The sequence below is a fragment of the Nicotiana sylvestris genome, chromosome 7 (assembly GCF_000393655.2).
Source record: "Nicotiana sylvestris chromosome 7, ASM39365v2, whole genome shotgun sequence".
Lineage (NCBI taxonomy): Eukaryota > Viridiplantae > Streptophyta > Magnoliopsida > Solanales > Solanaceae > Nicotiana > Nicotiana sylvestris.
In genome coordinates, this window is record NC_091063.1 from 36464543 (window position 1) to 36536631 (window position 72089).

Sequence of the window (72089 nt, forward strand, 5' to 3'; positions counted from 1 at the left end):
CTCTTCAAGCATGAGTAGCTAGACCCATTAGCTAGGGTTGTGGCTCAATCCTAGTGTGGGTAATTGATGGGTATTGTGATTTAGGGCTAGATTGACTATGGGTGTTTGTTATTTGGGTCAATTTTATGGTTAATTTATGAATTGGTGGTTGCAAACACTGGTTTGTGCTAAGTTAACTTGGCTCTTCTTGAGAAAGAGAGCCTAAGTCTCCAAAATTGACCCAACAAGAAATTGAGATAGACTCAAGAGAATTGATAGTCCCAATTAAAGGGCTAAACCTCAAGAGAGTAATTACCCGACTTGAACCCTTGTTGCTTGAGCAAAATTGCCTACCCATTTGGTCTTGAGAAAGTCAATTGGGCAAAATCACTCTCTCTACCGAGAGGTGTGAGAGTGGGTAAAATCATGCAACGCTTATAGCATATTTCCCCAATCATGTCAATCATGTCTTAGAAGAAATTACCCGTCAATTGGCCACCTAGGATGATGCCACTACCCTAGTGCCTTTTTATCCATTAGATACAACTTTTAGCAACTCTCGTTTAGCGTAATCTAGTTGCATTTATAATTAGTAGTTGATAATAGTAGTTTGTTAAAGAAAAAATCAAAAATGATTGGAAGTGATATTTGGAACAATTACACAATCCCAATTCGACTCCATTTCTAGCTCCCTGTGGAAATCGATCCCGACCCACAAATCGGGCAAAAGCTATTGCGACCCTCTCTTCCTACTTTTTAGTAGTGCGGAGTAGGTAGCGATCAAAAGCCGATTTCCTTATTTTACTTAGTTTTCACATAAAAGCTTTCCGGAAGTGCGCCCGGACTGTGCATAAAATACGAGGTGAGACAAAAAGAGGTTTTCAAGGCCTCGGTACACGAAATTACTTTCAAAATGAGTGATGATCTCCGGGTCATCACATTCTCCACCTCTAAAACAACAGTTCATCCTCGAACGGACATAAGAAAATTACCTGAGTTGGAGAAAAGATAGGGATATCGTCTTCGCATATCGGACTCCGACTCCCAAGTCACTGCCTCAACAGGCTGACCTCTCCACTGAACACGAACAAAAGGGAAACTCTTTGATCTCAACTGACGAACTTGCCAATCTAGAATAGCTATAGGCTCCTCCTCATAGGACAAGTCCTTGTCTAACTGGACAGTGCTGAAGTCTAACACGTGGGATGGATCACCGTGATACTTCCGAAGCATGGACACATGAAACACTGGATGCACGACTAATAAACTGGGCGGCAATGCAAGTCTATAAGCCACCTCTCCCACTCGATCAAGAATATCAAACGGGCCAATGAATCTAGGGATAAGCTTGCCCCTCTTCCTAAATCTCATCACGCCCTTCATAGGTGACACCCGAAGCAACACCCACTCGTCGACCATGAATGCCACATCACGAACCTTACGGTCGGCATAACTCTTTTGCCTGGACTGAGCTGTACGAAGCCTATCCTGAATGATCCTAACCTTGTCCAAGGCATCCTGTACTAGATCCGTACCCAACAATCGAGCCTCTCCTAGCTCGAACCACCCAACCGGCGACCGACACCGCCTACCATATAAAACCTCATAAGGAGCCATCTAGATGCTCGACTGGTAGCTGTTGTTATAGGCAAACTCCACTAAAGGCAAGAACTGATCCCACAATCCTCCAAAGTCAATGACACAAGCTCTAAGCATATAGTCCAAAATCTAAATAGTATGCTCGGACTGTCCGTCCGTCTGAGGATGAAATAATGTGCTCAACTCGACCCGTGTGCCCAACTCACGCTGAACTGCCCTCCAGAAATGTGAGGTAAACTGAGTACCTCGGTCCGAAATGATAGACGCGGGCACACCATAAAGACGAACAATCTCCCAGATATAGATCTCAGCTAGTCTCTCAGAAGAATAGGAAACTGCTACAAGAATGAAATGTGCTGACTTGGTCAGCCTATCAACAATAACCCACGCTGCATCGAACTTCCTCTGAGTCTGTGGGAGCCCAACAACGAAGTCCATAATAATATGCTCCCACTTCTACTCAGGAATATAAATCTTCTGGAACAAACCACCAGGTCTGTAATGCTCGTACTTTACCTGCTGAAAATTCAAACACCGAGCCATATATGCAACAATATCCTTCTTTATCCTCCTCCACCAAAAATGCTGTCGCAAGTCCTGATACATTTTAGCGGCGTCCGGATGAATAGAATATCGGGAACTATGGGCCTCCTCTAGAATCAACTCTCGGAGTTTATCCACATTAGGCACACAAATTCGACCCTGAATCTTCAAAACTCCATCATCTCCCAATGTAACCTGCTTGGCATCATCGTGCCGCACTGTATCCCTATGGACACACAAATGAGGATCATCATACTGCCGATCTTGGATACGCTCAAATAATGAAGAACGAACGACTGTGCAAGCTAACACACGGCTGGGCTCAGAAATATCCAACCTCCCGAACTAATTGGCTAAATCCTGAACATCTAAAGCAAGCGGTCTCTCACTGACCGGAATATATGCAAGACTGCCCATACTGGCTGACTTTCTACTCAAAGCATCGGCCACCACATTGGCCTTCCCCAGATGATATAAGATGGTGATATCATAGTCTTTCAATAGCTCCAATCACCTTCTTTGCCTCAAATTTAGCTCCTTCTACTTGAACAAGTACTGTAGACTCTTGTGATCCGTGAACACCTCACATGACATGCCATACAAATAGTGCCTCCAAATCTTCAGCGCTTGAATAATGGCTGCTAACTCCAAATCATGAACTGGATAATTCTTCTCATGAATCTTCAATTGTCGCGAAGCCTAACCAATTACCTTGCCATCATGCATCAACACTGTACCAAGTCCAATACAAGATACGTCATAAAAAACTGTATATGTCCTTGAACCTGTAGGCAATACCAACACCGACGCCGTAGTCAAAGCTGTCTTGAGCTTCTGAAAGCTCGCCTCACACTCGTGCGACCACCTGAACTGGGCACCTTTCTGGGTCAACCTGGTCATCGGAGCTTCATTAGATGAAAACCCCTCCACAAACCGACAGTAATAGCCTACCAAACCCAAGAAGCTCCGGATCTCTGTAGTTGATGCAGGTCTAGGCCAGTTCTTGAATGCCTCTATCTTCTTCGGATCCACTTGAATACCCTTTGCTGATACAACATGACCCAAGAATGCAACTGAGCTCAACCAGAACTCACACCTCGAAAACTTAGCATACAACTAACCATCTCTCAAAGTCTGAAGAGCCACTCTCAGATGCTGCTCATACTCTTCCTGACCGCGGGAATAGATCAAAATATCATCAATGAAGACTATCACAAATGAATCCAAGTAAGGCTTGAACACTCGGTTCATAAAATCCATGAAAGCTGCTGGGGAATTTGTCAACCCGAATAACATCACCAAGAACTCATAATGCCCGTACTGAGTGCGGAAAGCTGTCCTAGGGACATCGGATGCCCTAATCCTCAATTGATGGTAGCCAGATCTCAAGTCAATCTTCGAAAATACTTTGGCACCCTGAAGCTGATAAAACAAATCACCAATCCTCGGCCAATGGATACTTATTCTTGATTGTGACCTTGTTCAACTACCGATAATCTATTCACATCTTCGTCGATCCGTCTTTCTTCTTGACAAACAACATTGGCGCACCCCAAGTCAAGACACTAGGTCTAATAAAGCCCTTATCAAGCAAGTCTTGCAACTTCTCCTTCAATTCTTTCAACTTAGGTGGATCCATACAATATGGCGAGATAGAAATGGGCTGAGTGCCCGGAGCCAAATCAATGCGGAAGTCAATATCCCTATAGGGTGGCATACCCGGCAGCTCTGAAGCAAACACATCAGGAAACTCACGAACAATAGGCATAGAATCCATAGAAGGACCCTCAGCACTAGAATCACGAACGTATGCCAAATAGGCCAAACATCCCTTCAACCGTACGTCGAACCTTCATATATAAGATAACCCTACGGGTAGAATGACCAGGAGTCCCTCTCCACTCTAGACGAGGTAAACCTGGCAAGGCTAAGGTCATAGTCTTTGCATGACAGTCTAAGATAGCGTGGTAAGGTGATAACTAGTCCATCCCCAATATGACATCAAAATCAACCATGTCCAAAAGTAACAAATCTACTCGAGTCTCAAGACCTCCAATCACAACTATACATGAATGATGGACACGATCTACCATAATAAAATTACCCCACCGGTGTAGTCACATATACAAGAGCACTCAAAGAATCACTAGGCATAACCAAATACGGTGCAAACTAAGATGACACATAGGAGTATGTAGATCCTGGATCAAATAGAACTGAGGCATCTCTACTACAAACCAGAACAATACCTGTGATAACTGCATCAGAGGCCTCAGCCTCAGGCCTGACTGGAAGAGCATAACATCGGGGCTGGGCCCCACCACTCTAAACTACATCTCTGGGATGACCTTCTACTAGATGGACTCCACCTCTAGCGGCTTGACCTCTACCTCTAATACATCTACCTCCACCTCTAGAACCTCTACCTCCACCTCTAGCTGGATGAGTGGGCGGTGGAACACTCGGTGCCTGAACCATGGCACGGGAACCCTGATCTTGAGAGTTGCTCGGTGCTCGAGGGCAAACTTTAGCAATATGCCTCGTGTCGCCACAAGTATAACAAGTCCTCGGCTGCTGAGACTGCTGACCCTGACGACTTGAATAACCACTCTGGAAACTCTAGAGCGGAGGTGCACTGATAGAAGCTGGCGGTGCACTGTAGGGCAGCTGATCAGAATACTGCATATGAGAACCATGACCACCTGGAGCACTGAGAATCCTGAAGTGCTAAATGAAACGGCCTGGAAGGATGGCCCCTACCAAAAGAATCTCTGCCTCCAGATGAGGCACCACTGAACCTGTCCGAATGACGAAGCCTCTTGTCCGACCCCTGACCACTCACCTGTGATATAACCATCTCAACTCTCCTGGCCACATTGGCCGCATCCTGAAAAGAAATCTCGCTCCCCGTCTCCTTAGCCATCTGCAATCGAATAGGCTGAATGAGTCCCTCAATGAACCTCTTCACTCTCTCTCTCAGTGGGAAGTATAAGAAGAGCATGACGGGCCAAGTCAATAAATATGGTCTCGTACTGCATAACAGGCATAAAAACCTACTGGAGACACTCAAACTGCCTCCAATAGTTCTCTCTCTGAGTGATAGGAAGAAACTTTTCCAGAAATAGATGAGAAAACTGATCCCAAGTCAAAGTCGGTGACCCATCTAGTCTAGCCAAATAATAATCTCTCCACTAAGTCTTGGCGGATCCACATAAACGAAAAGCAGCAAAGTCGACCCCATTGGTCTCCACTATCCCCATATTTCGTAGAACCTCATGACAGCTGTCCAAATAATTCTAGGGACCCTCAGAAGATGTACCACCAAAAGTAGTAGTGAAGAGCTTGGTAAACCTGTCCAACCTCCACAAGGCATCATCAGACATAGCTGACCCCTCACCGGTCTATGCCACAACACCAGGCTGAACTACCCCAACTAGCTGAGCTGCTGGAGTCCGAAACTAGGGAGCCATCTGCTCCGGAGTGCGAGTAGTAGGAGTCTGGGCTCCTCCTCCAGCCTGAGAGACGGTTGGTGCTACAGGAAGCAAGCCTGCCTGGGCGACACTCTCTATAAGGCCCACTAGACAGACCAGAGAATCCTGAAGTACCGGGGTGGCGATGAACCCCTCTGGGACCTGAGCTGGTCCTGCTTAAACTGTCTAGGCTGGAACCTATTCGTCAAACTCAACCTGAGGCTCTACTATTGGTGATGCTGCTCGAGCTGTGGGTTGAGCCCTGCCTCTGCCTCAGGCCCTAGCACGGCCTCGACCTTTGCCCCTCGTAGGAGCTTCTACTGGGGGCTCGGACTGCTGGTCAGCTGATGAAGCGGTGCGTGTTATCACCAACTGTGAAAGAACAGAGTGGAAGTTAGATTAGCATTGAGAAATCACGTCGCACGATACAGACGTCTCTGTACCGATCTCTCAGACTCTACTAAGCTTGTCCATAAATTGTGAGACCTAAGTAACCTAGAGCTCTGATACCAACTTGTCACGACCCGGATTTTCCACCCTCGGGAGTCGTGATGGTTCCTACTAGTGAAAGCTAGGCAAGCCAAATATTCCAATTATTTAACCCTTTTCATTTTTAATCCCTTAACGATTGTGAGTTAACACTTTATAAACAGAGGAAATAATAAAGCGGAAGAATGAAATGTAACAATCTAAAATAATACTGATACAAATCCATAAACATAAGCTACCTAAAATTGGTGTCACAATCTCACAGACAGTCTAAGAATACTACAAATAGGGGTCTAAAAGATAAATACAAAGCTATTTCTGAAATACATAAAAGAAATAGAATGGAAAGATAAAAGGAGATGCCAAGGCCTACGGACGCCTGCAGGACTACCTCGAGTCTCCGCCACTAGACTGAAGGCAGCAACCTTATTGTGGTCCAAAAGCTGCAGCACCAGGATCTGCACACAGTGCAGAGTATAGTATCAACACAACCGACCTCATGTGCTGGTAAGTGTCTAGCCTAACCTCGGCGAAGCAGTGACGAGGCTAGGATAAGACTACCAAATAAACCTATGCAGTTATATCATATATAACAAGTAATAGTGATAGAAACTAGCAGTTAAAGATGGGAAGGGGAAACATGCTGCGGGGAATATCATGTACAAACAAAATCTCAATAAAAAAGTGAAAGGAACACGAAAATTCAACTGTAAGCAAGAATAAGGAAATCAAAGACAAGTGCACGGCATTACCCTTCGTGCTTTTAATCTCATCCTCACCATAAGAATCAATATAATCAGCACCAGTATCACCCTTCGTGCTTTTACCTCACATAATCATGGCACAGAATTATCCTTCGTGCATTATCACTCATATTGTGGCACGACATTGTACATCGTGCGATACGACATCACCCTTTGTGCATTTACCTCACAATATCGGCACGACATCACCCTTCGTGCATTAACACTCTCTCACAAATAAATTGTACGACATCACCCTTCGTGTTTTTACACTTTTCCTCTCCCAAGCAACAATCACAAAGCAATTTGGGCAAGGGAATCAATAATATCACGATCAAAATCCCCACAAGGGAACAATAGCATAACAACAATATCTCGGCAAGGGAAACAATATCATGAGTAATAACATCTTGGCAAGGGTGATATTATCAAAAGCAATAACATCCTGGCAAGGGAGATAATATCATAAACCTCTTCTCTTTTCCACAATTACTTCACAACTCAATTCTCAACTCGAGCCAACGCTCTACAATGTTCAATTACCAATAATACTTCCACAAGCCTTGTTCAACAATAGAAATCATCATATAAAGCATGAACAATATGAAACGAAGTCACATCAATCATAGTATAAGACTCACGGGCATGCTTCACACCGACGTATAGATACTCATCACCACACCTATACGTCGTACTCAACAATTAACACATAGCAAATAAGACTCAACTCCTAATCCCTCAAGCTAAGGTTAGACCAAAAACTTACCTCAATGCCACGAACACAATTAAGCCTCAACTACCGCTTTACCTCTTGGTTCCACTCTCAATTCACTTGTATGTAGTCACAATTTACTTTATAATATTAATAAATGCTAAATAAACTAATTCTAATACATGAAAATAGTTTTCTATTGTTTTCCTCAAAAAAGTCAAAATTCGACCCCGGGCCCGCTTGGTCCAAACCCAAAATTCAGACGAAAACCTGATTACCTATTCACCCTGAGCCCGGATATACAATTGGTTTTGGAATCCGACCTCAATTTAAGGTCTAAATCCCTAAATTTTGATATTCCTAAGTTCTACCCAAAATTCCCAATTCCACCATGAAAACCCTAGATTCTAGGATGAAATCATGTAGAAAGAAGTTAAGGAGTGAAAGAAATAAGTTAAAAATCACTTACTTGTGTTTTGGGGAAGAAAGAGTGTCTTGAAAAATCGCCTCTTATGTTTTAGGGTTTTGAAAAATGAGAAATGGTTGAAAAGTCTCGTTTAAATATACCCCTCTCATACCCCCACCACTGACCGCATAAAAAGGACCACGGCCGCGGCCACAGAGCTCCACCGCTGATCGCGAGATATCGAGCGCGGCCGCGAAGACATGGCCTTGGTCACCACTGACCGCATAAATCCTACCATAGTCACGAAGACCCCACCGCGGACTGCGAAGCCTGGTTTCAGAGACCTGCAACTTTCTCTGAACCTACAACTGTTATGTTCTAAGTCTAAATTCACTACGAGGCCTATCCAAAACTCATCCGAGCCCTCGGGGCTCCAAACTAATCATGCACGCAAGTCTAAAAACGTTATACAGACTTGCTCGTGCAATCAAATCATCAAAATAATATCAACAACTACGGATTCAACCTCAAATTCATAAAATTACTCAAAAACATTGAAATTTCCATTTTCTCTCAACTATAGGTCCGTTTTATACGAAACCACTTCCGATTCTTACCAAATTCTACATATTTAACCAATTTATTATTTTAAACTTGTACCGAGCTCTGAAACCAAGATACGGGCCCGATACCATCAAGAAATTGCTTTAATCCACTTCTGAAAGCCTTTATATTTTCCAGAATACAATTTTCTTTAAAAATTCATTTCTCGGGATTGGGACCTCGGAATTCGATCCCGGGCATACAGCCAAGTCCCAAACTTTACTACGGACCCTACGAGACCGTCGGATCACGGGTCCGGGTATGTTTACCAAAGTCAACTTTATTCAATTTTAAAAGCTAATTTCCTTATTTTACTTAGTTTTCACATAAAAGCTTTCCAGAAACACGCCCGGACTACGCATGAAATATGAGGTGAGACAAAAAGAGGTTTTCAAGGCCTCGGGACACGAAATTACTTTCAAAATGAGTGGTCATCACAATTTTGCGAACCGAAAAATCAGGGCCAAAAGTACGTGTTCATGTTCTTGAAAGGGTAGAAGAATGATCATTGTGCATTTGCAAATTGCAAGTCTCAAATGCTATATATATATGTGTGTGTGTGTGTGTGTGTGTATGTGTGTGTGTGTGTGTGTTAGTGCGCACGCACGTGTTGGCCGAAAAAGGGAATTGTCGAATTCAAATTGTTTTAGCTCTCGGTTTTCGTTCTTAATACTATGCAAAGTTTAAACTGTCAAATTGAGGGATGCAATCAAGAATTTGACCTAATTCTTAGCGAGAGGAAGAAGAAGAGAAGAGGAATTTGACGGAGTGTTATATATTTCTCAATGGCAAAAATGAGAGCTGATACACAGTTATATAATAGTCAGTTATGTTAGGTCACATCTCACACGTGCACATCACGTGCTCTGACTAGCCGACTTTGTAACTAACTTCTTAACAACTCACTAACATCTAAGACTAACTATCATTGTTAAACTGCATTCGACCACTGCTCAGCTGCACTCCTCCTTGCTCAATACTCTGTGTCTTCCTTTACTCCCCCTCAAACTGGAGGTGAAAGACATCGAGCACTCCTAGCTTGGATAGAAGCAGGTGATGCTGGCTCACTCCTAGACCTTTAGTTAAGAGGTCTGTCATCTGAGAATATGTAGCAAGATACTTTGTTTGAATGAGGCCTTCCTTCATGTCACGACCCATTTTCTCAACAAGCGGGTACCGGCACCTAATCATTAAACATGACCGAGAGAACCATCTACGCTTATCAGATCTATTATAACTTCAAACTTTATTTGACAGAATGCAATATTGTAACCAAATACTTTGAATTAATTTAAATATCTAAAATAAACCAACTCCAAAATTTTATTTGTAGTAACCAATGAAATACTGCTAAGTTATTATCAAAAACTTCTGAATCTTAACCCACCGACTGTGTCTATGAAGCCTCTACTGATAAACTGACGTACTGCTCAGGACAAAAGATTTCCTGGCTAGTTCTCTAAATAAACAAAGAAATATCTAAGTAAATATGACTATAAAAAATACTCCACGAATAAAAGCGGAGCTCACCAATCGCACTGGAAGAGAGGGAAATTCTAACCCGTAGCCTGTTCGCCTACAAAATCGGTTCGTACGTTGTTTCGCAGACCAACGTAGGTTCCCAAAAGAGAACGTCAGTACCATCCATTGTACTTAGTAAGTCTCAACGATAGGGGACGAAAATTTAATAACATATACATTGCGAGCAAAGATTCTAAATGCATGTAAAACAAAAAACTTATAAGAACAATTCTAAAATAATTGCATAATAGCAGTGTATGAATATTCTAAAAGAAATTCTTTTCTTTTTCTTTCTTATATAAAAAAATACTTCACTTGTACTTTAGGAGTTCCAACTATCCTGACCTATTTTTGTCTTAGTCACCGTGTGATCGGCACGGGTTTGATCACAACCTGATTGAATAAGCCCAATCCACGAGGTGTCACTCGCTTCATGGTTCTCACCGCTCATATATCATACCTTAGCATGGCTAAGTAAATTTTCAGCAATGAGACCCTCAGCTTGTGTGCTCCCTACTTTGGCACAATTAGTTTTAGGAAGTCAATGCCTTGGTCAGGACCCTCGGCCTGGACGATAACCCCTTCTCAGAATAAAGGATACTTCCAAAAATATTTTTTTTCTAAAACTTCTTCTTGTGACTTTTGAAGTTTAAATCTTTTTTCTTTTTGGAACATCATATACATACTCATGATGATATCCTTAATTGTAAAGCATGGCATCAGAATGAAATAACCATTCAAAAGTATTTCTAAAGATTTCGCTTCTTCATAAATTTTCAACATGAAAATGGCATATAAAAATAATACAAAAATCTAAAACTTTATGCACATATATCATAATAAATCATCTAAACTTTTGCTAGAAAAATTATAAGTTAATAGGTACTCACTCGCTCTAATTAAGTAATAAACTCTTTTACGCAATTCATCAAACACCTTGTATGCGTGCTTTTGTGAGTTAAGCTACTTTAGTAAAGGGTTATATCAACTCACCTCAAAACTCCTCGAGCCAATACGTAAGTGTAACACCCCGTAAATTTGAATCAGTTGTGAATGCATTAAATGAGTATTAATGTGATGGTTATTAACTGGATATGATAATAAGTGTACGAGGCATATCATAAGTAATTTGAGGTCCAAGGAGAGGCCTAAGTCTTAGTCAAGTTTAAAAATTTCATGATAGACTAAAATTCCAAATGAGCACGCACAAGATCAAACTTTGCATGAGCATATATATATGTTATGTGATGTACAACCTATCAACTGAAAGATCTTGGAGTCTAGTTTTTAACACTTCAAACCGTTCGTTATTTGGACACTCCTACCAGTAATTATGACCAAATTACCAAAAGCTGGCAGAATTTTACACTACCGCGCCGCCCTATGCATCGCCTCAAATTTCATTTCTAGACACATTTTTCATTATCGCGCCACCCCATGTGGCACCCTATGCGTTGCAGCTGTGCAAATCTTGGTTTTTTTTCAACCTGACCCTATTTTGATATAAAACCTTCGGGGGTTATTTTCCCCACTTCATTTGGACGAATTTTAGGGTTTTCCTCCACTTTCTCAAGACCTCCAACCCCACCCATCTTCAAGGTAAGAAATTCCCATTATCTTGATGTGAATTCCATAATTTATACACTAGTATTGATGAAATTTACACATAAAATACTTAGATCTTCAAGAGATTTCTTCAAGAACTCAAAGGATGGTTTTGCAAAATTTGTTCCAAAAAGGTAATCCCTCACCCTTAGACTTACTTTTATGGATTTATTAAGGAAATATGAGTATGAATAAGTATTGGAATGCTTTGTATGGTGATTGAAAATCATAAGTTTCCAATTTAATTACACAACTATTATAGAGATTGAAAGATGATTATTTAATAGAACTTTGTTGGTTGGGTGTGATGGATGGTCATATATGTGATGTTGGAAGTTATAAATTGGTTAATCATGATGGTGGGATAAGTTTTTGATGAATGGTGGTAGTTAGATTAACTAATTATATGGTGATGGGATGTAGAGATTTATGCCTACAAAGTGTTTGATAATATACCTAAATGGCTTAAATGATGGAATTTGTTACTAATATTGGTTTCATTGGATGTTGCTATTGTAGATTGAAGTAGTATTGTGGATCATTGTAGTATCACTAAGGGGCGAAATTGAGGTATGTGAGGCTAACTCTCTTTACGTTTGGGAATGTCTATGATTCTTCCTACATCCCATTCATTATGACTATTACTAGTTTCCTCAGAAAGTGATTATGCCTTACTTCCATTAATAGTCGTAGAACTTCTATTCTCTAGCTTCGTAACTCATTCATGACTTTCATTCTAAACCCTATGAAATCAGTGTATAATCAATATAGACTTGGGTTTGATACCCATGAGTCTCAGTCTAGATTACTCACTATATCATAAATAGTTGAAGTTTCAGTTTTTCATAATCGGTTCATGAATACATGTCTCAATCTAGCTCTATTCAGCATTCAAGTGTCATATAACTCAGTATGGTTCAGTATTTCAGCATCATGTATTTCAGTATGATTCTCAATTCCTGAATGTTGAACACTTGTATTTGGGCCTGAGGCCGTAGTTTATATGCTTTATGCATACTTGGGCCTGAGGCCGTAGTTTATGCTTTATGCATGTTTGTTCTTGAGGCCAAATTTTATTCTTTATGTATGTTTGGGACTGATGTCGTAGTTTATGCTTTATGCATTTTTGGGCCTAAGGCTGTAGTTATGTATACGTATACTTGAGCCTGAGGCCGTAGCTTGTGTGTGTGTGTATATATATATATACCAATATATATATATATATATATATATATATTGGGCCCGAGGCCGTAGCTTATTCAGATAAACCGGTTGTTCATCATTCAGAAGAGGAAATATTCATATCCTTTCTTTCTTTATTCAGTTCAGTTATCAGTTATTAGCTATCAGTTATTATCTCAGTTATCAGTTATCATTTTAGTTTCAGTTTCAACAGTTATTGTGAGCACGTGATTTTTGCCCTATATATGAATAATTCCCAAAATCCCAAACAAAATAATTTTTCTTTTGTTTTTACAATTTTTGTGCGTTTTTTGTGTCATCTTCTGATAATTGTTGTATTTTATTTGTGCGTGTTAATTTTTATAAAATACAAAAATACGCATTTTTCTGCACTTAGGATTTAATTTTATACTTTAGTATTAATTAAGGATTAACCTGTTTTGGAATAGGATATGAAGAAAATGACAATAATAGTTCACTTTAACGTTTTTATTATTTTAATTGTGAGACAGTCACAAATAGTTATCAAGTTAATTTTAGGCATTAATTGGTTGTAGCTTAATTGGTAGTTTAATTTCCCACCTTTGTAAAATATCAGAAAAATAAATACAAAAATACAAGAGTGCAAAATGAAAAATGAAAAATTATTGTTTAAAAGAATAATAGAGGGGATCTTGTTTGAGACCCGAAATTTGGGCCAAATGCACCAAATATTTCAGGCCCAAATGCATCAAACATTTTAAAGTGAGTCCAGCCCAAGTCCCTACCCGATCTGCCCCCCCCCAAATGAAACGGCGTCGTTTCAGAGCCCTTGGATCTCATCAATCCAACGGTCCGGAACTAACGAGGTTTCCAGCATATAAGTGTCCAAACCGTTCCCCCTACCCCCATTTCCATCGTCTTCTTCACCCTACCCTTTCTCCCCAAACCCTAATCCGCGCCGCCCTAAAATTCCTTGCCGGCGGTGAACACGAACTACGCCGTTCACCCTGAAATTAACACCATGGGCTCCCCTCACCCTTCTCTTTCTATTACACCCATTGGTTTGCCTCGAATAAGGTCGGAACTCTTCGAATCTTGATTTGAAGTTTTCCGGCCAGGTGACAGTTTGTCCGAATCAGCCCAAAATCACACCCTACAACCCCCAGCCCTTCCTCAACACTAATCTGTGGTTGTTTTCTTTCAAATCACCTTGAAACGACCCAAATCTTAGATCTAAGAATTGCGGACCAAACCCTAAAACCAAATCCTTTTGATTTCGAACCGTAGTACCCTTAACCATGTGTTCTCGTGTAAGAACACATGGTTAGGGGTGTTACGCGTCAAAAATCTGAAAGGATTCAGATGTTTATGACTGGCCGGAACCCCTTTTGCCTTTGTGAGTTTTTTTTTACTGCTTCTTTTGCTCGCATGATTAAAATATTATTTGCAGTCGTTGTTTCATTATTGTTCTGTTAATTTTATGGTTTAATTGTGTTAGTTTAGGTCCTGTTAATTACTGTTGATTCTGAGCTTGTTAGTTGGTTGAATGATTATAAGTTCATGATTTAATAATTGGTTTTAAGTTCATTTAGTGTTAATCGTGGTAGCTTAAGCTCAGTTTAATTTCATTTTAGTTTGTTTGAGTTGGTTAATTGACCAGAATTGGTTCAGTCAGTCTGATTAGTTGGTTTCTGATTGCTAGTTGATTAATTTTAGTTAGTTTTTGATTGCTAGCTGATTAATTTTAGTTAGTTTCAGACTAGGCTAGGGTATTGGGTATAGTTGTTAAGGATAAGGGTAGGTTCAGTGATTCTGGAAGGCTTTCAGGGGTAATCTGGGTATGGAAAAGGGCAGTTCTGATAGGAATAGTAATATCAAGGTATAAGGAAGGGTAGTATGGGTATTGTATGGGTAGAGGAATGCTTTAGGGCCTTCTAGAATGGGTTTCAAGTGTAAATTTTAATAAGTGTACTGCAGTTACTTGTTTAGCAAGATAAAAATAGAGGGACCAAAGTGAAAATAAAGAGGGACTAATTAGAAAATCAGAACTTAGTTTATGCTCTTTGGGGTTGCCTATAAAAGGGTATAAGATGCCTTGGGAAAGGGGGTCTGCTCTCAATCTTCTGCCTTGAGCCTTAAGTTTTAATTTGAGCTTTCATTCCTGTTGTTTAATTCAGTTAACATTTCAATTCTGAGGTTATTTAGAAAATAAAAACATCAAAATATGGAGATCTGAAACAGCTTCACAGTTTCATTACTAATCCTGGGTTTCAGCTGTGAGGGGTCAGGGAAATGTTAAAAATCTGTTAAGCTGATCTATGGGAATTTGCTTATATTTCTGGCTTCAAAGCAATCTGCCTGTGTTTCTGTGGTGTATCATTGCTGGGTTTGTTGTTTGTTGCTATTGAAAGTAGCTGATTCCTCTCCTTTTCTCTATTTTCATTACAATTCCCAGGTACATTTCCTTGACTCTCATCTATGTAAGTCCAAGTTTGAAGTGGAGAACAATGAAGAATGCTACTGAATTCTATTGCCTTAGGAAACATTGTTTGTTGATTACCTTTTCATAGTTTAGTTTGTTTAAATTGTCTGACTATTACTAATTGACTCAGTTGGTGTTGATTCGAGCCAATAACTGATTTGTATAATTGAGACTGATGAATTGTCCAGCATGATTTTGATTATTTTAATTAGTAAGTGGACATTTGGGTATTCATATTCATGTATATAGTCCAGGGTGGGGGTTGTTTAAATTGAGCACTGCATGTTTATACGATTGTCATTTTCAAATTGTTTAAAGTTTCACAGCATGCTGAAGTCAAGTCTGCAAAGTTATAATTAACTTAGTGTTCAACACACATGGTTGCCTTTAGTTTTGGTCTAAGAAGAATTGGGCACAGCTTCATACTGGGCCAATTTTGGGCCTGGCGAACCTGCAGTCAGCCCAGACTGTTGGTTAGGCGAGAAATCGAAATGGGGGCTAAGTACATCAAGGTTTAAGAGTTTAATTAAATAGGAAGGAGCCCCGATGGCTCGATCTTTGGGCTGTGCATTGGTCTGTCCATAAGTAAAATTTGGCCTCCGTAAGGCCTAGTTCTTAGAGCCCTAAGAACCCTCACCTGCAATATATGTAATGACAATGCTTTGGATTATATGGGCTCAAAGCCCATTTCCTCAGTACTTCTGCATAGAAGCTCAAACTTCAGGGGATCGAACCCAGAATCTCTGGTTCAGGGTTCAGAATTCGAGCTTAGATAAATTGTTGTATTTGGTTGTATCTGATTTTCCTACATGTTTTGTGCTGAATGTGCTAAATGTTACCGCTTTGATATTATCTGAACTGTATATAAACTGTGCTGATACCTTTCTCTCTTCACCGCCAGGGATGTGCTTACTGGTTGAGACTCCCTATTCTGTTAGTGTTATACCCTGAAATAAGAAAGAGGTCGGACAAGTTACGAAGCCGGATGGCCTTTTGGTTCCCGGTAAGTTGCCCCCTCCTCGACTCGAGTTGTCCGCTCGGGTACACAGTCTAGTACACTGACCCAGGTTTTGAATATAGAATAACGTGACTTCATGCCGGATCCCTAGTAGGAACGCTTATTTGCATCACGTTGCATTTGACTTAGGGGACTCAACACAGGGGTTGGGTCCGTCTAGGACTAGCAACCTGAAATGAAAAGACCATCCTGATGCATCCTACTTGCTCTGTACATATATTTGTTGTGAACCTGCATGTTGACCGGTTTTTGAATCTCGGGAATGTTGGAAAATTGAGAAAAAATAGAAAAGGAAAAAAAAAAGAGAGAAATATCATTTAGGGAGTTAATTGATTATTTTAAGAAATAAAAAAAAAATCAATGACCAATTACTCGCGAAACTCTGCCGAAATTGAAAATATTTTATTTTTGTTTTACTAAAAAAAAAAATAGGAAAAAAAAGGTCTTTTATTTTAGTTTGGAAAATAGTTTGTTTTATTATCTGTGGAAAATGAAAAAGAAAAAAATTCTGTTATTTTTAGCTTGGAAAAATAGGCTATTTTATTTGTTGAAAAAAAAGAGTCTTGTTTCTAAAAATAGTTTTATTCGCTTATGAAATGCCAAAAATAAAAATGGAAAAGAGTCATGTTTTAAAATAGTTCGGTTAATTTGCCCGAACTACGCATGGTTTGATTCTCGCAGGGTGTGAGATACGTAGGCAACCCTCATTGGGTCCAACCTTCCCTTTTGCAAAAATAACCAAAAATAGCCACCTTTGGTCGTATTTTGATTTTTGACCCTCACAGCCTTAAAATTTTCGCCCCTGAGGCGCAGGAAGGCCGTGTCGCAATATCGGGTCTTTTATCTAAAAATATTAGAATTAAGAATTGAGTTCTTCATTTGAAATATAGGGGTAATTTTGAGTCGATAATATAGATAGTAGTTTTTGGAGTTAAATAAAAGTTTTCTTTTGCTTAAACGCTTTAATAAATGTGCAGGATGAGCACGACAATAAATGAGCCTTTTTCAATAATGACCAAAATCCCTTTTGAGCTGCAATTGTGGTGGAATGATTTGGGCAAAGAAGGGCAAGACGAAGTGAGAAAATATTTGAAAGACCTTCCGGATTTATTAGACATTCAGCCTCGGGGGGATATCATCAGGGCATTGGTCGCCCATTGGGATTCGGCACATAATGTGTTTCATTTTTCAGACTTTGAACTCACCCCAACAATAGAAGAAATAGCGGGGTACATTGGAAGTGACCAAGCTCCATTGAGATTCAAATACTTGATTGCTCCTAGAGCCATTACCATACATCGATTCCTGGATTCCTTGAAAATACCCCGGACAAGTTCATCACCCAGATTTTGCAAAGGGTTTCTGCAGTTTCCGCTTCGTGTATGATAGATATGGCCATGTGGGCGGGTTCAATAATCCAGACTTTAAGCTTTGCAGCAGAAATAGCCGACAAAAATGGGAGGAACACAGGCGAGTGGCATTTATGGTAGCTTTTTTGGGTCTCGTAATATTCCCAAGGAAAGATGGTAATATTGATTTGAAAGTAGCAGGCGTCGTCAGTACTTTGCAAACCATGGGGAAAAGCACTTTAGCACCTATGATTGTGGCTGATATCTTCAGAGCTCTCACTGCGTGCAAAGCTGGGGGCAAATTTTTTGAGGGATGTAACTTATTGTTACAAATGTGGATGATTGAGCATTTGTGCCCGCGCTCTCAGTTATTGAGTTATGGTTCGGCTGAGAAAACTTGTATAGGGGAATTTTGTACGAGAATCAAAGGGGCTAGTCTACCTGAAGGAGTCACGGCTTGGGCATTATTATTTCGGAACCTCAAGGCTAGCCAGATACAGTGGGTGCTTGGATGGTTGTCTGTCGAGGAAGTCATATATATGCCAGCAGCCCGACCGCATTTTTTGTTAATGGGACTCAAAAGCATACAACCTTATGCACCATATCGGGTTCTGAGGCAACTCGGTAGATATCAAGTAATACCGAGAGATGAAGATTTAAGTACCCAAGTGATCGAAATTAGTCCTGACGGTCGATTCCCCGAGGAAGAGGTTCGTCAAATTTGGAGTGAGTGTCAATATCTGATGGCAAACACTTGTGTGTCTGATAGGGTCAAAGGGGAAATTGCTCCAGGGTATCACGAATGGTTCAGAGGTGACGTGGCATATGGTAGACCGGCTAAAAGACCTCATCTCGAAGATTTCGCCAAGTCATCCCAAGAGCAGTGGGATTGGTTAGCAAAGGAAGAAAGCTATCGAGTTGAGATTGGTAAATTAAAGCAACAAGTCGAGAGTCTGAAATTCGAGAACAGTGTACAAGTAGCCGCGGATCAAGGTGAAAAGAATAGACTAGCCAAAGAAAATGAAGCACTTAAGGCCCAGATCCGATAGTTGAAGATAACCATCGATAAGCAACCGAGGAGCCGATCCGATGAACAATTGGTAAAAAGATTGGAAAGCGAAGTCAGAGAATGGCGGGATGAGCTAGGAAAAGCTGAAAATGTCATGGCAGAACTCAAAGCACAATGGGCGACAAGAACCGAAGAGCGTCGCCAATACTTGAATCAGTTGAAGAGGGACCATGAGAAAATTGTTGCCAATTTAAAGAGAAAAGTAGTTGCCCTTGAAGGTAGAGCGGTTAGGCAGGCTAGAGACTTCGAAACTGAGAGCGGACATTGTTACAACTTGTTAGCCCAAATGGAGGCAGAAGTGCAACAGCTGCAAGACCAGCACTTGCAAGACTCCCGAGCTTTAAAGACGTGCAGCGATCAGATAAGACGCTTGCTCATAGAAAAGAAGCAAACAAAAGACAGGATTAGAGCCATTGCTCATGCTATTGTCAGGAGATGTCGGGTTTGTGAAGACATGACCCGTACTACTTTTATCTCAGCAGTGATGATCTATGTGAAGCGAACCATGAATGAGTTAGAGCAGCTTGAAAGGGATTTGGATCCTAGACCCGCGGCGAGGCCGAACGACGCCCCGCGGATACCTAAGTTTGAAGCACTAGAATATGCATAGTCCGTGTCTGTAAGTGTCTACCATTTCGAGTCAGTCTTTTGTACGTCCGTTACCTTTCTGAATTAAGTATGTTTGCAGGTTTAGAGTTTTTGGTTTGCTGTCAGATTGCGTTTGTTAGTTTCTTTCCAAAACAAAAGATGTCGAGTTTGCAAGAGTCTGTTTATTAATGAAAGTTGAGCATTTTATTTCCACCCTTATTTTTACATTTATCTTCACGAACTACGTTTGGTCTGATTCGTGCGGGGTCACGATACGTAGGCAATCTCCATAGGATTCGACCATAACCAAAAGGAAAACAAAAAGAATGAAAGTGAAAATAGAAGGAAAACCGAAAAAGAGAGAAAGAAAGAAAGAGCGGAAAAACAAAAAGAAAAGGAGCGGAAAAACAAGAGAGAGAAAAGAAAAAGCACAAGAGAGGGATAAGCCGAAGAGAAGAAAAACGAAATAAGGAATGAAATGCCGGGATGACGCATGCAACCGAACAAGCGCATAATAGAAAGGATTAACTGTATAAGTGCATTCATGCCAACGTGTGGTTGTTAAATCTGTTAAGACCTAATCGCTAACAAAGTGGTTGTCTAAATGTGTGAGTCCAGGCAGGTGGTTAGTTGATTGGCAATTCTGGCAACTCATCCATACAACACCCGGTCGAAAGATCAAGTAAAAATGACAGGGCAAGATTCGGAAATCAGCATCGTAGACCCTTCGAATGAGGTTGAGGTAACAGATGTGGGTGCTATGAAAGAAGAGATGAGGAAATTAAAAGCACAAATGGCTGAAATGCATCGGGCATGGTCGCAGGGACACCCGGCACCACTATATCCTGCTAACCCATCTTACATCCCACCCCTGGCTCAAGCTCCGGAGCCTACCACTCCCCACGCATCTTCAGCTTTCCCCTATCAGGCCCAGGGTTATGGTACCACGTCATACGCTCCCCCAGCTCCACCCTCTAAACAGAACCCTCCACCACCCATGGTTCCCGTCTTTGTGGCACCTCCCCCAGCTCCACTACATAGATCATCCAATGAGCCACTATTCCAAGCTCACGACACCCAATATTACCCTCCCGAACCCACTTTCAAAGTGCCTGAGCCATATACCTACTCTCCCCATTTTGAAATCCCGGGAGAAGTTGAGAACCGGTTAAGAATGCAGAACAAGAGGAAGTGATTCGTAAAGTCAAAAGCCTGGAGCAATCCTTCAGGAACATGCATGGTTTAGGAAACCAAGTTAGCATCACATACAAAGATTTGTGCCCTTTTCCTGATGTACAGTTGCCTGCGGGGTTTAAAATGCCGAAGTTTGACTTGTATGAGGGGCACAGTGACCCAATAGCCCATCTGCATGGTTTCTGTATCAAAATGAGAGGTGCCGGGGGAAAGGATGAGTTGTTGATAGCATATTTCGGGCAAAGCCTGAGCGGGTCAGCGCTAGAATGGTACTTCTTGCAAACATTAGAACCTACCTATTTTGGTCATCTAGTGACATCTGTCGGAAAGTCGTTTAATGAAGTGGTAAAGATGGGAGCCATGATTGAAGAAGGGTTGAAATCTAACAAGATCTTGAGCTACTCGGCGTTGAAAGCAACCACCCAGGCCATCCAAAGCGGTATTGGTGGTGTGCTGGGAAAGAAGAAGAAAGAAGAAGTTGTTACAGTTGAAGCTAATGCTTGGTCCAGGCACAATAACCCTCCACTCTACTACAACCAACCCAGACCCCACCACCCAAATTACCAATATACCACATATGGCCCACCGCAACACTATTATCCACCACCAGAACCACACTTTTCTATTCACCACGCCCAGACCTACACTCAGCCCCCGGTGCACTCACAATGGCGTGCACCGAACCCCCAAAACACACATCCACCCCCACAAAACACCTATCCACCGCCCAGCGCAAACAGACCAGGAACCAGCTTCCGCCGAAACCAAGCTTTTAGAAGTGGGAAAGCCCCAAACAGAAAAACCTTTACTCCGCTGGGAGAATCTTACACTGCCCTCTTCCACAGACTGAAACAGTTGGGGATGTTGACCCCAATTGAATCCCAAACACCAAACCCCCTTCCCAGAAACTTGGACCATTCTGTTAGCTGCGAGTACTGCTCAGGGATGCCGGGGCACGATACTGAAAAGTGTTAGAAATTGAAAAACGCAATACAAGAGCTCATTGATAATCGCCGTATTGAGGTACAGGCTCCAGAGGCCCCGAACATCAATCAAAATCCGTTACCAGCACATTATGAGGCCAATATGATCGAACTGATACATAAGGGGGCAGAGCCTAAGAAACTTTCGCAGGTGGTTATGGTGATTCGTGCTACGGAAGCCAAATAAAAGACAGTGAGTGCAAGGCCAGTGGTTCAGTTAAAAGCAATAAAAGACAAGCCAGTGTTAGTAATAGGGAAGGGACCATTGGTGGCCAAGAAAAAGCAGGATCTAGTCAAGATAGTGGTACCAGGGTCAGTATCAGCGCCCGTGGTGGTTGTGAAGGGAGCTTATATAGAACCAGTTGTCATAAAACCGGTAGTCCAGTTACCCATTGTTGATAGCAAAGCCGTACCGTGGAAATATGACAAGGTAGTGGTGACATACAAAGAAAAGGAAATTGAGGAAGAGAGTTGTGAAGCACAAGGACTAACCCGGTCGAGACGTTGTTTCGCTCCCGAAGAGTTGAGAAAGGCTAAGGGCGCAAAAGACAATCCAGTACTAGTTAAAAAAGTTGTAACGGAAGAAGAGGCAGAAGAGTTTCTGAAAAAGATGAAAGTACAAGATTATTCCATTGTTGAACAACTGAGAAAAACACCGGCCCAAATCTCGTTATTGTCATTATTAATTCACTCTGATGAGCACTGCCGAGCTTTAATGAAGATATTGAATGAGGCTTATGTGCCTGACAAAATTTCAGTGAACCATTTAGAGACAATTGCCAACAAGATCTTTGAAGTGAACAGGGTAGCATTTTCTGATTATGAATTGCCTATGGAAGGCACAGAACACAACAAGGCTCTGTATTTGACGGTCAAATGTGAAGGTTCAATGGTTACTCGGGCACTAATCGATAACGGGTCGAGCGCTAATATTTGCATGTTATCCACATTAAACAAGTTAAATATTGATGAGGATAGAATCCGCAAAAATAGCATTTGTGTTCGAGGGTTCGACGGAGGAGGAACGAACACGGTAGGGGATATTGTACTCGAATTGACTATTGGCCCAGTCGAGTTCACGATGGAATTTCAGGTGTTGGATGCTGCAGTATCCTATAATCTGTTGCTGGGTCGACCATGGATTCATGCGGCCAAATCCGTGCCCTCCACGCTGCACCAAGTGGTCAAATTTGAGTGGGACAGACAAGAAATTGTGTTACATGGGAAAGATCCCTCATGCGCCATGAATGATGCCATTGTACCCTTTATAGAGACCAAAGATGATAAGGGGCCATGGGTGTATCAGATCCTCGACACGGTTCCGGTGAGCAGGGTGCTTGAGGGTAAAAGCATGTCATGTCCCAGGGTGTCAGCTGCGACCGTCATGGTAGTATCAGAAATGCTGAATAACGGGTTCGTGCCCGGGAATGGTTTGGGGGTTGAACTGCAGAGCATTACTCAACCTGTATCTTTGGCCAAAAATCTGGACACCTTCGGGTTAGGGTTCAAACCAACAGCGGCAGATGTCAGAAAGGGCCGTAAATTGAAGAAGAAAGCTTGGGTGCTCCCTAAACCAATTCCTCGATTGTCCAGGTCCTTCGTGAGGCCGGGTATTAAGAAACAGTCATTGGCAAAGATGTCAGGTTTGTTAATTGAGGCGGAGGGGAATTTGGATAAGGTGTTTGAGAAAGTATTTGCTGAAGTAAACATGGTTGAGGCCGGGGAAGGGTCAAGCAGAGCAGACATACAGTACATCGGACCACGTGCTAACATCAACAATTGGGAAGCTACTCCTCTTCCAGTTCGGAGGGAGTCGTGGTAGTGGGTTTTGTTTTCCTTTTTGTCACCTGGATTATTCCAGGGTTTGTAATCCAGTTGTTATGTTCCGTCCGTTTGGATGAGTTAAAACCTTGTTGTCTTTACGTTTAATGAAATGCAATTTTCTTCGTCCCTAATTCTCTTTCCATTTTCTTTTCTTTTCTTTGTACAGTTCTTTTTATGCTGATATCAATGACATGACATGCATGAGGAATCTTCGGCCCAGTTTTAAAAGCCAATCTAGTTCAGAAGTAATAATACAAGAGATCGAGTGTGATGATGGGGTGGATTGTAACAATGATGAAGCTTATGAGGAAATTAGTAAAGAATTAAGTCATTTTGAAGAAAAACCCAAACCTAACCTAAATGACACAGAAGCAGTTAATCTAGGGGACCAAGACAATGTACGGGAAACTAAAATAAGTGTTCATTTGGAGCCACAACTCAAGGAGGAGATAATTAAAGTATTGCATGAGTACAAAGACGTTTTTGCATGGTCATATGATGATATGCCGGGTCTAAGCACCGATTTGGTGGTTCATAAATTGCCCACTGATCCAGCACTCCTCCCTGTCAAGCAGAAGTTGAGAAAGTTCAAAACAGACATAAGTGTGAAGATCAAAGAAGAGATCACCAAGCAGTTTGAGGCAAGGGTCATTCAGGTTACACGGTACCCCACTTGGTTAGCCAATGTCGTGCCTGTGCCAAAGAAAGATGGCAAGACCAGGGTGTGCGTCGATTATCGAGACCTTAACAAGGCAAGCCCAAAAGATAATTTCCCACTGCCCAACATCCATATACTGATCGACAATTGTGCCAAACATGATATTGGCTCTTTTGTGGATTGTTATGCGGGTTATCATCAGATTCTAATGGACAAGGAAGATGCAGAAAAGACGGCATTCATCACGCCGTGGGGAACGTATTGTTATCGGGTCATGCCGTTTGGTTTGAAAAATGCTGGGGCAACTTATATGAGGGCCATGACAACTATCTTCCATGATATGATACATAAAGAAATCGAGGTATATGTGGATGATGTGATCGTGAAGTCTAGACAGCAATCCGACCATGTCAGAGACTTGAAAAAATTCTTTCAAAGGCTTCGCAGGTACAATATTAAGCTCAATCCTGCGAAATGTGCTTTCGGGGTGCCATCTGGAAAGTTGTTGGGATTTATAGTTAGCCGGAGGGGTATTGAATTAGACCCTTCAAAGATCAAAGCTATTCAGGAGTTGCCACCTCCAAGAAACAAAACTGAGGTGATGAGTTTGTTGGGAAGACTGAACTATATCAGCAGGTTAATTGCTCAGCTCACGGCAACATGTGAACCAATTTTCAAATTGTTAAAGAAAGATGTCGCGGTCAAATGGACTGATGAATATCAGGAGGCTTTTGATAAGATAAAGGGGTATTTGTCAAACCCACATGTGTTGGTTCCACCAGAACCAGGGAGACCTTTGATTTTATATCTGACAGTCGTGGATAGTTCATTCGGCTGTGTACTTGGGCAGCATGATGTTACGGGCAGAAAGGAGCAGGCTATCTGCTATCTCAGTAAGAAGTTCACATCTTACGAGGTCAATTATACTCATCTGGAAAGGACATGTTGTGCCCTAACTTGGGTGGCACAGAAATTGAAACATTACTTGTCATCCTACACCACTTACCTTATATCTCGCTTAGACCCGTTGAAGTATATTTTTCAGAAACCTATGCCCACAGGAAGGCTTGCAAAGTGGCAGATCTTACTTACAGAGTTTGACATTGTCTATGTGACACGGACTGCCATGAAAGCACAGGCATTAGCCGATCACTTGGCGGAGAACCCCATTGATGAAGATTATGAGCCTTTGAAAACTTATTTCCCTGATGAAGAGGTAATGCACATTGATGAATTGGAACAAGCTGATAAATCAGGATGGAAACTTTTCTTTGATGGGGCTGCAAATATGAAGGGCGTGGGAATAGGAGCGGTACTTATTTCGGAAACAGGTCAGCATTACCCTGTTACAGCTCGGCTTCGTTTCTACTGTACAAACAACATGGCAGAATATGAGGCGTGTATATTGGGATTGAGATTAGCTGTGGATATGGGTGTACGGGAAGTCTTGGTCATGGGTGACTCGGACTTACTGGTACACCAGATTCAAGGGGAATGGGAAACACGGGACTTGAAGCTTATACCGTATCGGCAGTGTCTGCATGAGCTTTGCCAGCGTTTTCAGGCCATAGAATTCAGACACATTCCAAGGATTCATAATGAGGTTGCTGACGCTTTGGCTACTTTGGCGTCAATGTTGCACCATCCAGATAAGGCCTATGTTGATCCATTGCAGATTCAAGTCCGTGATCAGCATGCTTACTGCAATGTGATAGAAGAGGAAATCGATGGAGAGCCATGGTTCCATGATATCAAAGAGTACATCAAAGCGGGAGTGTATCCAACGCAGGCCACCGGTGATCAGAAAAGAACAATTCGACGATTGGCAAGTGGGTTTTTCCTTAGTGGAGGAGTACTGTACAAAAGAACGCCAGATCTCGGTTTGTTGAGATGTATAGATGCACGGCAGGCTACAACTATCATGACTGAGGTGCATTCCGGAGTTTGCGGACCGCATATGAGTGGGTATGTTCTAGCAAAGAAGATTCTCCGAGCAGGTTATTATTGTCTCACGATGGAGCAAGATTGTATCAGTTTTGTGCGTAAGTGTCATCAATGCCAAGTACATGGAGATTTGATTCATGCTCCACCATCAGAATTACATACGATGTCCCTCCATGGCCTTTTGTTGCGTGGGGCATGGATGTTATTGGGCCAATTGATCCAGCAGCATCAAATGGACACAGGTTTATCTTGGTAGCTATAGATTATTTTACCAAATGGGTGGAAGCTAAGACATTCAAGTCTGTGACCAAGAAGGCTGTAGTTGACTTTGTGCATGCAAATATCATCTGTCGGTTTGGGATCCCAAAGGTAATTATCACAGATAATGGGGCTAATCTTAATAGTCATTTGATGAAGGAGACATGTGAACAGTTTAAGATTGCTCACAGGCACTCTACTCCGTACCGTCCCAAAGCAAATGGTGCGGTTGAAGCGGCCAATAAGAACATAAAGAAAATACTCCGGAAAATGGTTGAAGGATCTAGACAATGGCACGAGAAATTGCCTTTTACATTGTTAGTATATCGCACCATCGTGCGTACCTCGGTAGGGGCGACTCCTTACTCATTGGTATACGGTACCGAGGCAGTAATACCCGCAGAAGTGGAAATCCCATCTCTGCGAATCATTGCACAGGCTGAGATCGATGATGATGAATGGGTGAAAAGCCATCTTGAGCAGTTGAGTTTGATCGACGAGAAAAGATTGGCATCAGTGTGTCATGGCCAACTGTACCAATGAAGAATGGCAAGAGCATACAACAAGAAGGTACGTCCAAGGAAATTTGAAGTCGGGCAATTAGTACTAAGGCGGATCTTGCCTCATTGGGCTGAGGCAAAAGGAAAATTTGCCCCAAACTAGCAGGGACCATTTGTAGTAACCAGAGTGTTGTCTAACAGAGCATTGTATTTGACAGATGTGGAAGGAAAATGTGTAGAAATGGCCATCAATTCCGATGCGGTCAAGAGATATTATGTATGATTTCTTTATTTTTCTGAACGTGTCTGTTTGTATTTGGCATATCTTAAAGATTGAAATGATGAAGGCATTTTGTCCTGCTATCCAAACACTCTTATCCCTTGTTATCCCCGTTGAGCCTTACTTATTTTTCATACCCCTCTTTCGGAATCAGCGGCACTATCAGAGAACACAGGTGCCGAACATAAAGGAAAGAAGAGAAAAACAAAAGAAAAAGAAAGAAAAGAAAAGAAGGATAGAAAAGAAAGAAAAGAAAGAAAAAAAAAGAAAAAAAAAGAAGAAAGAAAAGAAAAGAAAAGAAGAAAAGGAAAAGAAAGAAAGAAAAGCGAAAGAAAAGGAAAGAAAGAAAATCACAACGACAAAGTTAAATACAGTGAACTACGTTTGACTTGATCCCGAAAGGGTACGTAGGCAGCCTTACTCTGAGGTTCAGTCATATCAAATAGAAATCCTAAAATCCCCAAGCAAGAAACTGGGGCAGAAATTGTGATTGTTGGATTCCGAAAGTTGTAATTTGAACCCGTTCGAATTGTTTTGAGCCTTTTATCCCTCTCTTTCTAACCCATCCAAAAGCCTACATTACGGTCCAAAGAAAGACCTTTTTATTAATCTCTAAGAAATGCCAAGTCGAGCAGGTGACGGTAATTCGTATCAGTGGCGACACTCTGGTTCAAGTAAGAAAGAACGAAAGCAAAAATGAGAGAGTCTTATCGGTGAAAACTCTCACGGGCACCATAAGGCGACGGGAGCTGAGAGAAAATAAATGAGAGAGTCTTATTGGTGAAAACCCTCGCGGGCACCTTGAGGCGAAAGTGATTTGGAAGATGGTTAAAGGACAAAAGGTTTGTGAGTGGAAAAATGTTTCGAGGTACCGCAAGAAAACAAGGGTAAGGTCTGGGTAATTCAAACAATTGATGGAAGTTCTGGGCAACAAAGTATGGTAATTGAAAGCTGGTTATTTGGACAGATTGGGTCGATTTATCCAAAATACATGTCATGACCATGGGTACCAGCTGTCTCGCTCAGATAAGTTTCTTTTCCTTCTTTTCCTAAAAATAGTCATCTGGTTGTGGATTCTTCTTATGCTTAACTCAAAAATCGTCGCATTTCATTTTCCGTTGAGGGTTTATCTAGCAGAGATATTCCAGTGCTAGATAGAAGGGACTTCGGAGCTCATTACCAGCTTCTGGAATTGCAAAGCACAATGTGGTCAGAGCATGTCGAAAAACAACATGATGTAAATGGAATAGGGGAAGTCGCCGGAAGTTGCATCGGCAGAATATTTGGGAAATGTTATGGGAAATATGAAGGTTCAAGCAAAAGGGCCGGAAAGATGAGACAACAGTATGGGTACAAAGGCATTCAGGTGGTCAGGAATTGGGGGAACGTGGAAGTCGGTTGGAAAGTCAGGCAGTTCCGAGGATGTCGGGCAATACAAAGCAAGGCAATGGAAGGACGATGCAGCAAGAATGCCATCAACTGACCACCGTTTTTTTTAAAACTAACGAAATTTTCAGTGATTGAAACAGGGGCAGAAAATTGTGTGTCATGAAGAATTCGCCATGAAGGACGAGCGGGTATTAATCAAGTTTAAATCGCAAGTGTGGCATGATTAAAATACAAGATAATCATGAATAGCATAGGGGAATATAATCTGGTTGCAAAGCTCGCATGTTTAGGATAAATGCAAGTTGTCATGAGTCCGCCTGGAGAACAGAGACATACTTTTCAAGTTTGATGTCAGGAGTCCGCCTGGAGAATAGAGACGTTCAATTTCAAATTTAGCAGTCAGGAGTCCGCCTGAAGAATGGAGACATACAGTTTAAATCTTAAAAGTCAGGAGTCCACCTGGAGAATAGAGACGTTCAATTTCAAATTTAGCAGTCAGGAGTCCGCCTGAAGAATGGAGACATATAGTTTAAATCTTAAAAGTCAGGAGTCCGCCTGGAGAATAGAGACGTTCGGTTTCAAATTTAGCAATCAGGAGTCCGCCTGGAGAACGGGGACACACAGTTCAAGTTTTGGGAAGTCAGGAGTCCGCCTGGAGAACAGAGACACGTATTTTGAATTTCAGCAATCAGGAGCCCGCCTGGACAATGGAGGTGTTAGATATTTTAAGTAGTCGAAGTCAGGAGCCCGCCTGGATAATAGAGGAGTAGTTTCAATTTTAAGTTCGGCAGTCAGGAGCCCGCCTGAATAACAGAGGAATACATTCAAGTTCGAGTTTATTTAAGTTCAGCAGTTGGGAGAAAGGGAATAACATCTCAGTCAACTAGGGAATAGCAACATGGATTTTTATCGAGAAAGAATAAGGCAACAAGGAAGTACAAGAGCAAGTTTGAAGAATTTAGATAGGATTTTTATAATTCATAGAGCATAGTTAGTTTAGCTTCTTTTATCTTTGACACGATGTAATAAGGGAGGTCAGCAGCAGTAACAGCAACAAGCACAGTGCAGTCACAGTTCCTGGTAGTCCCAGCTACCAGACACTCCCGAACTACACTGACGTGATTCCTGTTTAGCCCAGGATATGTAGGCAACCTCCGAAGCAGGATGCGGTCAAGCTTTTCAAAATGCTTCACACGGAATTTTCGAACGGGCAAAAATCGCTCGTATTTGCTCACTTGTCTTTGCCCGGAAACCTTTCGTGTTTCCGAGCAAAGAGGGGCAGATGTGAGCACGTGAATTTTGCCCTATATATGATAAATTCCCAAAATCCCAAACAAAATAATTTTTCTTTTGTTTTTACAATTTTTGTGCGGTTTTGGGGTCATCTTCTGATAATTGTTGCATTTTATTTGTGCGTGTTAATTTTTATAAAATACAAAAATACGCATTTTTCTGCACTTAGGATTTAATTTTATACTTTAGTATTAATTAAGGATTAACCTGTTTTGGAATAGGATATGAAGAAAATGACAATAATAGTTCACTTTAACGTTTTTATTATTTTAATTGTGAGACAGTCGCAAATAGTTATCAAGTTAATTTTAGGCATTAATTGGTTGTAGCTTAATTGGTAGTTTAATCTCCCACCTTTGTAAAAAATCAGAAAAATAAATACAAAAATACAAGAGTGCAAAATGAAAAATGAAAAATTATTGTTTAAAAGAATAATAGAGGGGGTCTTGTTTGAGACCCGAAATTTGGGCCAAATGCACCAAATATTTCAGGCCCAAACGCATCAAACATTTTAAAGTGAGTCCAGCCCAAGTCCCTACCCGATCTGCCCCCCCCCTAAATGAAACGACGTCATTTCAGGGCCCTTGGATCAGGACCGTTGGATCTCATCAATCCAACAGTCCGGAACTAACGAGGTTTCTAGTATATAAGTGTCCAAACCGTTCCTCCTACCCCCATTTCCATCGTCTTCTTCACCCTACCCTTTCTCCCCAAACCCTAATCCGCGCAGCCCTAAAATTCATTGCCGGCGGTGAACGCGAACTACGCCGTTCACCCTGAAATTAACACCATGGGCTCCCCTCACCCTTCTCTTTCTATTACACCCGTTGGTTTGCCTCGAATAAGGCCGGAACTCTTCGAATCTTGATTTGAAGTTTTCCGGCCAGGTGACAGTTTGTCCGAATCAGCCCAAAATCACACCCTACAACCCCCAGCCCTTCCTCAACACTAATCTGTGGTTGTTTTCTTTCAAATCACCTTGAAACGACCCAAATCTTAGATCTAAGAATTGCGGACCAAACCCTAAAACCAAATCCTTTTGATTTCGAACCGTAGTACCCTTAACCATGTGTTCTCGTGTAAGAACACATGGTTAGGGGTGTTACGCGTCAAAAATCTGAAAGGATTCAGATGTTTATGACTGGCCGGAACCCCTTTTGCCTTTGTGAGTTTTTTTTACTGCTTCTTTTGCTCGCATGATTAAAATATTATTTGCAGTCGTTGTTTCATTATTGTTCTATTAATTTTATGGTTTAATTGTGTTAGTTTAGGTCCTGTTAATTACTGTTGATTCTGAGCTTGTTAGTTGGTTGAATGATTATAAGTTCATGATTTAATAATTGGTTTTAAGTTTATTTAGTGTTAATCGTGGTAGCTTAAGCTCAGTTTAATTTCATTTTAGTTTGTTTGAGTTGGTTAATTGACCATAATTGGTTAAGTCAGTCTGATTAGTTGGTTTCTGATTTCTAGTTGATTAATTTTAGTTAGTTTCTGATTGCTAGCTGATTAATTTTAGTTAGTTTCTGACTGGGCTAGGGTATTGGGTATAGTTGTTAAGGATAAGGGTAGGTTCAGTGATTCTGGAAGGCTTTCAGGGGTAATCTGGGTATGGAAAAGGGCAGTTCTGATAGGAATAGTAATATCAAGGTATAGGGAAGGGTAGTATGGGTATTGTATGGGTAGAAGAATGCTTTAGGGCCTCCTAGAATGGGTTTCAAGTGTAAATTTTAATAAGTGTACTGCAGTTACTTGTTTAGCAAGATAAAAATAGAGGGACCAAAGTGAAAATAAAGAGGGACTAATTAGAAAATCAGAACTTAGTTTATGCTCTTTGGGGTTGCCTATAAAAGGGCATAAGATGCCTTGGGAAAGGGGGTCTGCTCTCAATCTTCTGCCTTGAGCCCTAAGTTTTAATTTGAGCTTTCATTCCTGTTGTTTAATTCAGTTAACATTTCAATTCTGAGGTTATTTAGAAAATAAAAACATCAAAATATGGAGATCTGAAACAGCTTCACAGTTTCATTACTAATCTTGGGTTTCAGCTGTGAGGGGTCAGGGAAATGTTAAAAATCTGTTAAGCTGATCTGTGGGAATTTGCTTATATTTCTGGCTTCAAAGCAATCTGCCTGTGTTTCTGTGGTGTATCATTGCTGGGTTTGTTGTTTGTTGCTGTTGAAAGTAGTTGATTCCTCTCCTTCTCTATTTTCATTACAATTCCCAGGTACATTTCCTTGACTCTCATCTATGTAAGTCCAAGTTTGAAGTGGAGAACAATGAAGAATGCTACTGAATTCTATTGCCTTAGGAAACATTGTTTGTTGATTACCTTTTCATAGTTTAGTTTGTTTAAATTGTCTGACTATTACTAATTGACTCAGTTGGTGTTGATTCGAGCCAATAACTGATTTGTATAATTGAGACTGATGAATTATCCAGCATGATTTTGATTATTTTAATTAGTAAGTGGACATTTGGGTATTCAGATTCATGTATATAGTCCAGGGTGGGGGTTGTTTAAATTGAGCACTGCATGTTTATACGATTGTCATTTTCAAATTGTTTAAAGTTTCACAGCATGCTGAAGTCAAGTCTGCAAAGTTATAATTAACTTAGAGTTCAACACACATGGTTGCCTTTAGTTTTGGTCTAAGATGAATTGGGCACAGCTTCATACTGGGCCAATTTTGAGCCTGGCGAACCTGCAGTCAGCCCAGACTATTGGTTAGGCGAGAAATCGAAATGGGGGCTAAGTACATCAAGGTTTAAGAGTTTAATTAAATAGGAAGGAGCCCCAAGGGCTCGATCTTTGGGCTGTGCATTGGTCTGTCCATAAGTAAAATTTGGCCTCCGTAAGGCCTGGTTCTTAGAGCCCTAAGAACCCTCACCTGCAATATATGTAATGACAATGCTTTGGATTATATGGGCTCAAAGCCCATTTCCTCAGTACTTCTGCATAGAAGCTCAAACTTCAGGTTTAACGGATGATTGGCCTTAACCAATTAGGATCCTTAAGTAATTGTTGACATAATTATCTCGCTGTTTAGATTCGGGAAGGTTGTTTAGCAAATTTCATGGCCTTCCCCCAAAATAACACTACGTTAGCATCTCAGGCACGATTTAATTGAATAACATTCTTAAAATTAGAGTGCGCATTGATGCGACTCAAATCCAAATCTCGACGAAGGCGAAATATGTTGATAACTATAGGTGCATTGATTGCGACGTGGTTCGAAATGCGTTTTCATGACGTCACAATTCTTTAAAAATAAATAACAATAAAAGCGGTTTACAAATAAAAAGCACATAAGTTAACATGTATTAAAATCAGATAAATTCAACTACAACAGTTAAGCGACCGTGCTAGAACCACAGAACTCGGGAATGCCAAACACCTTCTCCCGAGTTAACAGAATTCCTTACTCAGATTTCTGGTTCGCGGACTGTTAACAGAGTCATAAATTTCCTCGGTTCGGGATTCAACCAGTGACTTGGGACACCATTAATCTCCCAAGTGGCGACTCTGAATAATTAATAATAATCCTGTTCCGATTGTCCTTTAAATGGAAAAACTCATTTACGCCTCTTCCGGGGTATAGGTATGAAAAAGGAGGTGTGATAGTTATAATTTCAATTATCATTTCTTAATTCTCAGCTATTAGCTTAGTAGTAGTTTCAGCATATATAATTCTTTCTTTAAGTTGTTTTACATACCAGTGCAATTCAAATGTACTTATGTCCCTTTTTGCGCGGGGCATGCATTTCACGATGCAGGTACTGATTTACAGGTTGACAATTTAAAGCGCTAGGATTCTCGTACCAGCTATTTGGTGATCCCCAATTCTTGCGGGGCATTATCATTACTTTACAATCTTTCAGTATTTACAGATAGTCAGTTTTTTCAGTATTCCAATAGAGGCTTCATTGACTAGAGTAATAGTTAGATAGAGTCACAAGCTTTTTGTGTTAAGAAATGTTGGCTACAGACATGTTTCAGACTTGTATTAGTTTTTTCGCACTCTCATTTTTATCATTCAGACTTTCAGTATATCAGCATGTGTTAGTTTATCTTCTATATTTAGTATGTTATGATATCACATGTTGATTCAGCCAGCCAGTTGGTTCGCTCGGTCACATGTAGTCAGGCATCGAGTGTAGTGTTACATGTAGGCCCAGGTTCATGGCGTGACAAAACTTGGTATTTGAGCATGGTTCAAGAGTCCTAGGGATTCTATGAAGCCGTGTCTAGTGGAGTTTCCGTTATATGTGTGTGCCAGCCACTCATATAAACGGTTAACTACCAAGACATTCATGATTGTCTCACTTCTTTCTACTCTAGATCGTGCCATGAATCTTAGAGAAATAGTTAACCTTCTCTTCCTATCGAATTCCAAACGTATTGGATGCCCAAGCGACGTGCAGGAGAAACCTAAGGTTCTAGAGATGACGATTGCCATTGGGGTATATTTATGGAGTACAGGTTGGTAACAAATAAGATTTGAGGGTATGGTGAAAGTGGGATGCAATAGATCATAGTACATATTAGAGCATAACCTAATTAGAAAGTACACAAACAGTTATCATATTTTATGGTTATCAGTTTATCTCAGTTACCAGTTAGCTGCCTTTCAGCAAGCAAGTTTATGGTTATTGAGTAGGCCAGTATTCAGTTATATGTTTACCAAATATCCAATTTTCAGTGTATCAAAATTTTTGGAGACTTGTGAGTATACAATGATACATATGGATGCTCAAAAAAAATGTAAGTAACAGTGATTATAGCGAAATCTTCGCATGTTTAAGGGATTAAGATCCAAAACTCACTAGATGGTGCATGAAGTGATTTATCATATGTGTATGGCAGTGTATCTGTATGTCATACCCCACGGTGTAGTAGGTTAAGAATTCAACCACAACGGGCATGGAATTGATCACTATAGTTTTTGAAAAAAAAGAGCCTAAGGGAAATATAGCTAAGAATAATATGATGTACGAAATAAGAACCAAGAGCAGGCGACATTGAATTTCACAGAATGATTTTAGGTTGTTTAGATTTATTCAAATCAGAACTAGAAAGTACCATGTTAGTGAATTTATATACATAGTGGCTATTATTGTGAGATAAAAGATATGACAGTTCCCCGTCACATGATGTGACTAGTGTTTAGGCCGGAGGTTTATAGTCTGAAGTGATTTTGAAGTGTATAGGAAGTTTGGGGTTAGATATTCTAATTTTGTTTAAGACAGATGAAATTTCCCTAAGTCTGATCCATGTGCATAGTTCAAAAAGAATGATAGTGTACGGCAAAAGAATATGGTTAGATGATGTGAAAAGTTAGGATAAACCGTATGTTTCACTTTAGTTATTCAAAATAGAGCAATAAAACATGATGCTAGCAGGTGGTTAGTAAAAGAATGGTAAATAAGTTTTGAGTAAATACAATGGATTAGCAATTTCAGCAGAGCTAGTAGAGGTAAGATTTGATTCACTTAGCCAGGTTAACTCTCGTGAGTGGATGATAGTTTGAAATATCGAATATGTGTTAGAACCCATGAAGTTTAAGTTAAACCCGTAGTACAGTGACAGTGGGGAAAAAATCAGCTAGCAGCGAGAGAGCAAGCTATAGAAGAATAGCCTTTAGGAATTATCGAAATGTGGTTTCTCCAAGACTGATAGTGTGAGCAGAGTTAAATTATTAAGATTGTGTATGATAGTTGTGAATACATTAGTTTTCTGTTATGTAAATAATATAGTTTTTCCTAGCTCAGAAGTAAGTTGGAAGATAAGTCGTTATTGACATAGAGTGCAAAAAATTGCAGAAAATAAGGAAAGTTATTTGGATCCAACAAAAAGAGAAGGATATGCAAGTATAAGATCTTTGGTATAAGGGGTGATGTGAAAATTTTCAGTAAGTCCAGCTAGAGATTTGAAACCCGAATAATTAGTATGGGATATGAAAAAGAAAATCAGTTCGGTAATGAGGGATATTGAATAATTACCACAAGGAATACATCTAGCATGTGTAAGAAACACAAGGTGAGTAGACTGATCACCGAGCTTAGTTATTTATGATAAAGTGATCACATAAAAGCTATAAAATCATGCCTATTTATGTGTTATGGGGGTAATGCCATTGCACGAGGCTCTAAAATTTGGAGTACATGACAAAAACTTAGTTCACAATAATACTATAAGTGTTTTCATGAAGTGCTTAAAAAGATAATCAACTGCGGGAAGTATAGCTCATGAAAGAGGTAGACAAGAGAACTATGTTGAAAGAAAATCACTGCTTAGCTAAGGTAAGAGTTCGACTTTCGGACACCAAAGATAGTGGAGTTGTTGTCTAGAACAGGACCCGTTCCTCCTTAGTAGTCGAAGTGAAGGAGAAATGGTTTGATGATCCCAACTTGTTGTAGCTGAAAGAGGGGATTCACATGCATAAGACGATGGCTTTTGAACAAGGGGGAGATTGTGGTACTTTGAGGTACCAGGATAGATTGTGTGTTCCAACCATAGATGGACTTAGCGAGGGAGGAAAATGTTAGAAGCCCATAATTCCAGGTATTCTATCCACCTAGGTTTCCCAAAGATGTATCATGATCTTAAAGAGATTTATTGATGGAACGACATGAAAAATAAAGTTGCAGGCTTTGTGGCCAAGTGTTTGAATTGACAGCAAGTGAAAGTCGAGTAGCAGAAAACCAAGTGTTTATCTAAGAACACACACAACCTTTAGTGGAGATGGTAAATACGGACCTTATAATAGGATTATCTCTCTCATTTTGAAAGCATGATTTTTATGGGTGAAGGTGTAGATTGCCAATTAGTTGGTTCGAAGTTGGCGAAGCGGAGTTGTTGGGACCAGATTTGGTCAATTAGTCTATGGAGAGAGTCAAGTTGATTCGAACATGCAACATAGAGACCTAGAGTTTCAAGTTGATGATTGGGTGTTTCTAAAAGTTTCACCTATGAAAGGTGTTATAAGATTTGGGAAGAAAGGAAAGCTCAATCCCTGATACATCTGTCACGACCCCGGTTCACCCTCTGTGAACCATCGTGACGGCACCTAGTCTCTACGACTAGGTAAGCCTAAACTTGCGGAAGATAACCAAAACTTGCGGAAGTAAAACAATTTAAAAACAGAAATAAGACAATAACAGTGTTAAATATGCTGTTCGGCATACACCATATTTATATAGATCTCAAAACCAATATCTAAATCCAAGACCCGGAAACCCACGAATCACAAGCTAACAAAAAGAAATACTACATAGCTCTAACTCCAGAATTTTGTCTAATAAGAACAGAGGTACAGAAGGCTAAATACTAAAAGCAGGAATAGAAAGGGACTTCTCGGTTTGCGGATGCGGCAGATATACCTCGAAGTCTCTAAACAGTCACCTCTCTCAAGGATGGTAAGCATGAGTAGCGGTACCTGGATCTGCACATGAAAAACATGCACAGAAGAGGTATGAGTACACCACAACGGTACTCAGTAAGTGCCAAGCCTAACCTCGGTTGGGTAGTGACGAGGAAGGTCAGGGCCCTACTGAGATTAAACAAATATAAAGATGACAGGATAAGATAAGCAGTACAATTGAGAATCTATAGCAAGAATCTATACATGATAATAAGAGTACAATAACGGAAATAGAGATGAAGGCAAACCACAAGGAAGTACCGCTCATAACAAGGATGATAACCGGGGATCTCTTGGTATCCCGAGGATCTCTTGGTATCCTCAATATATGCTAGGGATCTCTTGGTATCCCGAGGATCTCTTGGTATCCTCAATATATGCTAGGGATCTCTTGGTATCCCGAGGATCTCCTGGTATCCTCAATATAGGCTAGAGATCTCTTGGTATCCCGAGGATCTCTTGCTATCCTCAATATACATGCCAGGGATCTCTTGGTATCCCGCACCTCAGTTCAGATCATAAATACATACAAGGGATCTCCTGGGATGTCGTCCCATAGTACCAAAGTAAAAACACACAGCAGCAACACAAGAATACCCGATTAAGCTAAATTTCATACCAAGTAAATAGTTAATCCTAGCCTAACATGCTTCACGTAATGCAACTAAGGCAGTTTAAGCAAAAAGGCAATTAAGTCAACTAAACATGCTTTTCTAAACTAACAACATGCTAAATTTACAAGTAGAATAAAACAGGAAAAAGAACTCAATTGAAATACTTAAGGAAAAACCGGATTTTCAACAATTAGCTCAAGTATGCGCTCGTCACCTCACAGACAAGGTATCTCAATTATCAAATATATCATATCATAAGGGGAAGGCCCCCCACACAAGGTTAGACAAGCCACTTACCTCGAACCGACTCAAAGTCAACCTGAAACCACGCTTTTGCCACGGGTACTCGACTCCAAATGGCCCAAATCTATTCAATTCAATTGCATAATGTAAATAACACTTCAAGTAACTGATTCTACAATTAAAGTCTACACTAATACGCGAAATTATGTAAAATGACCGAAATGCCCTTCGGGCCCATGTCTCAAAATCGGGTGAAATTTACATTTTCGGAAACCTTGTATTCTCACGAGTCTATACATAACAAGAACACTGAAATCGGAGTCCAAATGGCCCCTCAAATCCTCATTTAAGGCCTCTTAAACTCAAGCCCTAATTAATCATTTTTTCCCAATTTCTCACCACTTATTAGGTCTTTAATCACATAAAAATGAGTTATGAAGTCAAGGATGTTACCTTCAAGCGATTCCCCTTTGTTTTCCTCAAAAATCACTCTCAAAAGCTTCAAACCCGGATGAAAATGGTGAAAGAGTAGCTCAAATTTGCAAAGGCAACAATTTATATGTTCTGCCCAGCGATTTCCGCATTTGCGACCCTGGAACCGCATCTACGGTCCCGCTTCTGAGAAAACTTTGTCGCATCTGCGACTTTCATTTAAATACCAGAAACCGCATCTGCGATTACATTTTCGTAGTTATGATACCGCTTCTGCGGTGTCCCTTCCGCATCTGCGGAACCTGAAGGAAAGGCCAAAATCCGATTTTGTGGTCCGTTAGCCGCTTCTGTAGCACCGCATCTGCAGTCCCCAAACCACAGATGCGAAAATACCAAAAGCAGCAAAAATACAGCAGCTGCAACATTTTCTAAATTTTCTCGTTAACCATCCGAAATCACCCCGAGGCCCCTAGGACCTCAACCAAAGGCATCAACATATCCTAAAACCTTGTTCAAACTTATACCAATCTTCAAAACACCTCAAACAACATCAAAACAACCAAAACACATTGGATTCAAGCCTAAGTTTCTAAAATCTTCCGAATTCCGCTTTCGACCAAAAACCCAACCAAACCACGTCCGAATGACCGGAAATTTTGCACACACATCCCAAATGACACAACGGAGATACTGCAACTCTCATAATTCTATTCTGACTCTCGGATAAAAATCTCGCTATCGAACCTAAAACTTCAAAAATTCAACCTTCGGTATTTCAAGCCTAAATTGGCTACGAACCTCCAAAACACAATCCGAACACGTTTCTAAACCCAAAATTACCCAACGGAGCTAACAGAACCATCGGATTTCCATTCCGAGGCCATCTTCACACTGTTCTGACTACGATCAACTTTCCAATACTTAAGCTCTCATTTAGGGACTAAGTGTCCCAAAACTCTCCGAAACTTAAAATCGAATATCCCGGTAAATCAAAATAGCAGAAATAAACTCAGGGAAAGCAGTTAATAGAGGAGCGAGGCATTAATTCTTAAGACGACCGGCTTGGTCGTCACAACATCGGCCCATATAGGATCCTATGAAGGATAGGGTAAGTAGCTTATGAGTTAGAATTTCCACCATAATTAGCGGTAGTACAACAGTATTTCGCATGTCATGTTATAACATTCAAGTTTCCAGTATTAAAATCTCATGTCATGACAATTGTGTTTCTAGTATTCAGATCTCATGTTAGAACATTTAAGTCAGTTCAATACTCAGATACTCATGTCAGTCCAGTACTCAAATATTCATGCCAGCTTAATACTCAGATACTGATGTGAGCTCAGTGATCAGATATTCACGTCAGTTCAACACTTGATTATTCGTGCCAGTTCAGTATTCATATATCCACGTTAGTTCAAAATTCACGTATCCATAACAGACAAGTGTTCATGTATATGTATCATGTTATACGTATTATTATGCCCTATGGAGCTAGTGTTATGCTCTGTTAGCTGGTAGGTATTTTGGAGAAATATCGAAGGTATCTAACCATCTCATCCAGACTTTATATTACAATCCCCATGTCTTTCAGTGTTTAGTCAGTTTAGTAGTCATTCAGTCTAGTACCTATTCAGTTCAGTATCGCATGAGTTCAGTAATTGTGTATTCATTCAGTTTAGTATGTAAGTGTTAATGAATGTTCATGTTCTCACCAGACCCATTAAGGTCCGGAGTTAGCCGAGATACAACCAAGAAAATCATTCGAGAACGAATGATCCCAAGGGGGAGATAATGTAACACTCCATAAATTTGAATCGGTTGTGGATGCATTAAATTAATATTAATGTAATGGTTATCAAATGGATATGATAATAAGTGTACGAGGCATATCATAAGTGATTTGGGGTCCAAGGAGAGGCCTAAGTCTAAGTCAAGTTTGAAAATTTCATGGTAGACTAAAATTCCAAATGAGCACGTACAATACCAAACTTTGCATGAGCATATATACATTTATATAAGGTTTAATGTGATTCACAACCAATCAAATTAAATATCTTGGAGTTTAGTTTCTAACACTTCAAACCGTTTATCATTTGGACACTCCTACCAGAAGTTATGACCAAATTACCAAAAGCTAGCAGAATTTTACACTGCCGTACCGCCCCATGCGGTGCGGCAGTGTAGATTTACAGAGCACTTCCAAATTTTGTTTCTAGACACATTTTTCATAATGCGCCATAGCAGTGCAAATCTTGGTTTTTTTTTCAACCCGACCCTATTTTGATATAAAACCTTCGGGGGTTATTTTCCCCACTTTATTTGGATAAATTTTAGGGTTTTCCTCCACTCTCTCAAGAACTCCAACCCCTCCCATCTTCAAGGTAAGCAATACCTATTTCTTGGTGTCCATCATTTATACACTAGTATTGATGAAATCTACACATAAAATACTTAGATCTTCAAGAGATTTTTTCAAGAACTCAAAGGAGGGTTTTGCAAGATTTCTTCCAAAAAGGTAATCCTACACCCTTAGACGTATATTTATGAATTTATTAACGGAATATGAGTATAAATAAGTATTGGAACTCTTTGTATGGTGATTGGAAACCATAAGTTCCCAATTTAATTACACAACTATTATAGAGATTGAAAGATGATTATTTAATGGAACTTTATTGGTTGGGTGTGGATGGATGGTCATTTATGTGATGTTGGAAGTTATAAATTGGTTAATCATGATGGTGGGATAAGTTGTTGATGAATGGTAGTAGTTAGACTAACTAATTATATGGTGATGAGATGCAGAGATTTATGCCTACAAGGTGTGTGATAATATGCCTAAATGGCTTAAGTTATGGAATTTGTTACTAATATTGGTTCTATTGGATGTTGCTATTATAGATTGAAGGTTCTTAGTATTGTGGATCATTGTAGTATCACTAAGGGGCTAAATTGAGGCATGTGAGGCTAACTCTCTTTACGTTTGGGAATGTCTATGATTCTCCCTACGTCCCATTCATTATGACTATTACTAGTTTCCTCAGAAAGTGATTATGCCTTACTTCCATGAATAGTTGTAGAACTTCTATTCTCTAGCTTCGTAACTCATTCATGACTTTCATTCTAAACGTTGTGAAATTAGTGCATAATCAATATAGACTTGGGTTTGATGCCCATGAGTCTCAGCCTAGATTACTCAGCATGTCATAAACAATTGAAGTTTCGGTTTTTCATAATCAATTCATTAATACATGTGTCAGTCTAGCTCTATTCAGCATTCAAGTATCATGTAACTCAATATGGTTCAATATTTCAGCATCATGTATTTCAGTATGATTCTCAGTTCCTGAATGTTGAACACTTGTATTTGGGCCTGAGGCTGTAGTTTATATGTTTTATGCATACTTGGGCCCGAGGCCATAGTTTATGATTTATGCATGTTTGGAATTGAGGCCGTAGTTTATTCTTTATGCATGTTTGGGCCTGAGGCCGTAGTTTATGCTTTATGCATTTTTGGGCTTGAGGCCGTAGCTTGTACACATATATATTGGGCCCGAGGTCATAGCTTATTCAGATAAACAGGTTGTTCATCATTCAGAAGAGGGAGTATTCATATTCTTACTTCCTTTGTTCAATTCAGTTATCAGCTATCATTTCAGTTATCAGTTATTAGCTACTCCCTCTGTTCCAGTATATGTGAACCTATTTCTTTTTTGGTCTGTTCTAAAAAGAATGACTCCTTTCTAAATTTGGTAACAATTTAGCTTAAACTTACAATTCTGCCATTAATGAGAAGCTTTTATAACCACACAAATACTTCGGGCCCCCTTTTGACTTGTTTAGAACCACAAATTCCAAAAGTCTTTATTTTTTCTTAAACTCCATGCCCAGTCAAATAGGTTCACATAAAATGGAACGGAGGGAGTATCAGTTATTATTTCAGCTTCAGTTTCAACAGTTATAATTTCAGTTATCAATTATCAATTGTTAGTTATCAGCTCAGTATTAGTTTCAACGTTTATAATTCTTTCTTTCAGTTGTTTTACATACCAGTGTAATTCAAATGTATTGATGTCCCTTTTTGCCAGGGCGTGCATCTCACAATACAGGTACTGATTTACAGGTTGATGATTCAGAGCGCTAGGATTCTCGTACCAGCTATTTGGTGATCCCCAGTTCTTTCGGAGCATTATCATTACTATACATTCTTTCAGTATTTGCAGACAGTCAGTATTTTCAGTACTCCAATAGAGGCTTCATTAACTAGAGTAATAGTTAGACAGAGTCACAAGCTTTTTATGTTAAGCAATATTGGCTACATACATGTTTTAGACTTGTATTAGTGTTTTCACACTCTCATTTTTATCATTCAGACTTTCAGTATATCAGCATGTATTAGTTTATCTTCCGCATTTAGTATGTTATGATATCATATGTTGATTCAGCCAGCCAATTGGTTCGCTCGGTCACATGTAGTCAGGCACTGAGTGTCATGTTACGTCCAGGCCCAGGTTCGGGGCGTGACAGTAGGCCCCAATATAATTTATACCCATCAAATAATCGATTCTACAACAATCAGTACATTTTAATCAATTTTAAAGTTCCGCACCTAAACAGGTAATTCGTTGTTGATATAGAGGAGGAAGGGAATTAACTATTCAATTCTTACCTATTACCACTATAGGATAATTGACAATAGGAAATTTTACCTGAGTTCAAGAATTAGTGATTGGTAAAGAACCCTAGAATTTTATTTTCGATGTTTGTGTGCCTTGCAGTGTTCTGTTTCTATTCAATTCTTAAAGCCCTTTGTTCCTTTGCCTTAAAGTGCTAAGGCTTGTCGTGCTTTTTCCTGCCAAGAGCCCTTTATGGGCTTAAGGCTCACCTGCCCTTTTTCTTTTGTTTTCCCTTTTTTTTGGCTTAACTACTATATAATTATACCTACTTTTAATAATTAATAACATTAAAATTATTAATATTCCCCTAATTGTATATCCAATTATTTATTAATAGAGAAGTAACTCAAAGTCAATCATAAGGGTTTAAATTCGTAATAGAAGTATAATTTAAGATTAAAAAAATCTATATTTAGCGTATCTTGAAACTTTTATAGATTTGAGGAGTGTTACAATCTTCCTTCCTTAAAAACATTCGTCCTAGAATGTTGCTAGGGCCTTATTCTTAATCTAACAATCATTTCTTAGGTCCGCGAACCTCTTAAGTTTTCTTGACACGACTCACTCTTCCAAGGGACTCAAAATTTTGGCTAACTCCCTAATTTTTCAAAAATTTCGGCAGATATTCCCTTGTAAATTGGACTATCAAAAAAATATCCTTGTCACAAATACCACAACTACACCAACAATAATCAAATATACCATAACAGGCCATTCATAGGACCATACACAGCTCATAAATTAATTACTCATACTCTAGCAAGGAGGTACCATAATAACCAACAAGAATCTAAAACACAACACTTTAGCAAAAGTAAATCACTTTAATGAGTTAAATGTACTATGGCATGGCACTAAATTATTAAATAACTAAATATAATCTGACAAAAATTAAATTACCTCAACAACTAAGTATAATCTAGCAAAAACATAAACACATGCTAACTTGTATTTAATAAATAAAATATAAATGCCGAACCAAACCTAGGTTCACATACAATTTTCCTCAAATAAATATGGATATTTCTTCCTCATATATTCCTCTACCTCCATGGTACCTAATCTTTTCTAAAATTCTTGCCAAAAATACATTGTGAACTGAGGGCCTCTGTTAGATATGATTTAAACTGGAGTACCATGCAATCAGACTATTTCTTTGATGTACAACTGCGCATACTGCTTTGCGGAATCTGTCGTCTTTACTGGTAGGAAATGCGCAGACTTTGTTAGTCGGTCTACAATAACCCAAATTGAATCATGCTTATGGTATGTCCAAGGTAGACCTACTACGAAATCCATTTTAATCATCTCCCATTTCCACTGTGGTATCTCTATATCTTGACCTAGGCCACCAGGCCTCTGATGCTCGGTTTTGACTTGCTGGAAATTCAAAGATTTAGCCACATGATCTGCTACTTGCTTCTTCATGCCTTTCCACCAATATAACTCTTTCAAGTCCAAATACATTTTGGTAGCAACTAGGTGGATAAAGTACCTAGAACCGTGAGCTTCTTCCATTAGGGCTTTCCTAAGACCATCTACATCAGGCTCACATAATAGATCATTCTACTTCAAAACTCCGTCACTTCCTAGAGTGAAAGTAGTGATTTCTTTATTTCTAACTCCTTCTTTTAACTTCACTAAGTACGTATCTTCATCTTGCTTAGCCTTAACATGCGCAACTAGAGAGGATTACGCTAAGGCATAAGTAGTTATACCTCCTTCTTCGATCTCATCCAGTCTAATTCCATCATTTGCCAGTTTTTGAATTTCTCAACCCAAAGTTTGCCTTTGTACTACAAATTGGGCCAAGACACCCATTGACTTCCTAGTAAATGCATCTGCTACCACATTAGCTTTGCCCAGGTGATAAAGGATATTGAGGTCATAATCTTTCAAAAGATCGAGCCACCTTCTCGGTCTCAAATTTAATTCTTTTTGCTTGAAAATGTCCTGGAGGCTTTTGTGATCTGTAAACACTTGAGAATGCTCGTCATAAAAGTAGTGTCACCATATCTTTAATGCAAACACCATTGCTGCAAACTCCAAGTCGTGTGTGGGGTAGTTCTTTTCATGAGTGTTTAACTGCCTGGAAGCATAAGCAATAACTTTTCCATTTTGCATAAGAACACAACCGAGACCAACTCAGGAGGCATCACCATACACTGTGAACTCACCCGAACCTGTCGGCAAGTTTAATACAGGTGCAGTAGTCAACCTCTTATTTAACTCTTGAAAACTCTGCTCACAAGCGTTTGACCACTGGAACTTAACTGCTTTCTGAGTCAACTTAGTTAATGGAGCTTCAAGTGAGGAAAATCCCTCTACAAACCTTCTATAATAGCCAGGTAACCCCAAGAAACTTCTGATTTCAGTTGGCATTGTCGGCCTTGGCCAGTTTTTGACCACTTCTGTCTTCTGAGGGTCTACTTTTATGCCTTCACTAGATACCACGCGGCCTAAGAATGCCACTGACTGTGACCAGAACTCACATTTTGAAAAGTTGGTATAAAGCTCATTCTCTTTCAAGGTCTGCAAGGCTATCCGGAGGTGTATTACATGATCTTTCTTGCTCTTAGAGTAAACCAAAATATCATCTATAAACATGATAATAAAGGTATCAAGGAATGGCTTGAAAACTCTGTTCATGAGGTCCATGAATGCAGCTGGAGCATTTATCAACCCGAAGGACATCACTAGAAATTCATAGTGCATGTAGCGAGTTCTAAAGGCTGTTTTAGATATATCCTCTTCTCTGATTCTCAACTGATGGTACCCCAACCTCAAGTCTATTTTTGAAAAGTACTTTGCACCATGAAGTTGATCAAATAAATCATCAATTCTTGGTAGTGGGTACTTGTTCTTAATGGTAACTTTATTCAACTGCCAATAGTCGACGCACATTCTAAGGGACCCATCTTTCTTCTTGAAAAACAGGATCGGGGCACCCTACGGTGAAACACTCGGCCTGATGAAGCCCTTGTCAAGGAGTTCTTTCAATTGTTCTCTCAACTTATTAAGTTCTACTGGAGCCATCCTATAAGGAGGTATATGTCACGACCCAAACTGAAGGGCCATGACTAGCACCCGACCACACTTGCCGAGCACCAACGTACATTTCATCTAACCTTCATTATTAACTTTTGGGACTGACGAGATCAATATAAATGGTAGACCTAGATCATGGACAACTAGCAATAAAATATGATGGCATGAACATACATAGCAGGGGATGACCAGACAATCAAGAAACTACATATAAGGTATGAGCTACCACGCTACTATGAAAGACTATACAACAAAAACTAGCCGACAAGGCATACCAAACTATACATGAGCCGACACCTGTCTATGAGCCTCTAAAAGAACATAAGTGTTGCAACATAGCCGGAACAGGGCCCCGACATACCCATAATGTCTATAACAAAAATTGCATACCAAGACCAAGGCAAGTCCGGAGAAGGGATCTCGCCAATCACCGCTGAACTGGACAGTCTACTGTGGTGGGGGAGCTGCACCTGCCTGTCTATCAGGACCTGCAGCACGACATGCAGCGTCCACAAATAAAAGGACGTCAGTACGAATAAAGTACTGAGTATGTAAGGCAAGGAACCATAAATACGATCAGTAATGTAAGCAAGGATAGAGAATATACAACCTGTAACATCTTAGTACCTCTGAGGGCTACTTACATGAAATGCATGATACATATGTATAAATACATAAACCTTTAAAGCATTCGCCTCTGTGGGCATCATCATCATCATATCGTACCCGGCCATAATAGGCTCGGTAAAAAAACGTACCCGGCCATAATAGGCTCGGTAGAATCGTACCCGGCCACGTGGAGCTCGGTAAAACCCAACTGATCAGTGGTTGCACAATAGGTGTCGTACCCGGCCAACTATAGCGTGGCTCGGTAGAGTAAAATAGATACATATATATAATGCATGCTCGACTCATGGAATCACATTCTAAACCTTTCGGAGTGACGTAAGGTCGGTATCCTCTGTACACGTTATTAGGACTAACTCTTCACTATGAACCTTATAAGAATCAGGAAGTACCAACAACATTGATAACATAAGAATAAGAGAAGCAACATTAACATCAATCGTTCCATAAGAGGGAAAGCAATGTAAGTACTGCTAGCTTCTAAGAGTAGAGTATCTTTGGAAGCTCGTTCATTACATTATGTACAATCGGAGTCGTGCAAAAGAAGAAAAGGGATAGCCTCACATACCTTGTATATACTGCCCCAATCTCAAGCTATGCAATTGTCAAAACTCCTTAGTCTACAATAAGAGAAACGATACTATCGTTATCATTTAAGCGTCATAACTATTATGTATCGACCACAACCTATTTTACGATGAAACGGACAGCACCTCCCCTATATATATGACCTCACACCATTCAAAACAGTCACCAAACAGCCCAAACAACATCAATAATAAACATATTGAGCCTCCCAAAATAGTCCACACACAGCCTAATCACTCCATACATACGACGACCACCGTAGTCGTGTCAAACAACCTGGAAATGTTACGAATAACTATCAGCCCATAACCCTACATATATATGGTGTTTCTCCACACCCTTCCTCCTCCAAAACTCCACAAGATAGTAGTAAAATACGCAGCCCAACAACAACGCAAAACAGTCCACAAAACAATAACATTACTACCAAGCCTTTCGATATATATCTCACAAGTTCTAGCTTCAATGGCTTAGCCGCAACTTGGATAATCTTAAATACATATAGAGTAAGAGGTTCCTTACCTTTATACAGAAAGAAAAACTCCAATTTGACCTTAAATTTCCATGAAATATCCCTCCAATGCTGCCACAACAACAAAAAAGCGAAACTAGCGATCAATTAGTGTTTTTCGGCACTAGAATCACTTTAGAAGGCTTGAAATCACCTAGGATTGATATTAAGAATATGAGGGAGTATTTATAGAACATAAACCCTTTAAAACAACTTCCCACACGAGCTGGAATGACACAAAAATGAGCAACAACAAGAAGAACAAGAGACTTACTAGCGCCACGGAATTCCCGACACTTGATTTGTGTTGTTTGCCTTTTTTTGGGTCTTGAATCTTGAGAGAACCTTGAGAGGATGTTCCTAGGGTTCTAAGGTCTGAAAATAGTGAGAAGAAATGACTTAAAACGGGTTGGAGGCATCCTATATAGGTCCAAATATCTTAAACCTCCTTAGTGGGCCCCATAGAGAGGTGCTTGGTGCAGTCTCGCGAAAACGCGAATATATCTCTACTCCAAGATCGTATCGATGAACGGTTTAATGCGTTGAAACTAGACTCATATATCTTTAATTTTGTTGGTAGATCACCTCGTAATTCCTTGTACATTATGAGAAAAGATTAGAAACATTTGACCTAATGTTTAAGTAAAATTATGAACCTAAGTTGCGACAACTTTTGTCGACTTTTGTTTCATAACTCGTTTGACTTCAAGACTTATGATACGGATATTATATGATTAAAATACCTTAATAAATGACCTATTGAGTGTATTAAGCACCGCTAGATTACCTGAAAATACGAGTTACAACATCCTTGATTCGTTTAACTTCTAATACTGGTTAATCACCCTTATACACTCTTGTATCACTTAAGACCAATAGGATTGACTTCTTATCATCTCAAAGATAATTCCTTCTTGGATTTATGTTAACTAATATATGGCATGAACTAACACATGTGGATATGGGTTGTAACAGTATAGATATCGGCTGAGTGCCTGGCATGAGATCGATGCCAAAGTCTATGATTCTTTTAGGAGAAAGTTCGGGAAGGTCATCTGGGAATTCTCTAACAACTAGCACAGACTGAAGAGCTGGTGGTTCTGATTCTGGATTAATGATGTGAGCCAAATAGGCGAGACACCCCTTACTGATCATTCGTTGTGCCTTAAGGTACGAAATAAACTTACCTACAAGCGATGTTGAACTACCTTTCCACTCTAAGACTTCTTCATTTGGAAATTGGAACATGACAATCCTGGCACAACAATCTAACATGGCATAGTAGGAAAACAACCAATCCATACCCATGATCACATCGAAATCTACCATTTCTAACTCTATGAGGTCGTCCTCGGTGCTGCGACCTTGGATTGAAACTATACCACCCCTATAGACTCTTGTGACTCTCACTGACTCGCCAACTAGCGTAGATACTAGGAATGGCTCACTAAACTATTCCGATTCTAGCCCGAGGTTAATTGCAAAGTATTGAGTCACATATGAAAACATTGAACCTGGTGTGAGCACGTGATTTTTGCCCTATATGTATTACTCCTACAAATTCAAAATAAAATAATTTTTTCCATTGTTTGCAATTTTGTGGCATTTTTTGTTAATTGTTTGCATTTGTCTGTGCATGTTTACTCTATTTAATTAATGAAAATATAAAAATATGTTGCATTTGCATTTGGAATTTAACTTTGCACTCTTGAATTAAGTAGTAAATTAGTTATTTTATATGAATTGGAAAATCACAAAATAGTTATTTTTGCACTTTTAATTTTAATTTTTGAACTTTGGTGGTTTTTCCTTTAATTTGGTTTTAACTAATTGTGGTAATTATTAGAGTTAATTAATTCAATGTGGTAGTGTTAATTTGATTTAGGATTTAGTTTGGGTTTTATTTTATTTATTTGAAATTTTTTAATTAAAAGAGTTTGAAAATAAAAGAATTAATTTGGAAAGAATGAAAAGAAAAAGGAAAAAATCAGTTTTGGGCCAAATCCATGCAAATTCCATAAGCCCAAACCTTCTGCCCTGAGACCCGTCCAAAATACCCTTTACCCGGCCAAAACACGCGTCCAACCCGGTCCGGTTTTCCCCCAAACCAAACGACGTAATTTCGTTAAGTTTTGATCTGAGCCGTTAATCGTGCCTAGATCCAACGGACCAGAACTGGCCCTTCCCCCTGTATAAAAATGTTCGAACCCTCAGAACCCCCCCCCCCTCTCGCTCGTCATTTCCAACACTCTTAAAGACCCCAACGTAACCCCACCGTGCACCGCCGCCGGAAATTGCCCACGGCAGTGGTAAGTCTCTGATGGCCACCAAATTTACACCCTATCTCCCTCTCCTTCTCCTCATTCTAAATCCACACCCCTTTTCCCTCGAATCACGCCTGAATTTCTCGAATCTGGCTCAGAAGCTCCAAACCCTAATCCGTCGCCCTATTTTTCCACCGCCTCAACCGGCGGCGCCACCTCCAACCACTCCCAAAATAACACCCCATGACCTCCACGACCCCCTCCTCCCAAATCTCGGGTCAGTTTCCCTCGAATATCGCCCGATCCTTTCGAATATTAGATCAGAAAGTGAAACCTAAAATCCCAAGATTTCCGAATCAGGATTCCATTAAAGATTTTAGGTCCCTTTTGACTTTACTCGCGTGTTTTTGATAAAGAACACACGATTAATCTCAAACTGAGCCGAAATTTGAAGACTTAAAGATTCGCCACCATTCTTTACTGGTTCGAGTGGTTTTTAGGTATTTTGTTCTTCTTTACCTTTCGTTATTTAACTTATCTCTTTTTTTCTATCTTCTTGCCTTCTTCTACTCTTTTTTTTAGTTTCTGATTTGAATTTCTCATTTTGTTATACTGCCTATGTCTGCATGTTAGGTTCAAGTTGTGTTTGATTATCAGGTTGGTCTTGTCTTCAAGTACATATAGTTGGAATTTTCATTTTTGTTTTGGGCTTAATTTTGTGCCGAGTCATTTAGGTTTCTGAATCTGAACGTGTGGGTTTTGGGTTTTCTTCACATTAATTGGGTTCATATCCCAGGAAGGACTTGAATTGGGTCTAGTTCAGACCCATTCACTTGGGTCATTTGAACTCGGGTTCTGCTAGGCTAGGAGGGTAAATAATCAGGGTTCGAGGGGTAGTCTAGGGAATTGGGGAAGGGAATCTTGAGTAACAGAATTCAGAAACTTCTAGGAAAGTGGGGTGGGGGCTTATTTGAAATCTGATATTTTAAACTAAGGGCTTTTGAGCAAAAACAAAAATATGAAAAGGGTCTAGGTGCAAATCTGATCCTCCTTTAGCTGCCCTAGTGCCTTGCTTATAAAGGCAGCTTTTCTTGCCTTTGAAGGCAGAGAGATTTCTGAGAGCTGAAATCCAGGAAATATAGAAAAACTGCAAAAAAAATCTGCTGTTTCATAGGGGATTAGAAAAGATTGAGAGTACAGAAAATAAAAAGCTGCTGAAATGTCATAGAAATTGACTGTTCCATTGATTTCTGTTCTGTTCTGATGCTCGAGGTTGATTTTTCTGAAGTCATTTTTGATTCATATGAGGCTGGGTTTGATTACTGTTTGATACCTCTTCCTTGCTGATCTGGGCTAACCTACTGCTGTTGTTATTGACTCCTTATTCCCCTTGTTTCCTTCTTGATTTCCAGGTACACATTTCTGATTCTAGACATGTAAGAAGGGTTCATATGTTTTGAAGAAATGAAGAGTTCCATGCTTGATAGATGTTTCCCCTCTGTTTTGTTTTACTTGATTTGTCCATTTATGTTGTCTGCTTTGGTACGTTAAATAATGATATGCCATGAACATTTGAAATTCACTTTAAGATCTGTATTTAGGACTCTTATTTACACTTGTTAACTTTAGTTGGTATTGAGTTATTTCCTATGAGTATGGATGGTTGCATTGTTGTCACATTAACATGAAGTAGCTAGTTTAATAGAATTGCCCAGAAATGCATAAAGTAATCCCTAGTGACTGTCCAGGCCATTGTTCTGCCTTTTAAATTAAAAGCAAGCACTTGTTTCTACAAAGAAACAAGTGATAGATGTAATTCTAAGTTTGAATTTGAATTATGATTTTTCTGCTGTAATGCTAAGTGACAGATAATTTGTGCAAAGGTTTATTAGTGCATGAAGGGGTTTTGTTTTAATCCGAGAATATATGTTGACAATCAAATGATATTGCAAGTGTGTTTTAAATTCATTAATGGTTGGGCCGGAGTCAGAAATACTCATAAACACCGTGTATGTTGGTACTGAGGCCTTCATCTGGGCTATCAGCATTAGCCCATTTGTGCCGGATTTTTTTTTAACCGGTAGACTTTCGAATTGGGGCCTCGCAAGCAGGCCCGACTATGATCTAGGCTTGTCCTCTCGTTTCGCATTTGGACATCGAGTTCACAGCTTGTTTGTCAACTTTGATGATTATTAATTTTCGCTTAGACCACAGCTTGAAATCAGTTATAAATTCCTTGCGGCTTTAGTCAATTAGTAAGATCCTTGGAAATGATTGGGGTGAGCCATATTATATGATACAAGTAGTTCGCGGCCCTCATGTGTTAGTTTAAAACCTTTTAAATAAAATGATTCGAGGTGTGCCGTGCCAAACAAAATGAGAATTACATGGCCTTCGTATTAATTTAGACATAAAAATTGACAAATGTTTGTAATTTGCTTTAGGCCCATTTAATATACCACCGTGATTGTGTATACGTCCGCGTAACATAATCACGATTCTAAAACTCAGTTCGGAGTATGCATTCGCGCAACTTCGATCAAACCTTCTTAATATAAAAGTGTTGCTATTAGGCCGTTAAATTAAGTTTAGTTCATATAGCCCGAGGTGTGCCATCCACAATTTAATCATACGTGGTCTTCACGTTAATTTCATAACCTAGATATAAAAATGACAATGGTTTGTAGTTTACTTTTGTCACGTTTAATATACTATCGTGGTTGTGGATACGTTCGCATGACATGGTTACGATTTTCTAAAAACAAAACCGGAGTATGCGTTCGCGCAACTTCGACCAAATATCCTTAATAATAATAAAGCATTATTAATTATGGACACGTTCGCGTGACATGATTTTTGACACGCCAAACAAACGGGTGCACATACGCGTGACTTGTTTCAAGACGTTTTCTTAATTAAATGAGGTAAAAGCACATAGCTTTTAAAATGAGTAATTAAATAATTTTAATAAGCCAAGTATAATCAAAGCGACCGTGCTAGAACCATGGAACTCGGGAGTGCCTAACACTTTCTCCCGAGTTAACAGAATTCCTTACCCGGATTTCTGTGTTCGCGAACTGTAGTACAGAGTCAATCTTTTCCTCGATTCGGGATTTAAACCGGTGACTTGGGACACCATAAATTATCCCAAGTGGCGACTCTGAATTTTAAATAATTAATTCCGTTTCGAGTGTCCTTTAATTGGAAAAACTCCCTTACATTTATACCCTCTCGGGGTGTAAAAAGGAGGTGTGACACCTGGATCCATTATGGCATAAACATTATGTGAGAAGACTAGAAGTACACCTGTAATAACTTCTGTAGATGTCTCTTCACTCTGACGATCAAGTGTAGCAAACCAACGAGGTTGTCCCCCTCCTTGAGTAACTCGATCTGCACATCTGCCTGCTCCATATTCGACCTAATTATGAGAACCACGAGTCTATGGTGGTGCAACTGTAGTAGCTGAGGAACTAGAAGGACGAGTTGATACACCACTGAAATTACGTCGCAACTTTGGGCAGTTGGCCTTTATATGATTAATATCTCCACAATGATAGCAACCATGAAACCCGAGCTTGCATTGACCTGAATGTTGTCGCTTACATGTTCCATAAATACCTTATTGTTGTGATTGTTGCGTAGCATGACTCTAGCTATGTGAGGATGATGTCTTAAAATTCTGATTTTGGCGAGACTGGTTTCCCTAACTTTGAGTACGTCTGAAGGAAGACCCACCACCTGACTGATGAATGGACAGAGCTGGTGATAATGACTCCTTATTGAAGGAACCCCTTCCACCTCCACTGGATGTACCATTAAACATGTCCGCTGTCCGGGCTTTCTTGTTTTGCTCTTTTTCTTCTCTCATTTGTTGTCTGTCTTTTTCTAAATGCTTGGTGAATCCCGCAACAGAGGAGAAAGCTATCATTCCTACCGCTGAAGCTGATATCATTTCCTTAATGTGGTAAGCCAAAATGCCAATAAACCTGCGAATCTTTGCTTTTTCAGTCTTAACCATGTAAGGAGTATGCTTAGCTAACCTTATGAATTCCATGTAGTACTCTTGCATATTTTTATTCCCTTTCTTGAGCTGTTCTAACTTTATAGACTTAGCTTCTCTATCCTCTTCTGAGATAAAGTTAGCCATGAAGGCCTCTTCAAATTCTTCCCAAGTAGGCGGACCATCATCTTCATCTCTTTCCTTTTCCCACATCTCAAACCAAGCACCAGCCAGATCTCTAAGCTGGTAAGTAGCCAGCTCCACAGCTTCATCATTAAATGCCTTCATCGCTCGGAGGGCTTTCTTGACACCCTCTAGCCACATCATTGGAACTTCATCAGCTATAGAACTATGGAACAATAGAGGACTCAACTTTAAAAATTCATTCACTCTTGAGGACTCAGAATTGTTCTGTCTATTTGGTTGAGGTGGAATCACATCTCTTCACTCGTTCTGGTTGGCCATGAAGGCTTTAAACATCTCCATAGCACTGTTGGCAACATTAAACATCTGACCCACCTCTAGAGATATAGCTGTCTGAGCCGGAACTGCTGTTGGGGGCGGCACTAGATCCTGAGGTACTGGATCATCATGTTCCACCCCTTCTTCATGCTCAACCCGGGGTACTTGAACCACCTTTGTGGATTTACCCTTCCTTTTCTGAGTTGAAGCCTTCTTAGTTCTACCTTGAGCAACAATAGTAGCAATAATTTCTTGAGCAGCATCCTGAGTGTCGGTGTCAGAGTTATGAGTATGGGCCATTTCTGCGAGTTTTAAAGAAACTAATGCATTAGATAGTTTCTTAGAGGTAGGATCTACTGCACGATCTAAAGTATGAAAAAATGAAACTTTTCCTAAATGCTTGTTGCCTCCTTTTTATAAGTATGGTGTGCTTCATACTCATAAACAAGACTCTACTAATACGACTTCATAGACCCCTAGGACTCCATAAACCTGACGTTCTGATACAATTGTAATAGCCCAGCCCGCTAGTGATATTATCCGCTTTGGACCTAGGCCTTCACGGGTTTAAAATGCGTCACTAGGGTTTAAGACTTGTTAACTTATATATCTAGCATCCCTCTTGAGTTTTGCAGATGCGGGATTTTGTCTAAAGTCTAAGGTGTTACATACACCCCCTCTTATGGACTCAGTGTCCTCGCTAAGGTTTGCCCCCACTGCATAGGATTTGCCTAGACTTAGCACTAAGGTTTGCCTCGCCTAACCAGAATTTGCATAAACTCAGTTGAACTCTGACCCACTATCGGCATGGCTAACACAAGAGTGGTTCTTATGTAACACCTTAGACTTTAGACAGAATCCCACATCGGTAAAATACAAGAGAGATGTTGGGTATATAAGTTAACAAGCCTTAGACCCTAGTGACACGTTTTAAACCCGTGAGGGCCTAAGCCCAGAGTGGACAACATCACTAGCGGGCTGGGCTATTACAAATGGTATCAGAGCCATACTTGTGTCAGCCATGCCGATGGTGGGTCAGAGTTCAATTAAGTTTAGGCAAATCCTGGTTAGGCGGGGCAAACCTCAATGTTGAGGGGGTGTATGAAACACCTTAGACTTTAGACAGAATCCCACATCGGCAAAGCACAAAAGGGATGCTGGGTATATAAGTTAACAAGCCTTAAACCCTAGTGACGCGTTTTAAACCCGTGAAGGCATCGGCCCAAAGCGGACAATATCACTAGTTGGTTGGGTTGTTACACTTCAGTTTTTGGGCGTATGATTCAGTTTTCCAACAAACTTTTTATAACTACATATGTCTTCTAGCAGAGGATCATTTGTGTCACCTGTTAATTTGTCAAATTCAATAGTGGTTAGTCAAGTATTGGCTTCAAGTGGTGTTGTGGCTGGCTTTGCACCATTGAGTCCAACATCAGAAACTAGTTCTAACGCATACTTCCCCTGATTGAGAAGTATCCCTTCCTTTGATCTCAAGACTTCAATACCCAAGAAATACTTGAGTTCTCCAAGATCCTTGACCTTGAAATTGTTGTGTAAGGTCTGATTTGCCTCATCAATGAGGTCCTTGTCACTCCCAATAATAAGCAGGTCATTAATATAGACTAAAATGATCAGAATACACCCTTCTCTCTGTTTAGTGAATAGAGAATGATCAGGAGGACTTAGACAGTACCTAGCTTCTAATCGAACACTAGTTAGCTTGATATTCCATTGCCTCAATGCTTGTTTGAGTCCATACAGAGACTTCAAAAGTTTGCATACCCTATACTCCCCTGTCTATGAAAACCTTGAGGTAAATCCGTATAGATTTCTTCATATAAATCTCTTTGAAGTAAAACATTGTTTATATACATTTGGTACAAAAACCAGTTTTTTAAAGCTACCACACCTATGATTGTTCTAATTGTAACCATTTTTGCAACTGAGGAGAAGGTTTTATGGTATTCCAGTCCTTCCTTTTGTGTGTATCTCTTTGCCACCAAATAAGCCTTGTACTTTCATATCTCCCCATTGGCCTTATACTTTGTTTTGTATACCTACTTTGAGCCTATAGCCCTCTTTCCAGCAGGTAGTGGAGCTAATTCCTAAGTTTTTTTCCCTTCTAATGCATCAACTTCATGTTGCATTGCTTAAATCCATTGTGGTATTTAAACGCTCCTTGAATGATTTAGGCTATATCGGCACAGAGAAAGAACCCAGGTAGGCTTGGTAGGTGGGATTGAGATGAGTGTAGGTCACATATTGGGATATAGGATAGGAATAATGAGCCTTTGGCTTGACAGAAGTGACATTGCCACTGAGCCAAATTGGAGGTCTGGTTGTTCTGCTTGGTCTTTCATGTGAGTCTGCTTGAATATGATCATGTAGCTCATTGTGTTGATCTCCTTCTACTGTTAACTCAACTGGTTAGATCGTGACATGATCAGGTTCTGCAACTGTATGAGCTTCATTTGTTTGATGTTGATCCACTGTTTCTCCTACATTAGGTGTTGCATCAGTGAGATTTTGTGAATTAATAACTGAATTTTCCACCTCTGGCATTGCGTCTGGTGTTGTTAATTTTTAGTTTTAGGTGTTAGTTCCTCCTTTGCAGGATATTCATCATTAGAATCTTCTGCATGTGCCTGGCTATTCCTATATTCACTGTCTCTTTAAACAGAAAAATATCACCTAATTCCTCTTGTGTTTCAGTTCTAAAAGGAAATAGTGGTTCCTTCCACTAAACATCCCTTCTAAAAAAGAACTTATGGTCTTCAAGATCATATAATTTATCACCTCTAGGTAACCTACTTGCATAGCGAAGGTATCCAAACACTTTAAGATGAGATAGGCGAGGTGTCTTACCATGAAACAACTCAAATGGTGTTTTTCCTTGCAGCACTGTTGATGGTAGTCTGTTGATCAAGTACATAGAAATTCTAGTACAATCTCCCCAGAATTTTATAGGCATTAAACTCTGAAAACTCAATGCTCTTGCTACTTCTAGTATATATCTATGATTTCTCTCTACAATATCATTTTGTTGTGGAGTGTGTGAACAACTACTTTGATGAATTTCACCATAGGAAGCTAGGAATTCATTGCATTTTGAGTTAATAAAAACTCACTACCATTGTCAGATCTAAGAATCTTGATGTTCTTGTCAAATTGATTCTTTATTAGAGCAAAGAAGTTCTTCAACACTGCAAACACTTCACATTTAGATTGAACTAGTCATACTCAAGTGTATCTTCTATGATCATCCACTATAATAACAAAATAGTACATTTTATCATATGTTCATTTTCTATATAGACCACCCCATACATCTAAGTGCACCAAATAGAAATGACTACTTGATCTGCTATTGCTACTAGGAAATTTTAGTCTGTTTTGTTTTGCCAAGGGATAAATCTCACAGCATTCTAGAATTCCAACATCTACTTTATTTTTGAAGTCTGCAATGTGCTGCATTGCTCCAATAGAGGGATGCCCAGTCTCTAATGCCATATCTTTCCACTGTTGTCCTCCATATGAACTGTTGCTCCTACTGCATGTTTTATTGCTTCTTGTAATATGTACAATCTTTCTTTCCTTACCAATCCCCAGAACTTTCCCCTTGAAGAGTCCCTAGAATACATAGAAATCAGGAAAAAACAAACCCACACAAGAAAGTTATTCGATTATCTTGGACACTGAAAAAAGATTGAACTTGAAATCTGGAACATGTTAAACATTCTCAAGCTTATAGCTTCCTAAGATCACTGCATCTCCTACACGTGTGATCTTCTGCTCTACCACCAATAGGCACCTGAACTGTACTGTATTTTGATCTCTTAGTGTTCTAAAGGTAGTCAACAACTCCTTATATGGTGTAATATGATGTGATTCCCCTGCGTCTATTATCCATTCACATGCAAAATTGTTGGATAATAGTAAGGCATACCTGTCATGTTACCTGTTATGTTGTTTGCACAATCATTTGATGTTGGCTTATCCAGCATACTCAGGATCTGCTTGTATTGTTGTTCGGAAGAAATGACCTTGTCCTTGTGCCTCTAATGGATTCACATTTTCTCGTGCTACTGTAGAATTGGCAAAAGGTCTTAATCCATCAGTTATGTGTTCTTTTTCTTGCTCTTAAAGTCCTGTGGGTAGCCAACAATTTTCCTTCAAGTGCCCCTTATATCCACAATGTTCACAGATTATGCTGGGATTTTTGGGCTTAAAACCTTGGTGTGTTCTTCCTACTAACATTGTTAGTGGATCCCTGTTCATATCAACTACACCTAGGGACCTTTGACTTTCCTCCTGAGATATTGTTGCATATGATTCATTCACTAACATTATAGGTCTCCTTGCTAGTAGATTACTTCTCAGATTACTGTAGGACTCATTAAGTCCCATAAAGAACTGCAACAACCGTTGTGATCTTAAATGCACAACATAAGGCAAAGACATCTAACTCATTCCATGAAGGTAAGGGAGCTAAAACATTTAACTCATCCCAAAAATCCTTCATTTTAGAGTAATATGAGGTGACTGAATCAGTACTTTGCCTTAAAGTGGCAATTTTAGTCCACAAATGATATATTCTAGTCAAATTTGATCTATCAAATCGCTCCTGAAATTCACTTCATTCCTTATTAGCATTAGATGCAAACACGATACTGGGCATTAATTCATTCGCGGTTGTATTTCCTATCCACGACAGAGCAATTGCGTTGCACTTCTCCTAATGTTCTGCTAATTCTCCTCTATACATGCTTTTGACATAGGTTCCATCCACAAAACCTAATTTGTTTTTTCCTCGAAGAGCCATTTTGTCGCTCTACTCCACAACACGTAATTATCTGGCTGTGTGAGCGTGAGAGGGATTGAGACTAGTCCAGGCGCATCTCCATCTTGAAGATACAGTGGGTGATTGTGGTTTAGTGAGGTAACCTCATTTCCTGTCATTGTTGCAGAGATCGGAGCTTCGTATTCTTCTGCAACTCACGAAATTACACAGCGCAGAGATCGTTGTCAAAGCATTGGCTCGGATACCATGTCAAATTGAGGGATGCAATTGAGAATTTGACCTAATTCTTAGAGAGAGGAAGAAGAAGAGAAGAGGAAATTGAGGGAGTGTCCTATATTTCTCAATGGCAGAAATGAGAGCTGATACACAGTTATATACTAGTCAGTTATGTTAGCTCACATCTCACACGTGCACATCACGTGCTTTAACTATGATACACAGTTATATACTAGTCAGTTATGTTAGCTCACATCTCACAAGTGCACATCACGTGCTTTAACTAACCGACATTGTAACTAACTTCTTGACAACTCACTGACAGCTAAGACTAACTATCACTGCTAAGCTGCATTCGACCAATGCTCAACTGCACTCCTCCTTGCTCAATACTCTGCATAATTCCATTAAAAACTCAAGTTATTAAACAATAACATCCCCGTACGTACACTATGGGTCATGTTGGTCAAATAATTATACTGATAAACACCTGACACGGGGAAATGGTCCATCAAAATTCTTTATAATTTGAATAGAAAAAACTGATCATGCAAAGAACTTTTACATGCAACAATAAAGATCTTTTGGGAGAATTGACATTAAGAAAATTACAATGAATCATAAAATCAGTTGGAGCTCGTAAACCTGCATGCGAAAGCGTTGATATTTTGCTGTAACATATACAGGCCGTAATTAATCTTACCACGGTTTCAGTACAGAAATAGAAACTATCAACTCCAATTTTACTGCTACACTAGTAACAGAGCAATAAAAACAATCTGGTCTTTAATATTAGTTGTAATTGATCTCGACAGCTCTCTGAAACACATTTTCTCCTCCTTAGATAGATAAACTAGCAAACAACTATCTCTATATGGGTCGATATCCATCTCTATGTAGCTCTGTAACTACTGCAAAAATCTTAGAATTAGCTACGTAAGAATTTCGTCGTTCATCTGTTGCTAAATCACTCGTAGCTAGCAGAATATTTTGATAATCTATCGCTAATTCGTTGTTAAACAGAAATAACAACGAATTTTGCAATTTAACTACAAAATTGAAGAACTGAACAGGTAGGGGTCTCCGGCCTAACCCTTCACCACTTGGTGGCTTTTAAAAACAAAAACTTTCTCGATGGAGAAAGATCGAGACTAATTATAAAAGGCCCTTAATAATGTATGTACTTTAAACCTTTCCAATCAGCTTGATTTTTCAAAGGTTACATAATTAAGGATGTCTATAACAACACATAATGAATTAGGCTGTACAGCAACCAAAAAAGAAAAAAACTATTTGTTCTTCTTCTTCTTGAGGATCCGAACTCTGAAGGCTCCATCATGAAAAAGAAGGGATAGCAAAAAATCTAATCTATGTAATCCTTGACTCAATAACGTGACATATTTTTCTTTTTACTCTTAGTAACATAATTTTAGAATTACATAAAATCTCTAATTTACATTTTAAACGATAAGTTTCAAAAAATATGCTTTTCTCATCTTCAAATATTTTCATATTAAATTGCGAGAATGGAAACCTTTGGAGTGGCCGAGTCGGTTGAACATGAACAACAACAACAATAACAAAAAATCCAGTTTGATCCTATAAATGGGGTGTGGGGAGGATAGTATGTACGCATATCTTACCCCTACCTCATAGAGATAGGGAGATTGTTTCTGATAGACACTCGGCTCAAGAAACAATGAAGATAAAGCAACCAAGTAGCAAAGAATATTAGCTTGGTTGAACGTGAAACTTTCCAAATGGTAGATTTTGCGTTCGAAAATCACTTGCATACCTTCTCGGTCGAGCCCGTCACATGGGACTTACCTAATGTGAGCAAAATTTACCATATCCAAGACTCAAAGATAACGATTGTAGGTTCCCTTATTAACAAAAAAAAAAATGGAGAATGGGTTATGTTTTAGGGGGGTAGGAGGGTGTCAGTGGCTAACGAATTACGAAAGCGACAGACCACTATAATGAAGTCACTTCCCAATACTATCAGTTGACTATTTGGAGCACGTAAAAGAACTGCAGTTTCATTCTATTGAGGAATTATGATTAGTCTTTTCAGGGATTATGAAAAGTGAGATAAACCCACTTACCGACAAAAGTTGAGTGCGTCGTCCATGCAAATAATACCTTGCCGTGATATCTTCATTTGTGTTTCGACCTAACTGTCCCAATTAGTGGCGAGCGCTCGGTCAGTTCGTTTCAATCCAAATTCGGTTTTCGGTTTAGTAAATGTAGTAATCGAAACCTAATTGAAATAAATTTTGTTCAGTTCGATTTTTCTAATTTCGATTTGAACATTATTATACTGGGTTCCTTCTATATAATAATAAGAGCGGCGAATTTATTGTTTTTTTTCAAAACTTTGAAATTGTTGGAAATATTGTGTTTATAAAAAAAAAAAAAATAGACTAAACTTTGCACACTATTATGGATCATAATGTAAATTACAACTCTGTGTGAGATCCTCCCGGTATCTATCATATATGATATGGAGGTTTTAATAGAGTGAAAGTCTTGAAGATTGGAAAGCTGATGGATTTACTTAATTGGGTTGAGTCTCTGATAGATTGGACCTAATAGTATTAATTTATGGGATATTTTCATAAAGCACTATCTTTTAGTAGTAATTAGTCATCTATAGATAGCATTTGCTATATTACACATTATAGATATCTTTTCTGTGGGTATAAGATGTATTTGATGTATTTGAGCTATTGTATTCATGAATACAGTAGCAAAAATAGGCGTGAATCAGGGAAGTCCAGCTAATCAGTTGTTGTATTCGAGTGTATTCGACTGTATTCCTGGAGTAAAACATGGGATTACAACTGGACAGATTATTGTATTTGACTGTATTCACGGCGTGAAATATGGGATTATACTGTTTTTAAAACGGAAAGTGAATCAATTAATATAATAGACTCCTAATATAACTCAACAAACTCAATTATAACACACAAAAATTGTATTTTTAGTTATAAAAAAGATTTTCAACCGAAAAATACCCCAAAAACATAGCAATCTTTAGAGAAATTATATAATACACCTGAATACATAAATTATATTAATTAAAAAAATATATGAATACATTGGCATATAGCGAGACAGTGAATACAATAAAATACATAGAATACAGCTGAATACATTGAAATACAATGATAAAAAGACAGTGAATACAATGAAATACATAGAATACAACGAGATACATTGAATTACAATGAAAAAAAATAATGAATACAATGAAATACATGAAAATACATTGAAATATATTAACAGAAAATCAAGTTGCTCAGCGCCAAACTCCGTCGTCTTTGTTCAAGAACAAACCCTAATTTTCGACGAATCCGCCGTAGCAATACACTTCAACCAACGACGAAACAATCCACGGAACCCTCTCAAACCCTTCCTATTACGGCGAAATGGCAAAAACCTACCCCTTCAAGCTCGACCCATTTCAGGAAGTATCCGTCACATGCTTAGAACGTAAAGAATCAGTTCTTGTATTGGCACATACCTCCACCGAGAAAACAGTTGTCGTCGAGTACGCAATCATTATGGCATTTAGGGATAAGCAGAGAGTTATTTATACTTCAACTTTGAAAGCATTGAGCAATTAGAAGTATAGGGAATTAAGCCATGAGTTTAGTGATATTCAATTCGGTGCAAGAATTGATCGGAATGAAAGGAAAATAGTGTGGGTGAGAGGAATTTTGAGATGGAGCATCGCGTTTTCAGGGAATGGGAAAGAGAATGGGATGTATCAAAGTAGAGAGAGAAATAATAGTGTAACTTAATAGCGTATTTAGCGGCTTAGGGCTAGGAGGTAACCAAAATTAAATATTTTGCTATAAACCTTAAAAGATATCTATAGCATATAATTTTTTTAAATGGTATTTATTTAAAATAAATAAAGTGTTAAACTTTGCTATAAGAGGTAAAAATTCCTTAATTTATTACCTATGGGCTTAGCCTATATATAACTTAAAGAACCTATATGCTAATAATTCAATTTTTCGGTTAACCGAACTAAATAACTTAATAACCGAAAACCAAATCAAAAAACTAAAATTTTAAAATTTTAAACCGAAATCGACCGAACAAATCGAATAACCAAACCGAAAAAAAAAAAAAAAGGAAACAACAAAAGGAACGGGAGGATAGAGAGATATAACTATTGATAAATTTATTTCTAAAAAAGAAAGAAGTGGATTCGAGTTTTGGACTACTCAAGTTAAGCTATTAACTATCTATGCTCATTTGGATAAAAAGTTAGGGAAAGACCGAAGATATATATATATATATATATATATATATATATATATATATATATATATATATATATATATATATATATATGGAATTTGAATTCTATACATTATTTGAAATCTTATTACGAAAAATGTTTATGTTTTGGTATTTATCCGATCTAAACACATTTTAGTTACAAAATATATACAATCCACATATATATATATATATACAACTAATTATATATTATACAATTTATCTATAATTTTCATATATTATTTCTACCCAGTTATATATAACTACAATATCATACAACTTAAATACAATTTTTATACAATATTGTTCAACTTTCATACAATATTTATATATATATAAACAACAGAATATAATTTTATTACAATTTTATAAGTATAATGTATATCATGTCTTCTTCTTCTTCGAGTTTCAATCTGAAATTCAGCCAAAATCAAGTTTAATCTTCACCAAAATACTCTCAAAATTGAGATATAAAATCCAAACTATATTCCCAATTGTTTGCAACAACACTCAATCCAAACAAATAATGTTTTTTGAAAATTCAAATTCGAATTCAAAGCTTCAAAGCTTTTTAATGGTTGTCAATGGTGAAATTGTTGCTCTCTTTTCCTTTGCTTTACATTACTGGAACTAGGGATTGAGTGATAGAGAGAGACTTAGAGAATTCTCAATTGTTTGCAAACAAATAATGTTTTTTGAAAACCCAAATCCGAATTCAAAGCTTTTTAATGGTTGTCAATGGTGGAATTGCTGCTCTCTTTTCCTTTGTTCTACATTACTGAAATTAGGGATTGAGAGATAGAGGGAGACGTAGAGAGAGAGAGAGAGACGGAGAGAGAGCGATGGAGAAAGAGAGAACAAGAATGGGAAATAATTAATTCCTAATATAAAAGGATACTCATTTAATTCCTAAAGTGTGTATAATTAGTAAATTTGTATATAGAAGGTAATTAAATTGAAACTTGAGTAATGAGGATAATAAAATTTCCAATAGTGTATAGGTATGTAAAAATCCCAATATATATTACACTTTTCGGTCTACCGGCCTACTCTATATAACTATATTTTGCCAAGACTGAAAGCTAGGTCATGTCCAACAGCATGGGAAAATCCGGCCCAATTAGCGCAATAAAGTCTTGCATTGGCTTTCTAAGAGCCCAGTGGATTCGACCAATAAAAGAAGGGATTTTGACATTCTTATGCCATATAGTAAACTATATTACTCTTCATGCTTAACTTTTAATATAATTACCTTTTATATACATAATTACCATTTATGTACATTTAGGGGTTTTAATGGTATTAATTAGTCTCCTAATTTAACTCTACCGTATGTTCCCACTCCCCCCAAGTTTCTCTCTCCAAATCTCACACACGTATCAAACCACACCCCACGATTTCCTCTTCAATCACCCACTATTTCCCCTTTTAAAACCAGCGAAAATCTGTAACCCTCCACCATTGGCAACCATTAAAAAGTTTTGAAGCTTTGAATTTGAATTTGGGTTTTCAAAAGACATTATTTGTTTGGATTGGATATTGTTGCAAAGAATTGAGAATTCTCTCTACGTCTCTCTCTATCTCTCAATCCCAAATTTCAGTAATATAAAGCAAAGAAAAAGAGAGCAGCAATTCCACCATTGACAGACATTAAAAAGCTTTGAACCTTTGAATTCGAATTTGGGTTTTCAAAAATCATTATTTGTTTGGATTGGGTGTTACTGCAAATAATTGGGAATATGTTTGGTGTTTATATCTTAATTTTGAGGGGTTTTGGTGAAGATTAGACTTGGTTTTGGCTGAATTTTAGATTGAAACTCGAAGAAGAAGAAATTCTTAGAAGAAGAAGAAGAAGAAGACGACGACATGACATACATTATATTGCAGAAATTATAGTAAAATTATAGAAAAATTATATTCTGTTGTTTATTTATTTTTCTTTTATTCATCTAACTATTGTATGAAAGTTGAACAACATTGTATAAAAACTATATTTAAGTTGCATGATATTGTAGTTGTATATAACTGAGTAGAAATAATGTACGAAAATTGTAAATAAGTTGTAGATAAATTGTATAATATATAATTAGTTGTATAAAATTTATTTTTACTATGTATTAATCAGATACAAAATATACAAAATATATATTGTATAAAATTTGTATAAAAATTATATTTAAGTTGTATGATATTGTAGTTGTATTTAACTGTGTAGAAATAATGTATAAAATTTGTAGATAAATTGTAGGTACGTTGTAAATAAGTGTATATTATAAGTATTGAGTGTGATCCAATAGAAAATAGCTGGGAAAATCTCTAGATCATAGAAAAAAGATAATTAGCAAAGAGATAAAGGCTAGTTTAAATAAATACTTTTAAAATTAAGGCTATCCCACTTCATTCTTAAGAGGTGTATTAAACTCTTTTTGAAATTAAACAAATACAGAAAGGTGGATGTAGCTAAAAGGCTATGAAATCAGTAACTTCCATATGTAGCTTATTGATTTTCGTTTTGTAAAGGCCAATTCTAGGTTTACTTGAATTTATTGCTTTCGCTTTTAACTGTATATTTATATATACGACTCACTTGTCGACATCTTAGTTGGTACTGAAAATTATTCTACTACAAAGCTTTTTCAGTTACCATGTGCTGCCTTCTTTGTGTTCGTGGGGCAAATAGGATCTGGTTTCAGTTTCTTTTGCTGTGTTGAAAAACTTGAAATTTTCAAGAGAGAAATTGTTGCAATAGAGTTCCAAAGACAATTATCATGGCTGATCAATGAACCTACCAGATAACGAATATCATTAAAGGAATAATTTAGTTTCTGTTGTATGAGACATTAGTAGCTAGAAAGGACTTAACTTTTGCTCCACGGGGAGTACGTGTCATGTGTGTTCTGTGGAAAAAAAATATGTGGCTCATATTATTAGATGAGCCTAAAATTTTCGATATAGAGGGAAAGAAAAGACGAGGTTGGTGTGAATAGTAGTGTTAGCGGTGGGGATGAAAGCACATGTTAGCTAGGAGAAAAAAAAAAGGAAAAGGTATAACTAAATCTCTTAATTGAATGCACTAATAATGGATTGGGAACCTTTTAAGATGGAATGTATATATTTTGTAAATAAAACTTGTGTAGGTAGAGTAATTTACTAAACATGAACATTTAGGGTAATAAAGTTTTCAATAGTGTATAATAATGAAAATAATCTCATAAAAGAAAGGCTAATCTAGCAGTTTGTTATTTCGAAAACCCAATATGAGTCATTCCGTTGGGAAAAAAGCAGTTTTTGGTCTCCTTCCCCCCCCCCCCCCAACCCCCAAAGATTTGGCCTCAGCAATGTGGTTGATGTTTTACACGTACGAAGCAAATGACAATGCCATAAACCGTGTTGGAGTTTACAACAAAGAGTAATAAAACAAGGGGAAGGATTATATATAAACCAAAATCACTAAGTTAAGCATCATTAGGGAAATCCGACGACCAAGTAATACAAGCTTAAATTAATAAAAGCCCCTTGTATGAGTGAAACTATCAAGGTACGCTTTGCTCTAACTAGAAAACCTAGGAACAATTAAAATCTTAATTAACTTTCCCATGAAGATCAAAAACAATATCTCCGCTGCTAAGTAGCTCCTCGCACGGGCGGCTCTTCCATAAAGCAAGTAAAACAACTGTTTTAGGCCCCATATTTGTGGAGGCCCCATTTTTGTTACATAGAATAGGCTATGTATAAGTTTAAAAAAAGGTTCTGTGAAGTGAAAAAGTTTGATTTCTTTCTTTAACAAGTATAGAGAACAAGGATTTACAACTGTTATGATTCCTACCACGAGTATTGCACTTGAAATGAATATCGAACCCAAATTTCGTAAGAGGAAGTAACAATTTGATGAGAATGTTGATAATAAAATTTCAAAATATTTCGAAGAGTCCTTTGGTTGATTACTTTATACATAGTAAACAAGGCTATTTTTTTCACTTCAAAATAGATTTGAACAATTCGAAGCGTATGAAAATATTTTTGATTTACTATTTAGCTGTAAAAATTAAGATCACTAGAAGATAGAAATTTGGAAAAATATTGCCTCAATCTTGAATGTTCCTTAAAGCATAATAATTTCGATATCTAGTTTAGATTTATGTTCGGAATTAAAAATATTAAGAAAAATAGTACAATTAGAAGATAACAGTTTAATAGATACACTCGGTCAAATAAAAAGATTTGATTCTTTTTTTCAATGTGTATATTAATTATGGAATAATGTTAATTACTCTTGTTACCTTCGCTTCAACGGAAAGAAATTTTCAAATTTTACCTAAAATTAACAATGTCTCAAGAAAGGTTAAATGGATTAGTTATATTGCCAATTAAGAAAGACTTATTAGGAGTTATTGATTATAAGAAAATTATTAATAACTTTGTACTTAAGAAACGCTAGAAAAATAGACTTTAAATAAATAAATATTTTTTCAAAAGTTAAGGCCCTCATAAAGCTTGGCTTTAGGCCACAAAACTCGTCGGGCCGCACCTGGCTCCTCGTGATTCACCATAAATATCCTCCTTGGACCTCGAACAATGAAAAGGATAAATAATTAAATGAATTTAAGTTATATACACTATCAGTGTAAAGAATTTTTTACACTATCAGATATTTTCATATTGTCACGACCCAAAACCTCACCTGTCGTGATGACGCCTATCATGGTACTAGGCAAGCCTCAACTCAATATCTCAGCACAGTAGAAATTTTAAATAAAGGCGGAATCAGTTAATATTAAATAAAAACTTTTTTAAAAAGAATAAAACTCCAAAAGTACTAAACAATCCATCCCCAAAACCCGGTGTCACTGAGTGCATGAGCATCTAACTGATAACAATATCCGACTAATAAAATACATTATGAAATATAGAACAGTGCAACATAAAAGGAAAGGGGAGTCAAGGTAGCGAACGCCATGCAGCTATCTCAATAGTCTCCTAAGTCTGACTCCTCAATCAACAACCACCGTGACCAAAAATGCCTGGATCAATATACGAGGTACAGGGGGAACATGAGTACACCAACTCAGTAAGTAACAGAAATAAATAAGGAACTGAGAAGTAGTGACGAGCTACGCAAATACAATTATCTCAATAACTTTCAATTTAACAGTATAAGTCTCACCAGTGCGTACTCAAGTAAGCTAGATATCAAATATCAAATATTCCAGAAATATGTACGACAAGGACAAATAGCAACTAAGTTCAGCAATTAACTGAAAACAAATACGGCCTCTCAAGGCAACAGTCACTCAGCTCAATCACTGGGCTCCCAGCCCTCAATAATCATAGTCAATAGGTACCTGCGCTCACTGGGGGTGTGCAGACTCCGGAGGGGCTCCTTCAGCCCAAGCGCTATAAACTGCACGGACAACTCACGTACTATAATATAATATCTGGATCCACACGGACAACTCACGTGTTGTACGGACAACTCACGTGCTATAATAAAATATCTGAATTTGCACGGACAACTCACGTGCTATAGTATCAATAACCTCACAATTAGGTCATCGGCCTCACTCAGTCTCTCGGGATTTCGAAAATCATATAAACAACCCAAACAAAACTAATGTCACGTATCAATAATGAACAGCAAGAGACGGAGGTATAATAAGCAAGAAAAATTATGACCGAGTACAAAACAGCAATTAGCAGCTAATTTAGCAAGTACACGACCTCTCAGGTCTCAACAGTGATCACATAAGGCCTAAACATGATTTCTAACATGAAGTACAGTCAATTTTCATGAAAACAGAGGGAACATATATTAAGCAGTAGGCCAATTGATTCCACAGTCTCGCAGGACGGACCAAGTCACAATCCCTCCAGTGCACGCCCACACGCACGTCACCTAGCATGTGCACCACCTCCAAAATTGTCTTACGACACAATGTCCGGGGTTTTATACCCTCAGGACCAGATTTATAACCGTTACTTACCTCAATTCGCGCAAAATCCTACTCCACAATGCCTTTTCCTCTCAAATCGACCTCTAAATGTCTCGAATCAAGCTACAATAATTCGATTCAGTCAATAAAAATTACAGAAATTAACTCCACATGAAATTCTACATTTTCCATTAAAAATCCGAAATTGCACTAAAAATTTGTCCGTGGGGCCCACATCTCGGAATTTGATGAAAGTTAGGAAATATGAAATCTCATACAACCCCGAGTCTAACCATACCAAAATTACTAAATTTCGATAATATTTTGACCCTCAAATCCTCAAATCTATCCAAGAGGGTTTTCAAACTCTTCCAACTAAATTCACAGATTTAATGCCAAAACTAGTAATAGATTCGGGTAATCTAACCAAAATTTAGTTAAGAACACTTACCCTGTTGTTTTCTCTGTAAATCTCCCGAAAATCGCCTCTTCCCGAGCTCCAATTTGGTAAAAATGGAAAATCAGAACATAACATTCTGTCAAGATTTTTCCGCGGTTACTGTTCACGCGCGGTACTGTTCACTGTACTGCTCACAGACACTGTTCATGGGTACTATTCACACACATTGTTCATGGATACTGTTCACAGACACTGTTCACGGGGGTACAGTTCACATGCTGTAGTAAAAAACAACAACTGTCCAAAGAGAAAAATTCAGCAGCTTTTTTTTTATATCCGTTAACCTTCCGAAATCCACTCGAGGCCCTCGGGACCTCGACAAAATGCATCATCCAGTCCTAAAACATCATACGAACTTAATCAAAACCTCAAATCACATCAAATAATGCTAAAACCGCGAATCACAACCCAATTCAAGTCTAATGAAACTAGGAACGTCCAACTTCTATATTCTATACAAAAACCTATCAAATCAAATCCGATTGACTTCAAATTTTGCACATAAGTCATAAATGACATAACGAAACTATGAAAATTTTTAGAACTGGATTCTAATCGCGATATCAAAAAGTCAACTCTTGGTCAAACTTTCCAAAAAATCTTCTATTTTCCAACTTTCGCCAAAATGCGTCGAATTATCCTACAGACTTCCAAATTCAAATCTGAACATGTGCCTAAGTCCAAAATCACCATACGAAACTATTGGAATCATCAAAATTCCATCCTGGGGTCTTTTTCTCAAAAGTCAAATCTCCGGTCAAACTTAAGAAATCTTTAGCCTTAGATTTCTAGATTCCGCTAAATGGCGATAATTTGATCTAGGGACCTCCGAATTTGATTTCGGGCATATGACCAAGTCCTAAATCACCATACAGAACTTCCGAAATGGTCAAACTTTTATCCGGGTTTGTTTGCTCAAAATATTGACCGAAGTCAACTCAGTTGAGTTTTAAAGCTCTAGTTCACAATTTAATCTATTTTTCACATAAAAACATTCCAGAAAATTATATAGACTGCGCACGCAAGTTGAGGAATTATTGATACCGCTTTTTCAAGGTCTTAAAATACGGAGATAATTATTTAATTTAAAGATGACATTTTGGGTCATCACATTCTCCACCTCTAAAACAAACGTTCGTCCTCGAACGTACTAAGAATTATTCTCAGGTTACGAAATTGATGATTTTACTTCTACACAAATATTTGCAATTGATCCCACAGTACCGCATTCAACATAAGTCCGACAACACCATTTCAATTTAGATTATTTCCTTTATCCATATTTGTAAACTTGAAGACCAAATTTCTTACACTCCAATCATTTACAAAAAGGTCCGATTTTCACGTCAACACATGATATTAGTCCCGACTGGCTATAGCAACTCGTGCCTACGCACCCATCAAATACGGGGTACTACATTCTCCCCTACTTAGGGTCATTCGTTCTCAAATGAGAAGTAGAGCAAGTCCTTAAACACATAATGTAACTTATCTCTTTCTTTACACATCTCAAAATCCAAATTTTTTAGAAATTTTGGCAAAGTCTCCCCTGCAATTAGGCCTATCCACCTGCCAGAGTAACACCAAAACAACTCCTAACAACATGTCCACAACCCAACAAAGCACCATAAAGTATATATTAATAACACTAATCTCCGCATTACAAGCACGACATTATCACAATGTATCTTGACATAAAACACATCATATGTATGATCATAACCACATCTCTGGTCTTAATAGTTGTTCATAAAAGATTACAACATCACTAATTAACCTCATGTTAACAAAATCTCATTTCAAACCTCCAGTTTACTAACAACGAGGCATG